The following is a 72,089-nucleotide window of genomic DNA, read 5'->3' on the forward strand; positions in this document are numbered from 1 at the left end:
GCGGTGCTGTTCTTCTGGTTTGAAAAGAAGAGAGAAAACAAAACAATCTCTAGTTCTGCTCTACAAAGCAATTTGTCCTTGTTAATTAGCCCAAAGTATTTCCAATTTAATATCTTAAAGATGTGTTGGCAATTGAATCCTTTTAATGGCAAAGACTACAAACAAACCATTTCCAATTTAGCAAACAAGTATCTACAGGAAACAGGTTTCATCTAATCAAATAAACCTCACATTACCTAACACCCAAAAGGCAATGTTGGACCATCTCGCTAATAACAACATTCATGTATCAAAGCATCCTTTAAACTGCTGCTCAAATGTTGCTTTTTTTTTTTTTTGCTACAGTTTCCATTTCTTTTCCTGATGCCTGATTCAAAAGCTTAAAGGCAGGTGCCACAGAATTGCTGACTCTTTACAATATTGCCTTTGTTCTCAGGTCTCACCCAAAGGTGCCAGGAATGATCTGCAGACTAAAGGAGTGTCAGTGGCACTGAGGATCCATATGAGGATTAGCTGGGAAGCATCCTCATTTATGTTGCTCGAATAGACTGTGACAGAACAGAGAAGGTACCAAGAATGACAGTTCTTGTTGTTGTTGTCTTGCAGTTCTGTAATCTGGGCAACCCAAGGTCAAAATGTTGGCAAGTTTGGTTGAGTGAGGCCTTTGTTGCCACATGGCATAAAGTGGAAGGATGGAAAGGAGAACGTCCCTTAGCTATACCCTTTTATAAATGTACCTAATCCAACGGTTCTCAACTCTCTGAATGCTGAGACCCTTTAATACACTTCTTCATGTGTGGTGACCCCCAACTTTTAAATTATTGTTGTTGCTTCTTCATAACTATAATTTTGCTACTGTTATGAATCATGATATACATATCTGTGTTTTCTGATGGTCTGAGGTAAGCCCTGGAAAAGGGTCACGACCCACAGGTTGAGAACCACTGATCTAATCCTGTTGACAGGGAAGCTTTTTCCGTTACGTTCCTACTTTAAAAGACCATCTTCAATACATTTAATACCCTAGCTGTTAAGCTTCAATTCCTGAAGGGGACATGCGCACACACTCTCTCACATACACATTCATACAAACACATTCACAGAACGCATGTGCACACACACACACACACACAGGAACACACACTCACAAACATACACACATTAAAACACAAACACACACTCCAGATTCACACACATATCCATACACTCACTCACACACACTCACAGTCACATAAGTATACTTACACAGTCATTCAGACATACACATACAAACATACACAGAGATTCATACACACACACACACACATAAACATACTTACACACTTATACACACATATACAAACATACTGACATAAATTCACACATACTCTCACACATACATAAACATACTTACACACCAAACACAAATACTCACACAATCATACACACACAGTCACACACACTTGAATATACTCACACTCAAACACACACACACAAACATTAAAAACAAAAATTCTAAACTGGGCTACCAGTTTTGTTCAAGGTCAAATATATTTAACTTCTTTCTCCACCAAAATAAAAATCCTTTTTTCCCCAGAAGAAAAAGATAAGAAAAAGGTAAAAAAGGAAAGAAGAAAAGTTTGCATGCTCTCTCTCTCTCCCTCTCTCCCCTTCTCTCTCTCTCTCTCTCTCTCTCTCTCCCTCTCCCTCTGTTCCTCTCTCTCCCTCTCCCCCTCTCTCTGTCTCTGTCTATGTCTCTGTCTCTCTCTCTCTCTCTCTCTCTCTCTCTCTCTCTCTGTGTTTGGCTTTCTTGATTTCTTCTAATAATCATAATAAAATTTAAATTTTTCCAATTATGATTTGATCGATTATTATTCCCCAATGATTATCATTTCCCAATACTCATGGGGATTTTTGTCCTTGTTTTTCAGGACACAGACTCTGGGAACCTTTTAGCTGTTAGCTGTTATGCTCATAACAAGACCTTCACAGACCCCATTTGGCCAGCAGGCTAGACAGGAACCACTTCTACCCCAGATAACCTGGATTTCCCACAGTCCAGCCCACTGGTCTGCCTGGCTACATTTTTTCAGGTGAATATAACTCATCTCTGGGATTTTTCCTGTTCTCATGGCTTCCGTGCACTGTGACATTCATTCATTGCTCTTTTTTTGGTTTTTGTTTTTCTGAATCCACATGCAGGAAAAAAAAAAAAGTCAAACTCTATTGTAAAGGAATTTTAATCCAGCAACATGGCTGCTCTGGCAAGGGATCACATCCAAAGATCTTCTAGATCTATGTGATCTGGCTGGAATGCAGACACTACCTATCTTTAATCCCTAACAATAAAGGTAAGTTTAGTTTGTCGAATGAAGCAGCCATGTTTGAGGTGATGTTTAATTGACAAGCAGATAAAGTGGTGAATCAGAGAAAGATTTGACAGAATGAGTCAGAGATAGGATGTCCCCAGCTCTCTTGAGAACAGCCCAGAAAAGAGAGGCTACTTAAGAGCAGTGCAGGGAGAGAGTAGGGTGGTGGGTGGGTGTGGCAGTTTTACCAGGTCAGTCTTACAGAGACAGGTTGCAAAGGAGCCAGAGAATGAGAAAAAGCCAGACGATTAGAACATATTGCCAAAGTTAGTATGAGGCCAAGCAGAGCAATTCAGTCAGAATCTAAGAGAAGCCTGATTGAAACAGTCATCTTGGAAGATTAGATTGTATGCAGCCTAGAAGCCTCCAGGCCTAGGCTTAGAAATAGATAGAACCGAGAAAGAAACACTCTCTTTGGGCTCAGCCCAAGCCCTGGATTTGCACAGCTTGTGTACAGCTCTTATCTCAACCCATGATCTGAGGAAATAAAAGTGAGATTTACACTCCAGAAGAGAAAGATTTTATAGAAGAAAAGGCAAAGGCCAGGGTACTCCTGGAGTAGCCATTTGCCCCTAACAACGTGGGAAGAGCTCACAATAGTAAAGGAGTGTATGGCCTTGCTATAATTCTAGATGAACTTAGTTCAAAAGGCAGATGTGGGTAGGATAGAGAGAAGTGGGTAGAAGAGCAAGAAGTATAGACAAAGGGGGGGGGGGTAAGGATTGGGTAATAAGAGTATTAAAGAACCTTTGTTCCTTGGTTTTTTCATTGAGTTATCCAAGTGCTTCATGACAACTATTTGGGTTCCATTCCCGAAAAAAGCTTTCAGTAGAGCAGACAACATGGAGCTTTCAGTGTTTTCTTTGTTCAAGGTTAACGTTGTACAAGTCTTATTTCCTCCCACTCTCCTGGCGCTGAACAGAGCTTTGGCATAGAGAACATTCCTGAGCAAAACAAAATGAAATGAAATAAAGCCCCTATTGTCTGCCTCGGAGCTGACTGGCATTTCAGAGTCATACCCAGCTCTCCCAGAGATGTCAGTTCCCATCAGTTATTCTGCCCCCCCCCCCCGGCGTAGAAAACAAAGTGCAGACAGGAAGAAGGAGGAGGAAAGAACCTGCCTGCCATTGCTTCTGCTCCATAATATCTGCCAAGGTTCATGTGCCGGCTTTCCTTCCTCTGTATGCTGCAAGGACTTTTACTTTTTTTCTTTCTTCAAACCTGATATGAAGCCAAAAACTCCGAGTGAGGCAATATCTTCATTTAACTGTGTAAAGGTCACACACACACACAAAATGTGATAAGGGTATTTTTATTTTTCAGTGCATATTAATCTTGACTCTGCTCCATTCTAGAGCTTCTTAGCAAACTGGGGGAGTTGGCCGAGAAGGATCTCAATGCAGATCTATGACAGAAGCCATACAATGAACCATGGGGCTGCAATGACAGGTGGCCAAGGGTGGGTGGGCTCACACAGCCTGGAGACAGGAGCCACTTTGTTGATGCAGCTGCTTTTCTTTCAACTATGTCATCTTGGGTTTTGGAAGGACTTACTTATAGGTGACTCATTTTAAATGAGAACCCACCTATTGCCTTAGCCCCATAATGGATACTTCAATAGTGATTCTACATTTTGCATAGTGACTAGAAAAAAAAAACCTTAGAAACAGAAGAGATTTTCTTTCTGGTGACTCTCTAAGGCAGGTCTACTCAGAAGCACACAGGCCACAGAAGGAGCAGAGCAGCTGGGACAGGGTTCTTTGGGCCTACATCTGCAGCCAGGAGGTGGGGCTGATCCTCAGTCCTCTGTGCAAGTTCCCTGCCAGAGGAGAGCTCCCCTCCAGGGAGTGCTCTGATCCCTGGGACTCAGGGGATCACCATTTTCTCTCTGGTGTCTCTCTAAGGCAGGTCCACTCAGGAGTGCACAGGCTGTAGAAACAGTAGAGCAGCTGGAACAGGGTCCTATGGGCCTATATCTGCAGCCTCGAGGTGGGACTGTTCCGCAGCCCTCTGTGCACTGATCTTTCTAGGAGAGAGCTGGTCTCTCAGGAGTGTTGACAAAGGCTTACAGAATCACAGGAGGAACAAGCTCCAACCAGAGACAGCAAGAGCATCTAACACCAGAGATTACCAGATGGCAAAAGGCAAATGCAAGAATCTTACCAACAGAAACCAAGACTACTTGGCATCATCAAAACCAAGTTCTCCCACCACAGCAAGTCCTGTATACCTCAACACACAGGAAAAGCAAGATTCATATTTAAAATTATATCTCATGAGGCTAGTAGAGAATTTTAAGAAGGACATTAACTCACTTAAAGAAATACAGGGGAACACAGCTAAACAGGTAGAATCCCTTAAAGAAGAAACACAAATATCCCTTAAAGAATTACAGGAAAACACAACCAAGCAGGTGAAGGAATGAAACAAACCATCCAGAATTTAAAAATGGAAATAGAAACAATAAAGAAATCACAATGGGAGACAACTCTGGAGATAGAAAACTTAAGAAATCAGGAAACATGGATGCAAGCATCACCAACAGAATACAAGAGATGGAAGAGAGAATCTCAGGTACAGAAGATACCATAGAAAACATGGACACAACAATCAAAGAAAATGCAAAAAGGTCCTAACTCAAAACATCCAGGAAATCCAGGACACAATGAGAAGACCAAACTTAAGGATAATAGGTATAGATGAGAATGGAGATTTTCAATTTAAAGGGTCAGTAAACATCAACAAAATTATAGAAGAAAAATTCTCTATCCTAAAGAAAGAGATGCCCATGGACTGGAACAGAAAAGAAATTCCTCCTGTCACATAATAATCAAAACACCAAATGCACTAAACAAAGATAGAATATTAAAAGCAGTAATGGAAAAAGGTCAAGTAACATATAAAGGCAGGCCTGTTAGAATTACACCAGAGTTCTCACCAGAGACTATAAAAGCCAGAAGATCCTGGACAGATGTCATACAGACCCTAAGAGAACACAAATGCCAGTTCAGTCTACTATACCCAGCAAAACTCTCAATTACAATAGATGGAAAAACCAAAGTATTCCATGACAAAACCAAATTTACACAATGTCTTTCCATAAATCCAGCCCTTCAAAAGATAATAAAGGGAAAACTCCAACACAAGGAGAGAAACTACGGCCTAGAAAAAGAAAGTAATCTTTAAACACACCTAAAAGAACATAGCCACTGAACAGAGTCCCAACTCTAACAACAAAAATAACAGGAAGCAACAATTACTTTTCCTTAATATTCCCCCAATAAAAAGACATAGACTAACAGACTGGTTATGTAAAAAGGACCCAGCATTTTGCTGCATATAGGAAACCCACCTCAAGGACAAAGACACACACTACCTCAGAATAAAAGGCTGAAAAACAATTTTCCAAGCAAATGACCCCAAGAAACAAGTTGGAGTAGCCATTCTAATATCAAATTTACTTTCAACCTAAAGTTATCAAAAAAGACAAGGAGGGGGCACTTCATACTCATCAAAGGTAAAATCTACCAGGGTGAACTCTCAATTCTGAACATCTACACTGCGAAGGCAAGGGCATCCACATTCATTAACAAAACTTTACTAAAGCTCAAAGCACACACTGCACCACACACAGTAATAGTGGGACACTTCAACACTGAACTCTCAGCAATGGACAGATCAGGGAAACAGAAACTAAACAGAGACAGTGGAACTAACAGAAGTTATGAAACAAATGGAATTAATAGATATCTAAAGAATATTTTTTTCCTAAAGCAAAAGGATATACCTTCTTCTCAGCACCTCATGGTACCTCCTCCAAAATTGANCATATAATTGGTCACAAAACAGGCCTCAGCAGGTACAAAAATATTGAAATAATACCATGCATTCTATCATATCACCAACGACTAAGGCTGATCTTCCATAACAACATAAATAATAGAAAGTCCATACACACATGGAAGCTGAACAACACTCTACTCAATGATAACTTGGTCAAGGAAGAAATAAAGAAATTAAAGACTTTTTAGAGTTTAATGAACATGAAGCCACAACATACCCAAACTTATGGGGCACAATGAAAGCAGTCCTAAGAGGAAAACTCATAGCTCTGAGTGCCTCCAAAAAGAAAATGGAGAGAAAGCATACACTAGAAGCCTGACAGCACACCTAAAAGCTCTAGAAAAAAAATGAAGCAAATTCATCCAAGAGGAGTAGATGGCAGAAAATAATCAAACTCAGGGCTGAAATCAACCAAGTGGAAACAAAAAGAACTATTCAAAGAATCAACCAAACCAGGAGCTGGTTCTTTGAGAAAATCAATGAGATAGATAAACCCTTAGCCAGACTAACTAGAGGGCACAGGGACAATATCCTAATTAACAAAATCAGAAATGAAAAAGTAGACATAACAACAGAACCTGAGGAAATCCAAAAAATCATCAGATCCTACTACAAAAGGCTATACTCAACAAAACTGGAGAACCTGGATGAAATAGACAATTCAACAGAAGTTACTGTACCCAATTTGTTCTATGAAGCCACAACTACTCTAATACCTAAACCACACAAAGACTCAAAGAAAGAGAATTTCAGACCAATTTCCCTTATGAATATTGATGCAAAAATAATAAATTCTCACAAACCAAATCCAAGAATACATCAAACGATCATCCATCATGATCAAATAGGCTTCATTCCTGGGATATAGGGTTGGTTGAACATATGGAAATCCATCAATGCAATCCAATATACAAACAAACTCAAAGACAAAAACCACATGATCATCTCATTAGATGCTGAGAAAGCATTTGAAAAAATCCAACATCCATTCATGATAAAAGTCTTGGAAAGATCAGGAATTCAAGGCCCATACCTAAACATATTAAAAGCAATATACTGCAAACCAGTAGCCAACATCAAACTAAATGGAGAGAAACTTGATGCAATCCCATTAAAATCATGGACTAGACTGCCCACTTTCTCCCTACCTATTCAATATAGTACTTGAAATCCTAGCCAGAGCAATTAGACAACAAAAGGAGATCAAAGGCATACAGATTGGAAAGGATGAAGTCAAAATATCATTATTTGCAGATGATATGATAGTATAAATAAGTGACAACAAATATTCCACCAGAGAACTCCTAAACCTGATAAACAACTTTAGTAATATAGCTAGATATTAAATTAACTCAACCAAATCAGTGGCCTTTCTCTACACATAAACAGGCTGAGAAAGAAATTAGGGAAATGACACCCTTCACAATAGTCACAAATAATATAAAATACCTTTGTCTCTAATTAAGCAAGTGAAAGATCTGTATGATAAGAACTTCAAGTCTCTGAAGCAAGAAATTGAAGAAGATCTCAGAAGATGGAAAGATATCCCATGCTCATGGATTGGCAGGATTACTATAGTAAAAATGTCTATCCTGCTGAAAGCAATCTACACATTCAATGCAATTCCCATCAAATTTCCAATTCAATTCTTCAATCAATTAGAAAGGGCAATCAGCAGATTCATCTGGAATAACAAAAAACCTAGGATACCAAAAACTATTCGCAACAATAAGAGAACCTCTGGTGGAATCACCATCCCGGATCTCAGGCTGTACTATAGAGCATTTGTGATAAAAACTGCATGGTTCTGGTACAGTGACAGACAGTTAGATCAATGGAATAGAATTGAAGACCCAGAAATGAGCCTATACACTTATGGTCACTTGATCATTGACAAAGGAGGTAAAACCATCCAGTGGATAAAAAGACAGCATTTTCAACAAATGATATTGTCTCAACTGGTGGTTAGCATGTAGAAGAATGAGAATTGATCCATTCTTATCTCCTACAAAGCTAAAGCCTAAGTGGATCAAAGAACTCCACATAAAACTAGAGACACTGAAACTTTTAGAGGAGAAAGTGGGGAAAAGCCTTGAAGATATGGATACAAGGAAAAAAAATCCTGTACAGAACACCAATGGCTTGTTCTATAGGATCAAGAATTGACAAATGGGATCTCATAAAATTGCAAAGCATCTGTAAGGCAAAAGACACTGTCAATAAGACAAAAAGGCAACCAACAGATTGGGAGAAGATCTTTACCAATCTTAAATCCGATAGAGGACTAGTATCAAATATATACAAAGAACTCAAAAAGTTAGACTCCAGAAAAACAAGTAACCCTATTTAAAAATCGGGTACAGCACTAAACAATGAATTCTCAACTGAGAAATAACAAATGGCTGAGAAGCACCTAAAAATATGTTCAACATCCTTAATCATCAGGGAAATGCAAATCAAAACAACCCTGAGATTCTACCTCACACCAGTCAGAATGGCTAAGATCAAAAATTCAGATGACAGCAGATGCTGGCAAGGATGTGGAAAACGAGGAAAACTCCTCCATTGCTGGTGGGTTTGCAAGCTGGTACAACCACCCTGGAAATCAACTTGGCGTTTCCTCAGAAAATTGGACTCGAAGATCCAGCAATACCACTCCTGGGCATATACCCAGAAGATGTTCCAATTTGTAATACGGATACATGCTCCACTATGTTCATAGCAGCCTTATTTATAATAGCCAGAAGCTGGAAAGAACCCAGATGTCCCTCAGTAGAGAAATGGATACAGAAAATGTGATACATTTACACAATGGAGTACTACACAGCTACTAAAAACAAAAAATTTATGAAAATCTTAGACAAATGGATAACTCTGGAGGATACCATCCTGAGTGAGGTAACCCAATCACAAAAGAACACACATGATATGCACTCACTGATTAAGTGGGTATTAGACCAGAAGCTTGGAATACTCAAGATACAATTTGCAAAACACATGAAACTCAAGAAGAATGAAGACCAAAATATGGATACGTCTATCCTTCTTAGAAGGAAAAACAAAGTACCCCTGGAAGAAATTACAGAGACAAATTTCAGAGCAGAGACTAAAGGAAGGACCATCCAGAGACTGCCCTACTTGGGGATCCATCCCATATACATCCATGAAACCCAGACACTATTGTGGATGCGAACAAGAGCTTGCTGACAGGAGCCTGATAAAGCTTTCTTCTGAGAGGGTCTGTCAGTACCTGACAAATACAGAAGTAGATGCTCACAGCCATCCATACGACTGAGAACATGGTTCCCAATGAAGGAGCTAGAGAAAGTACCCAAGGAGCTGAAGGGGTTTGACGCCCCACGGGAGGAACAACAATATGAACGAACCAGTACCCCCAGAGCTCCCTGGGACTAAACTACCAATGAAAGAAAACACATGATGGGACTCATGGCTCTTGCTGCATATGTAACAGAGGATGGCATAGTTGATCATCAATGGGAGAAGAGGCCCTTGGTCCTGTGGAGGTTCTATGCCCCATTATAGGGGAATGCCAAGGCTAGGAAGTGGGAGTGGGTGGATTGGGGAGAAGGGGAGGGGGAGGGGATAGGGGATTTTCAAAGGGGAAACCAGGAAAGGGGATAACATTTGAAATGTAAATAAAGAAAATATGCAATAATAATACAAAAGAAACAGAAGAGTGATTACTGCAATGTCTGGAGAACAATTTTCTCTTTGTTTTCTCACTTAACTTTTAAAAAGTGCATTTCCTTTACTTTTGTTTTCCTTTTGTACTTTTGAGACACTATTTTTTGTCTAGTCTTGGCTATCCCAGAACTCATTCTGTAGACCAGGCTGGCCTTAAACTCAGAGATCAACCTGCCTCTGCCTCCCAAGTACCAAGATTCAAGGCGTGTGTTGCAATGCCTGGCTTTAAGAAAGTGCATTTTCTAATGTCATGGTCTCTTCCTTTACATACGATGTAATTTGTGCCTTAATCATTTTGACCCTTAGCCATTGTGATTTTCTCTTGTTTTACTGCTTACTTTAGACACATTTTATTAACTACTTTCTACAGATGTTATACTATCCCTAAAAAGAGAGAAACTTACTTTCTGTTTACTAAAACCTATTACCTTTGTAATGTCTTCCTTTGGGTTTTATCCATGTTTTTTTTGAAGAGCTCTCTTATTTAAAATTGGCACTTTCTCTCATTAGAGGACAAGGAATTGTCTTCACACTCCACTGGTTAAACCTCCAAAGCAGTCAGTCCAAAGAGAAAATTCTAGTCACTATTGTTTGAGAATGGATTGTGGAAAATAAAATGTCCAATAAGGTTAAATGTTGTGGAGAAGTTCTGCCTATAAAAAAGTTATGAAAATATATGACAAAGAAAGACACAGTTCAATGCACTGCACAAAAAAAGTGTGTTTCTGGTGTATTACCAAACAGAACACCCTTCCCCTACCCCACTTCTTCAAGTCCCCTCAGTGCGGTGACTGAAACATGAGCAGAGGCCCGCATTTAAGATACACACACTGCATTATGAAGTACTGGAGTTACAGTTGCATAGGAAGAGTTATATGCAATTTCACCCATATGAAGTCTTGCTATTTTTCATATCACATGGGAAACTGCTTTGAAAACCTTTAGATTAGCAGTTACCGTGTACAGGTTAGCCCTAAGGTAAGAAAAAGTAGACAGATTGGGGTTTCTCTTTGTTTAAATCTTGCTGTTAAGTCAGGCAAGCCAGCTAAGCTTTTGTGGGAAAGGCAGAAAGTATAGGATTGAGAGAGGTAAGCTCTTCAAATATATGCCTCGTGCTATGTTTTCCTAAGTCTGGTTTTATTAGACATTAAAACTCCTTGAATTATGTTAAGTGAACTGTTCGTCTTCTTCTATATAGTATATATTGCAATCTTTCAAATGATAGATCAAACATGATTTACATTACCACAGTATATTTTATTAAAAAATAATAACAACCTCTGAGTTGGGATAAGTGCTGTTTATTGAGAATGTATCATTTCTCTTTTATCTTAAGAAATCTTTAAAGTAGCTTAAGAATACTTTAAATTCATAGCAAGGTCTTGTCCCTAGGGGGGGAAAAAGGGTAAAAATCCTGCCTTTGTTGCTTCTGTTTCTCCTAGATGGAGATTTGAATTTAATTATTACTGAAGTTATCAGCTATGGTGAGTATATCAAGAAATAGAATTTATAAGTTCTATTCTGCTTTTTCAAGTACTAATATAAAAAGAGAAAGATACAGACGTAAGACTATTCTTTTATAGTTAAAGTACATTCTTTTCTTTTCTCTTTCTTTCTTTCTCTTTTCCTTTCTTTCTTCCTTCCTTTTATTTATTTTATATTTTACAGGGTTTCGCTATGTAACCCAGGCTGCCCTTGGATTCACTGAGATCCACTTGCCTCTGCCTCACAAGTGCTGTGATTAAAAGTCAGCACCCATGTGCCCAGCATTAGAGAGTGCTCTTAAGTATGCAGTATTACTCAGAAGTGTTCTCCTCATCTTCCCGTGTACTCATAAATGGAGACACTTAGTATGAGAGGTAGACTCAAAGTCAATGTGGTTCTTAGAATAACTCACTTTCCTCTCATGAAATTTAAAATATAAAGGAAGGTCATGCTAGCAGTCATAGATTTCCTGGTATCTTCAGAATATTATTTCTTGTCAAAGAGAATTGTGATGACTCATGATTTTTCATAAACTTATTTATGCATGTGCAAGAAAAATTAAGAATAATATGCAAAATAGGAGACAGTAAGTTGTACCTATACTTCAGACATAAACTTAATATGCAGAATGTCAGGTCAATAAAAAAAAATCTCATTAGGAAAGAACACATAACTCAATTAACAATGGCCACATTTAAGCGGATATTTATAGAAGAAAGAAAGAAAGAGAGAGAGAGAGAGAGAAGAGAGAAAGAGAGAAAGAAAGAAAAAAGAAAGAAGAGAGAAAGAAAGAAAGGAGAAAGAAAGAAGAAAGAAGAAAGAGAGAAAGAAAGAAAGAAGAGAGAAAGAAAGAAAGAAAGAAAGAAAGAAAGAAAGAAGAGAGAAAGAAAGAAAGAAAGAAAGAAGAGAGAAAGAGAAAGAAAGAAAGAAAAAGAAGAGAGAAAGAGAAAGAAAGAAAGAAAGAAGAAAGAGAGAAAGAAAGAAAGAAAGAAAGAAAGAAAGAGAAAGAAAGAAGAAAGAGAGAAAGAAAGAAAGAAAGAAAGAAAGAAAGAAAGAAAGAAAGAAAGAAAGAAAGAAAGAAAAGAAAGAGAAGGAAGGAAGAGAAGGAAAGCAAAGAGGGGGAAAGATATATAAAAAGCAGTGAAAATATTCAGCACCAGTGACTCTCAGAGAAAACCAAATACAAACCAAGCTGAGTATGCCTCACCTCAGTAAAGACAGTTATTGTAAAAAAAAACAAAAAACAAAACAAAAACTAAAGAAGGCTGAGGAGATGGGTTGGCAGTAAAAACACTGCAAAAACATGAGGAGTGAGTTCAGGTCTCTACCAGCTGGCTTTTCAAACACAGTAGAGAATAACTAGAGATTCTACCTCAGGGTGAATGGTGAAAACCAACACTAAAAGTTGCTCTCTGACCCCCACATATCATGGTATTAGGGTACCCATACTTATGATATTAGGGTGCCAGCACTCACATGCAGGAACACACACACACACACAGAGAGAGAGAGAGAGAGAGAGAGAGAGAGAGAGAGAGAGAGAGAGAAATAGAAACAGGCAGACAGACAGACACAGACAGAGAGACAGACAGAGATAAAATAAATGATGAAAGGTAACGGATGGCAGTAAGGATGTGAGAAAAGGACTTTTGTACACTTTTGGTAAGAACATAAGTTAGTTCAACCCTTGCTTAAACAGTCTGAAGATCCCTTAAAAATTAAAACTGGATCTATCATTGAACCCAGAATTCCCACTACTGGGGTATATAGACAAATGAAAAGAAATCAATGTGATAGAGAGATTACCTCACTTGCATGTTACGAACTATTCACAATAGCCAAGGTATGAAATCAAACTAAACTAACACTTGCAATGATAAATAGAATGTGGTTCATAAGCACCAGAACTCAGCTCACTCAGACAAGAGAATAAAGTCCTACCACTTGCAACATCCGTTAAGCTGGAGCCTTCCTGTTTAAGCCTGGCAGCAAGACACAGCCCCCATATCCTCACTCATATGTGTCGCCTGAACAAATTATTCTCGTGGCAGTTACAGAAGTATGGTGGAATTAGACACAGAGAGAAGTTGCAAAGTAAATTTTAATAAAAAATGAATTAACAAATAACTGAATGTAAGACAACATTTATGTTCATAATCTCCATCACCCTACCTAAAATCAGTTTTCTTTCTCTTTTTTTTTTCCATTTCTTGAAAAGAAACTAAAATTGGGGCTGGAAAGATGACACATCAGTTAAGGACTATACTGTCCTTCCAGAGGGCCAGAGTTCGATTCCCAGCACCCATGTTAGGCAGTTAACATCCCCCTGAAGAAGTTCCAGGGGAAACTAAGTGTTAAATGAACAAGCTTAGTTAATAATCTTGAAATATTGATATTGCTTAAATATAGTATCAACTTATATATTTTTATGTTGAACAAGATTGAGGAATAACTAGAATAATAGGGATTTTTTTTGGAATGGCAAATCTAGAGATTTTTTTATATTTATTTTGTATTAACTGAGGAGAAACAAGAAGCAATTTTGGTATTTCTGTTTCCTAGACTGCAAGAATTCTCTGCAATGTTTTGCAACAAACACTGAGTTTATCTTTCTTCAGGAGACTCTGAGAGGTTAATGTTGCTGGGAACTCAAAGGAGGCAAAACACACTGCAGGAGAACTCAACAGGCGTGTGCTGCAATGCAATAGCATTGCGACACGGTCCACTAAGCCCACTGACTGTCAGCAGGACATACTTAGTACTCAGAAGGTACAACTGGGACCTGTCACTAAAGATGGGAGGACTGTGTTCCTGAAGATCCACATTTCTGTTTCACTGAAACACTTCTTTGTCAGTTTTGAGGAACCAACTCAGAGTCTCGCACAACCAGACGAACACTCTATGACTAAGGTACAGCCCAGCTCTTACGCTAGGCTTTTATCAAGGAATATAAATCTCTATAAAAGGATATATACTTATTTGGTTTAAAATAATAGTAGTCTACTTATGAAAAGTATAAATAGTGATAGGTATATACATAATTATTGCTTAACCATTGTGAACTGAAGCCGTAGTTACAAGCCAACGTTGGAAGCATTTCTAGAACCAGCCCTGTTCAACATTTCCAAAATATTTGGCCTGAAAGTTACTAAAAAAATCTCACTGGACTATTATCACTTTGGTATTTCTTTCCCCTTGGCCTTGTACGAAGTGATAGTTTCGGTATCCTACATGGCTGCTTCGTTATACTTCACAAACAAAAACACCCTTTTCAGCACCTATTCGGTCCAACACTCACAGGCAGGTACTACAAGTGAGAGTAGTATGTATAAGCTCACACAGAGACTTGCCATCTGAACTGTATGGAGCATTACAAATGAGCAACACCAAGTTCCTGTGCACTGTGCTCTGGCGGTACAAAAGCCAAATGCTATTTTCAACACCGTAAGAACCCTGACGTGTCCTAAGAGACAGGATCCTGCCAGAAATAGGATTATGAAACTGCATCCTAAAATTCCAAATCATCCCGAGTAAATCCATTTCTCTTGAGAAGTACAAATGTGGAAGATTCGGGTATTAGTGATGTAAGATATTTTTATAATCCCCTCTGGCCTAAAATTTTGAAATTTTGATACGTTTATGCTAAAAGTGGTAGGCAGTGTTAATCCAACAAGCACCGTGCCTGGAGAGATGGCTGAGAGGCTGAGAGCATGCTGCAGAAGACATGAGTTTGGTACCCAGTGCCCATGCTGTGTACTTTCCTCTTGCAATTATGCCCATTTTTTATTATTAGCCACTTTTACTAGCATGGAAACCCCACCATGGCAGGGAACTTTGTGTGTTCCATTCACTGGCCTATCCCAATAGAACAGTGTCTTCTTTAAGTAGCTACTCTTACAAGGTTTGTTCAGCTACTGAACGTGTCTCCATAGCTCATTTCTGTGCTATACATTATTTTTGCTATCCAATGATATAGCAGTTCATAGTTTTACCTCCTTACATTACTCATTTTCCATTTACATTTATTTTCAAAAGCTAAAATGCAAAAGGATATGTTCGTTAACATCCCTAGAGAATGGAAGAAAGTTACGATATAATTTGATAACAGGGGTATTTTTAATAAATTTATTTTATATTTTATTATTAAGCAGTTTCCAAACCAAAAAAGATACCCCCCAAAATAAACTAGACTCAAAAACTATACAAGTCAGTGAGCTTCTGAATAGTAGAGAAGCTTTTAAAATCGTAAGCTCTGGTGCGTCACATTAGATGTTACATTTTTACTTATGGGTGTAGTTTTATGGATTATCCACCACCCAAACCAAAATTAACCCATGACAGAGTTAGAACTAGAAAAACACTTAGCTTTATACCCTCTTCTACAAATGGTGCCTATTACCTGCACTCAGTTCTTCCTTTTCTCCTGGTATATTGCTGCTGTTTTCTGTTCATGTTATACTCCACACGTATGTCTATCTGTTTGCATATATACATATATTACTAGCTAGATTCTGCATACAAGGAAGCACATCCAGGTTCTTTCATATCTGAGACTGTATGACCTTGCTTGATATTACACACTCTAAGTCTGTCCATTTCCCCATAAATGTTATGATTTCAATTTTGTAGAGCTGAAAAGCATTCCATTTTGTATACAGCCAATTTTTCTTAGTCATTTATCTGGACTTTTTCGTACTTTCACACTGTCTGCCATTGTCCGGCATGTAGCTACGCAGCTCTTCAGAACTTCAAAAAAGGAAGGAAAAACTAACCATCCAAACCAAAGATAAAACAGATTCCCTCATATTAGTCAGTGGAATTGTATGTGTTCATAGAAAGCATTTCTTAAAAATCCTGTTCATTTCGTTCACATTAAGTCAACAGCAGCAATGGTGGGAAAGCATCAAGGATGTGCAGAGGCCCATTCTAGTAGTATATCAAATTTATTTGGCCTAAGAAAATGTCACCAGCCTCTATTTTTATATGTGGGTAGCAACCTCACAAATGCTAAGCCAATTCATCTGATTTCAGAGACATTTAAAACTACCACCAGAGGTTTATCAACTCCAATTGGCAGTGTGAACCTGGGAGAACGAAGCCTAAAAATAAGACGAACTAAAGTGCCACACAATAGCCAGCTCTAGTCAGAGCATCGGGCACGTTGTACCCTTGAGGGTTAAGAAGCGTCACAAGACCATTCTTGTTCAATCACAAGGGCAGGTCACAAGTGGTGAAACATGTTTTTCCTTAACAACAGCTGAAGTAAACTCACTCCTCTCCGCCACACCTGGGAGGAGCACAAAATCATATTCCAGGAACAATTCTGTGTTTTTAAAGAAACTAAGGTCATCAGGCTTGTTTTCTTGACGTTTTCCCAGAAGCACTAAGAATTCCCCTCTCACAGCTCATTTCTTGGACAGTGTTCAGCGAAGCAGATACCTAGCTACACGACCTATAGCAGTGCCTTTCTTTGGTGTCATTACAGTCCCAGGGATGGAACCTAGCCCCAGCTCAGCATCTTTACATTTGATTTTGAGACAGGATCTTACTAAGTTGTCCAAGCTGGCCTTGAACTCACTTTGTAACACAGGTTAACTCAAACATGAAATTCTCTTACCTCTGACTACAAAGTAGCTGTGATTAGAGGCCTGCCATCACCAGGCTCTGTCTTTGTCTGGTTGTTAGGTTTTGTTGCCACATTCTAACCCAGGCTGACACACAAGTCCGTTTATTCTCAAAGCCCACTTGCCAGTGATGTACTTCTTCAAGTAAAGCCATAGCTCCTTATCCTCTCCCCAACCAAATATTTAAATGCCAGAGTCTATGGAAGACATTCTCACCCAAATCAGCCCACTATCCAGTTGAAATACCTTTGATTTTATCATCTCATATCCTTCCTACTGATACATTCTCTATTAAATTTCGACTGCCACTCTGTTGTTTAGTTTCATTTGGTCTAGTTTAGTTTAGTTTGAATGTTTAGTTTCACTGCGCTAGGATCACCACCATGATATTATATCATCATCATGAAATAGTCAGAGCCTTGTTGCAGTCACGATAGCCTCAAAGGTTTATTTAATGTTACAACTCTGATACAAAACTTTGAACAGGAGAAATTTTGAGTCTTCTCAGTAAACACAATGAGCCCCCAAACTGCAAACTGATCCCAGGTAGATATGCAGCGGCCAAAGGACACAGAGAGCATCCAGCCATCTGGCAGCATTGTGGCACATCCAGTCTGAAACACACCACTGAAATAACAGGTTGTCGTCATACTCCCGAGACCAATAGGAAGGCAACAAGGCAAAGAGTAGCGATGAACCAGCAAATGAGGAGGAGACAAGTTGACACAGCAGGTACAGATGCCAGCCATTTCTTCTACATCTTAAGAACTCAGAGAGGCTCTGGAGATGAGCTAAGCAAGGATTGCTTTGGAATCCTCCAGTAGGGAGTAGGCCTTAACAAAGACTGAGAAAAGAGTCACCCACCCCCTAAAGAATTATGGTTCAAAATAAAGAAAGAGACAGAAGAGAGATTACAGACACACACAGAGATCACTTCTGAATGCTGCTTCAGGAATGTCATAGGACAGAACTGTATACGAGAATCCAGGGCTCATAAATTTGCTAGAGTTTAAATTTTGAGGGGTTAGGTATGAACCTTAGTTTGTAGCATGTTTCTCTCATCCTTGATCACCAGAAATAAATCAATGGAGCATGGTGTTACTTACACACCTGTAATCCCAGCACACAGGAAGCAGAGGCAGAAGGAGCAAAGGTCCAAGATCTTTCTTAGGAGCCTTAGAAAGTTCATACACCCTGGGCTATGTGAGACTTTTGTCTCAAAAAATAAAATTCTATGTTTAAAGGTTATTCTTCATCTTCCCTGCATTTTCCCACCAAGTAGGAATTATAAAACATTAGGGGAAAAATTAAAATTTCTAGATTTCCTGTGAGATTTATATAAAATAGATGTACCATCTATAAGTAAGACTTGATATCAGTGACTGGGAGGAATGAGTGCAACATGAGGCCCATTTAATCACCTAACAAGAATCCCTGAAGGAGCTTCAGTTAGCATAGTAGTATGGAGAGACAGAACAGTGGCTTTCTTGACAGGTTCCCAGGGCTGGAGAGTTGGCCAACATCACAGATCACACCTGGATGGGGTGAGGCGATTATGAGTCCTTATTGGGTGACCACAGGACTGCCTCAACTTCACAGCATTTCTGCTTCTTGTTTATTATTCAGAAAGCAAAGCAAAAGCACTTCTCTATTTGGACCACCTGGGTCCCAGTGTACAGATAGAACCTTATGAGTGTGTGCACATAGGTTTTGGGGTTTTGTTTGTTTGTTTGTTTTTCCCTCAAGATCCTTTTCACTTATTTATTAAAACAAAAGAGCAAACAAACTAACCCTGTTATAAGCATGTGAGCCTGAGTGTATATATGTGTACCATGTGCGTGCAGGAGCCCACAGAAGGGTTAGAAAGGAGCTTTGGATCTATTGGAACTGGATTCCAAGTGGTGGTGAAATGTTCTGGAGTTGAGCAGAATTGAAACTGGAACCTCTGAAAGAGCAACCAGCATACTCAACCACTGAGCCAACTCGGCAGCCCTTCACTTATTCATGCTCAGTTTTACTTTCCAAGTCCCTATAGTCCAGTGAGCCCATCTTTGGAGAATGGGAAAACCCTGCTCTAAGTCATCACATGTTTTCATAGCTTCGAGTCCTCTTGGCTGCCATGATCTCCAAACCGAAACTCTACCCTTGCTCTTCTTTCCAATTGTAATGGCCTTTTCTTCAGACACAACAATAGCTAGTCCTGGCTTTACTACAAATGGAAATTGGTCAGGTGTATAAGACATACTTATGGAAAAGCCACTGGTTCTCATATACAAAGTATTATGCTATAACAGTACAAGAGAATGAGTCTTTCTGCCAGACAGACATTAAAGGGTCCCTCCTTTTTCAGAACACAAGAAAACTCGGATGCCCATGAGAACAAAGAGTACAAGCAAATTAGAATAATAGGGATCTCTCTCACTATCAGACAGGCAACTTCAGCATTCATCCACTTAATACATACTTATTGAATACCCAACCACTTAATATGAACCAGGATATTTGCTCTGGAGAGTCAATGGTGTACAGGATTGACAAAATAATTCCTTTCCTAAGATAGTTTACATATAAAGAAGAGATCAAAATTAAGCAATAGATATGAAATACAGCATAATAATGTTAAAATAATATGAAGAGAATTAGAACAGTAAACAAAAATGAAAGATTCAAGAAGTTCATAGGTTTGAATAGTTAGGAGAATATATCTAAAATATAATAGTTAAACAAATACAAAAAGAGAAAAGTGGAAAATATCAGTTTCTATTTATACCAGTGATGATTATAAAAATAATTATCATTTGCTATTCAATTGGGATTATGTTTATTCTGTTTATATTTTGTTTATTAGATTTATATGTATTAACATCTTTAAGATCCAAATATTACTGTTAATTCTTCTTATAATTAAAAGAAAGTGGCAATGAATTACTAGTGGCATACAGAGCTTCGTTTGAACACAGTACTGTCAGATAACATATTTGACTTTAACTGCTGGGCCCAGAATATTTTAAAGATTAGTTACACCCTGAAATATTTAAGAAGCTTTATAGCTTATTCTGAGAAAGACTCCTGTAAGTAAAATTCACCAACTTATATGAATTAAGGTGGTTATATTAATATATCTTTATTCTGTCAGTTTGGCAGTTTTGACATTTACTTTAGAATATGTTTACAAAATTCTTTAATTTCCATTCTCTCTCTCTCTCTCTCTCTCTCTCTCTCTCTCTCTCTCTCTCTCTCTCTCTCTTTGTGTATCTTTCTCTGACCCTCTGTCTTTCTGTCTGTCTTTCCTCTCTCCTCTCCTCTCTCTCTATGTCTCCATTCTCTCTGTTTCACTCTGTCTCTCTGTAACTCTGTCTCTGTCTTTCTGTCTCTCTCTGACTCTGCCTCTGTCTCTGTCTCTGTCGCTCTGCCTCTGTCTCTCTCTCTCTCTGCTCTGTGTGTGTGTGTGTGTGTGTGTGTGTATGTGTGTGTGTGTGTTTAGTGTTAAAGATCAAACCCAGGTTGCCATGAATTCTAGGAAAGTAGTCTTTAACTGAACTGTGTCTCAGGCCCTCAATTTTTTTCTCATTCTTTCTGCCTTTAACTAACCCATACCAGTCATTATTAACCGACTACCACCTACTATTTAAGGACCAGTGGGCTCCATGCCCAGGTGCCATGAAAGGTAAAAGTGATCACCCAATTTTCTCATTTTCCTGTATATAGAAGAATTGTTCTAGGACTTATATTGATTTTGTCTTCCATATAACTTTCATATGTGACTAGTTTAAAAGTCTCCTTTTTCAGGAGTATATATGGGAAAGATCAAAGAGAAGAACGGGGCTGAAGAAGCAGATTCTTCCATATAGATTAAGCAGTCAGCAGTGTGATGCCAAACTGGAAAACAGCAATGGCACTCAGGACAACCAAGCGCTGATGAGGAAGTGCTCTGCTAGGTTACAAATGATTACCTAACATGCTAGTTTCTGCTTCAGTTGAGTGAGCTTTCTATGGAAACACATAGACCACAGATCCCATCCTAACTTCTCTCTGTTCTTTCTACTAATCTGGAATCCTTTTTAATGAAAAGCTCCTATACATCTTTTGTCAAACTGATTGATAATTTCAGTACTACTGCTTCAAATAGAATATTTCAAATGTTCACTATGAGGTTTTGTGCTTATTGTATAGAATAGTGCAATGTATTTGCTTATCTCTTTATATCTAGCGACATCTCTAATCTCACATATTCCATCATATACAGCAGTCCCCCTGTCTTAATTACTGTTCTATTACTATGAAAAGACACCAGGACCAAGGCAATTTTTATAAAAGTAAGCATTTAAGAGCTTACTTATAGTTTTAGAAGATTATTCTATGATCATTATAGCAAGAAGCAGACAAGGAATAGTGCTGGAGCAGTAGCTGAAAGCTTTACATCTGGAGATGTAGAGAGGGAGAAGGAGGGGGCAAGGGGAGGGAAAGGGAGAGACTGGGATTTTGGAACTTCAAAGCCTACTCTCAGTGACAGATTGTCTCCAACAAGGTCAACCCCATAATCCTTTCCAAACAGCTCATCAACTAGAGCCCAAACATCCAAACCTAATCTTATGGGGGCCATTCTCATTCAAGCCTTCACACTCCACACCCCGTTTGTAGCCATGTCATAATGCAAAATGCATTTAGTTCAACTTCAAAACTACCTACAGTCTTTCAAAGTCTCAGCACTGGTCAAAGGTCTGAAATTTCTTCTGAGATTTAAGACAATCTCTCAACTACAACCCCTACAACCCCTTGTAAAATCAAAATCTAAAAACAAATCACATACTTTCAACACACCATGACACAGAATATGTGTTACCATTCCAAAGGGGAGCAAAGGAGCAGGTACAGTGAGGATGGAGGCAAGACTCCACATTCTGAATCTCTATGTCAAAGGCGACTTCAGATCTCCAGCCCCTTCTAGCGTGGTTGACTGCAACACATTCCTTTCTCTTGGTGTGGTTTCTTTGGCAGTTAGTCCATCACTGTGGCATCTCCAGCTCAATCCAGGCTTCACCTTCCCAGCTTCACACAATGGCTTCTCCAGGCCTATGTGCAGGGGATCCCTGCCACATGCCTGACCACAGTGGCATTCTGTAACCACAGAAGAAGATTCTACAACTCCTTTGTACCTTTATTTTCTTTGACCCAAATCTAGAACCACATGGTCAAAGCTGCCAAATTCTTATGCTTGCTGAGGCTAAACCTTGACCTTCTCCTTGAATTACATTTGCATAAGCTCTCCATTGTTGGTAGTTCCCTTTGTTGCTTAAGGTTTTCTTTAATTCCTTTTTACAAATTGGAAGCTTAGCTAGGTAGGGTCTTGCCCTGAAGGGACATCTCTCTTTATTCCATTTTAAATCAAGCCTTTCTTTAAACTGCATTTCTCTAAGGACAAAATTTGGCTCCTACATCACATTTCCTGGCTCTCCTTTTCCCTTCAGACAGCATTTTCTATCTCTTTTTGCCCTGGTTGCTACATTTCACTGTAGATCTGCATGAGTGTGATCACTAAAACCATATGACTGTCAAAATTAGCTTATCTTAAACTCCCCTATGCCAATAACATTAATGTAAAAACTCTTCAATCAGGCAGATTTTTTTTTTCTTGGACGGGCAAAAAGCAGTCACATTCTTTGCCAAAATACAAGAATGTTTTCTAAGCCACTTGCTAATATTGTTCCTCTCTGAAACTCCTTGAGTGGGGGCCTGCATAGTCTAAATTGCTCTCAGCATTGCTGTCTTCCATTCTCTTACGAGGATGGCCCAATAAGCACCACTTGAAGTGTTCAACCACTTTTCTTGTCCAAAGTCCACATTCTACCACCAAGCCACATTGTCAAGCCTGTCACAGCAATACCTAGTCCCTGGTACCAACTTCTGTCTTAGTTAAGGTAACTGCTGTGATAACCACCATGACCAAAGCAATGTTAGGAAGAAAAGGCTTATTTAGCTAACATTTTAACCTCACTGTTTATCAAGGAAGGAAGTCAGAACATGAACTCAAGTAGGGCAGGAACCAGGAGGCAGAAACTGACACAGAGGCCATGGAGAAATGACACTTATTGGCTTGCTCCTCATGGCTTACTTGGCCTGCTTTCTTAAAGAAGCCAGAACCACTAGTCCAGGAATGGACTCATATACAATGGGCTGGGCCCTCCTCCATCAGTCACTAATTGAGAAAATGCCCTTCAGCCTTGCCTGTTTACAGCTCAATGTTCTGGAGGCATTTTTTTTTAAAAATTGAAGTTCCCTCTTCTCAAGTGACTTTAGCTTGTGTCAAGTTGACATAAAACTAGCCAGCACACCCCTAATCCACAGCTTTGTAATCTCTCATTCAGAGTATCAACAGTGACCACAGTCTAAATCATTCTGTGGAAATTTTCCTAAACCAAGTAATTTCTCATTTGTTGTATGTGTCATTTGCCTGCTAGCCACTCAGGAACTATTTCCATTAGGTCTATTATTATGGTATAGCAGACCTATGGACAAGTCATAGCCATTATTTTATTTAAGAATATATTTAATGCACAATATGCTACAAAAGAGGCATCAGAGGTCAAATATAATAACATATATTTATTCACTATGTATGAATGCTACAGGAAGCATAGAATTATATATATATACATATATATGTATATATATATATACACATACACACACACACACACATATATATATATGTATNTATATATATATATATATATATATATATATATATATATATATGATTAAGGTCTTGTATTTTAGGCATCCACTGAGAGTCCTGGAGGGCTGAAGGAGAAGGGGGCTATAATTATTTATTTAAATAATTTGCTTTTGGAGGTTGGAGAGATGGCTCTTCATTTAAGAGTGTTTACCACTCTTGAAAAGGGCCTAAGTTTAGTTCCTAAAGCCCAAGTCAGGTGCCTGTAACTCTAGGTATAAGAGACCCCACATTTCTGTCCTCCATTGGCACCTGTCTTGGTTAGGGTTTTACTGCTGTAAACAGACACCATAACCAAGGCAACTCTTATAAGAACAACATTTAATTGGGGCTGGTTTACAGGTTCAGAGGTTCAATCCAATATCATCAAGTTGAAAGCATGGCAGCATCCAGGTAGGCATGGTACAGGAGGAGCTGAGAGTTCTGCCTCTTCATCTGAAAGCACCTAGGAGAAGATTCATATCCAGGTAGTTACAATGAGGGTCTTAAAGCCCACAGTGACACACCTACTCCAGTAAGATTACACCTACTCTACACCTCTGAGAGTATCACTCCTTAGGCCAAGCATATACAAACCATCACATTCTACTCCCTGAGCCAAGCATATTCAAACCACCACAACACCCTAACATGTGTATGTAGGCACTTTCACACACATATGCATACCCACACAGAGAGTTGTGTGCGCGCACACACACACACACATACACAAAACATAATTTAAAAATCTTTAATATTTGTTTTAAAATTTGGCCATTGTCAACTTATAACAGCAAATTCCCACTTCCTTTAGATATTTTAACCTACCCTTCTTTCGATGTTTATAATCACTGAAACCTATTAAATGGCAGTCCATCTTGGCCTTATTCTGTCTTTTCAAAAAGACATCCAACACTTTCCTGATCAATATAATGCTTATAGGTATTAGCAGCTACATTTACCAAATTTTAGATTGTATTGTTGTGCTTGTGGTGTGTGTGTGTGTGTGTGTGTAAAATAAATGAACATTAAACCCTGCCAAATGCTTTTTTCCACCTATATTCTCTGTATAACATAAAAGCTTTTCATACAAACATTACAACAACTTGCCAATTTCTATAGAATTTTTATTGAACTGGTGATTTCATAAGTAGGTCAATATGTAGAGAATTGATACTCTGGAAATATTCAGTCTTCTATTCAACTTTGCATTTCTTTAATTAATTTCTTCGGTGTAATATAGCATATAGACTTGTTAAAATGTACCAAATGTTCAAGTGGGAATTAGGTACTTTAATATTTGCAAGTTATGTCTCTAGTTAAATAATTTTTTAAAAATATGATTTCTATGTCTGGCTAAGAAAAGAGTCCAAATTCGGTAAAGTTTTGTTGTTTTGCTGTTGATATTTGTTTGGTTTTGGTTTGTGTATTTGTTTGTTTTATTTTAAGTATCTGAGACTAAAATAAGAAGTTCAGTAATCCTTCTTCAGCTAGCTGGAGGATCCTTTAGTATATGAATAGTATGTGAGCCATTGCCTCTTAACTATTAGGGAATGTGAAACAGGCTGATATGATAATCAAAATGCAAGACGAGAATCAGATGTATGAGAAATATCCACATGGATGAAGTATCTTAATTAGCTTCTCTTGCTATGATAGCCATGACCAAAAGAAGCTAAGGGAGGAAAGATTCCCTTGGCTCTCACAGCTGGATCCCAATCCATCACTTCAGGAAGGGACTGAAGCACAGGCCACAGAGAAATACTGCTTATGGGTTGATTCTCCATGGCTTGTTCAATCCACTTCTTCATACAACCCAGGACCACCTGCCCAAGGGCGGCACCATCCACAGAAGCTGGGCCCTCCTACATCAGTCATTAATCAAGAAAAACAAGCTTGCCTACAGGTCAGTTTGATTGAGATATTTTTCTCAACTGAGGTTCCTCTTCCCATATGTGCTGGTTTGAACAGACATGCCCTCCCATAGGCTCATATATTTGAATAGTTGGTCACTGGAGAGTGACACTACTTCACAGAGATTAAGAGGTGTGGCCTTATACCTGGGGATCCATCCCATAATCAGCCTCCAAATGCTGACACCATTGCATACACTAGCAAGAATTTGCTGAAAGGACCCAGATATAGCTGTCTCTTGTGAGACTATGCTGGGGCCTAGCAAACACAGAAGTGGATGCTCACAATCAGCTATTGGATGGATCACAGGGCCCCCAATGGAGGAGCTAGAGAAAGTACCCAAGGAGCTAAAGGGATCTGCAACCCTATAGGTGGAACAACATTATGAACTAACCAGTACCCTGGAGCTCATGCCTCTAGCTGCATATGTATCAGAAGATGGCCTAATCGGCTATCATTGGAAAGAGAGGCCCATTGGTCTTGCAAACTTTATATGTCTCAGTACAGGGTAACTCCAGGGCCAAGAAGTGGGAGTGGGTGGGTAGGGGAGTGGGTGGGGAGGGTATGGGGGACTTTTGGAATAGCATTGGAAATGTAAATGAAGAAAATACCTAATAAAAAAAAAGAGGTGTGGCCTTGTTGAACTAGGGATGACCCTGGAGAAAGTGTGTCAGCATTGATGGGCTTTGAGTTTCAAATGCTAAAGCCAGGCAGTGTCTCTCTCTTCCTGATACCTGCAGATCCAGATGCAGAACTCTCAGCTCCTTCCCCAACAGCATGTCTGCCAGTATGCTGCCATGTTCTCTGACATGCTAATAATGGGCTAAACCCAAATTGTAAGCAAGTGCCAATTAAATGTTTGGTTTGGTTTTGGTCGTGGTGTCCCTTCACAGCAATAGAACAGTGACTAAGATACCATCTGACTCAATCTTGTATCATGCTAACAACAACAACAAAAAAACAAACCACTAACTAGCACATAGATAATACCAGGAACTCTTATAAGACAAAAACAAAACAAAAACAAACACACAAAAGCCCTCACTTCCCAAATTCTTTCTTGTATTGCAATTTATGAAACATTTTCAGAAATATATTAATACAAATTATACAAATGATAACCTCATAAAATAGTCGAGGTAGCATATTAATATCACAAGACTATATTTGGAAACTATATTTAAACAAACTATTTGAGAACTGAACTGTGATCTCTATGGGTGTTAACCACATTCTTCTGACTATTATTGCTAAGTGGTGCTCACAACATTCCTTGCATAAATCAAACCTGACAGAGAAGTTAGTTAGTCATTCGCTTCTACCATAAAGCTCGTGTGGCACCTGAAGTTATGAAGCGCAAAGTAGAAATACATACATCACGTCTAAAATACCAAGTTCTGACTACACCTCCTGTATAGAGCAGATTCATTCATTATTGATACAAAATTGCTGCAGCAATTCATGCTTTAGATGAGATGAATGCAGTGTATTTGGAGAACATCCATTTCCTTCTGAGGTATTTTAAACATGATCCATCTGCCGTTCCCGTTTTGTACTTTTGATGGGAGCTAGTTAATCTCAACACAATGAGGAGCTTTGCTGCTGTTTTGGGGTTTTTTGTTGTTGTTGCTGTTGTTGTTGTTGTTTTTTCATGTTCCTTTGCTCTTCTGACCTGAATAACATGAAGAAGCTAAGTATATCACTTGGCTTGTCTGACTTAGCCCCAATGCTGTTGAAACCAGCTTAATTATCAGTTATCTCGTCATCTCCCTGTCACTCTCAGGTCACAATTCACACAGTTGTTGGTGTTACTGCTCATTTGTTTCTTTTCTGAGCTTTGCAGACCTCTTGGGGGCTGAACAAAGCTAATTGTCTGATCTGCTTATTGAAATTGTCAATCACAAGAGATCACAAGAGATCGACAACTGGTCAGAATGTAGACGATAAATGACTCTGTTCACCCAGCCTCAAAAGATACATTTAAAATGTAACCCCTGTATACCTAATAATCAGGAAATGTTAACAAAGTGCAGGCAGAAAGATTGTAAGAGCCAAATGATTGGGATGCCTACTGCTAGACAGTGTCTCCTAGATGTGACAGGGAGGCGACAACCCATGAAATCTGAACAGTATACTCACCTAAACAAGACCTGCTCAGTGATATCACTGATTGAAAAATCAGTGTGGAATGGGAGAATCTCACAAGATCTTACCCCTGGGTGGAGAACAACAGATAACCAGTGGCTTCTGGGGAAGGGAGGATCGGTTTCCTCAAGGGACAAACCCCCAACAGGTTGTTCAACCGCATGTGTTCAGCCCTAAACATATGTGTAAATGAACAACAAGAGGTGGGTTCAGCAGTGTGTGTGTGTGTGTGTGTGTGTGTGTGTGTGTGTGTGTAAAACAATAGCAATTTTAAAAGCTCATGAATTTGAGAAGGAATTGAAGGCAGGACATGGGAAGAGTTTGAATGGGGAGAAGGCAAGATAAAAATGCTGTCAATACAGTTCTCACATATGAAACCCTTATAATTAATTTTTAAACCTACAAAAGAAAAGCAAAGCAAGTAGCCTCTCAAAGTTTCCGACAACAAGAGTTTCTAATAAAGCCTTCAGGGTTTTGTTGTCATTGTTGGTTTTGACGTAGAACACTCTATGAAGGGGACACAGGCAGCTTTTCCCAGAACGACTGTTAACATTATTTGCAGATTTCTGGATGGAATCCCATTGTTCTGTGTTGCAATGACCAAAGCTCACTTGAAACCCACAGTCCTTGAGGTCATGGGACATGCTGTTGCCCCTGTGACTGGAGTCTTGCTGACATTTTAAATCGTGAGTACTTCTGGGATCGACACAATACCAATTTTCCTTAGAAAACAAATTCATTGGTTCCGTCTGGACTTACCCCCCTGCAGTCTTTGCTGAGTTGTCTCTCCTCTACTGCCCAGTACTGACCAGAGACACAAAGGTAGAAAATGTATTTTAAAATAATCCCATAGATCCCAGCTACCATACAAACCGTATTTGAAGAAATAGAATGTATTTGAAGAAAATAACATTTAAAATCCACTCTTGAAACCATGGCATAGGACTTAACGTTAAACTAGGAGGTTTTTTTTTCCTTCTAAATCTTAGCCTTTCAAATTTGATTTATGTAGCTGCTGGTTGAAGAAGCTCTTTTTAAATAATTGCCAGGAGAACAAAATAGGAATCAAAGTGTCAAATTCCCTAACATTATTTTGTAGGTAGCCTTAAATACTTCTTTAATACCTGTGAGAAATCAAATATTGGTAATCTGTTTCTGTCCGTTTCTCTCTTCTCAGATAGCTAATGGCATACATTATACTTGCCTGGCTCTGTGTACCTTTCATTTCATGCAAAGCCTTTAATCCTTCCCTTTTTAGATAAAATGCCACAACTGCAGTGCAGTAGGTTAAGATTGATTGACAAGTGCATATGATTATGGCTTCAATAGTGGAGTATGTTTTACAGTTGGAAAAAAAGACAGAGAGAAAACCACAACCTTGAAAATAAAGAAGTTGTGCCCTTTCCCCAGGATGAAAGAATCCTATCAAATTGATTCATTTCTTTGCTGGAATGAAAGGAAAGATTTCCGGTAACAAAGAACACCACCCAAAAGGCCACTGGAGGCCGTCTGTCCTCTCTTGCTAGGGCTCTGCCAATAAGGAAATCAAAGGAGATAAAAGGAGGCCTTCAGGAGTTTGTCCCCTTTGACCCCGTTTCCCACTCCGAGTTCATGCACAGTTGGGAGCAGAGAGAGCTAACAGCTGAGAAATGGAACATTCAAGAATACAAATCTGCAAAATGCACAGATGCCTGAGAATAAAAAGCAAGAGAACTGTAAGTTAAAACCTGCATCCTCAACTTCACCCAGACTTAGATCTCAGCATAATCGACCACAGTTCATGTTATGTCCCCCTGGTGTTAGCATTTGATTCAGTCAGTGAATAACAAAACATCCTAAATGTTGGGTTTTGTGTAAAACTGGAAGGTAGCACACCACTTGGAGACCTCTGGCTCAGTCAGCAAGCGGCGAAAGAGTGGTTTCAAGAGGGCGATGTGAGGAAAGCCTTTGTGGATAGACATGTTAGTAGGCAAGCATGTCTTGTTTTCAATTATTGAGACATTAGAATATTTACCATAAAATAGGCATTGTTGTAAGTTTGAGGGGGAAATGTCAATTAATGACCCATCACTGGCTTTGTAGAATTAATATGTTAGTGATAGTAACCATTGTGTTGTTACTTTTTTCATTTTTTTGACTTTGTTTTTTGGTGGTGGTGTTTGTTTGGGCTTTGGGGGTTGTTTACTTATTGTTTTTGTTTATTTTCCAGTTTGACAGAAGCCAAAAGCCATTGAGGAAGTGGGACCTTCACTTGTGAAAATACTTCCATCAGATTAGCTTGTAGGCAAGTCTATAGGACATTTTCTTGGTCAACAATCCCAGCTCACTGTAGGAACTGCTGCCCTGCATAAGAAGGTGGTCCTGGGGTATATAAGAAAGCAGATTCAATGAGTCATGGGGAGCAAGCCTATAAGCAATGTTCTTCTATGGCTTCTACATCAGTTACTGTGTTGAGTTCTTGAGCTGACTTTTCCTTCAAGGTGGACTATATAATGCAGGAGGAGAGAAACCCTTTCCTCCACAACTTGCTTTTGGTCATGGTTTTGTCACAGCAATAGAAAGCAAATGAGAATGGGTATATACTATGCTAATAAATGCATACTGTGTTAGTGGCGAGTGCTTTACTGTAGATAACTATCCTGCGAAGAGGATAGAGACTCCAAAAGGAAGGTGCAGTACCAGATAAGGGGTCATGAAAGAAACCTATAAAAAGATGAGATGCGAACAGATAAGGAATGGCAGGTGTAATGTGGCTTCCCCAGAATAAACTGTGGATATCAGAGGACATTCAAAGTCTCCAGGGTTAGGCCTTATTTGATATATTCTAAGAAGCAAAATGGAAAGATTAAATAGAATGTAAACTCTAGAAATGACAACTGTGAGGCTGAAGCAGGACAGTGGCGACAGTGAGGAGGAGCCCAGCTGAGGGATGTGTAGGAGAACCAGCATTGAGAACAGTGCCATGGAGAGAATGCTATGCACTGTGGTTCACATTTAAGAGGCTTCAGAGCAGGGCAGACTATTTTTAAACGATCTCTAGGGAAACTGAAGTAGAGCCTGGTCACAGGGAAGGAGGGTGTGTAAGTTTGAAAGGAAGAGTACAGTCATCAATCTAAAGATGTCCACAGTTTGAATAGGTTCCTGGTGTAAGGTTAGGCATGGGCCAGTTTTGTAGGAAACCTTGGAAGTTTGCTCAAGGCACCTGAGACGAAGTTCTCAGCACAAAGGCGACTTATTTCTCCCAAAGTGGCAGAGGGCAGGGAACAGGAACAAAGGCAGGAGATAGAGAAGGAGGAATTGGCCAGATAAGGAAATAGACCTTGGTGGCTAGCTTTAGCAATGCAATCTAATGGTTTTTAGCAATGTGTGGGAGGGGGTGGGAAGCAGTTTGGGGAGAAGGCAAGGTCTGCCAGAGCCATACTTGCCATGCTAGGGCTTCCTAGAGTGAGTCCCTTCCATTCTGAGGCTATATATTCTTCTCATGACAAGGAAAAATATGCAGCGGAATTCTTTGAGACCCAGTTTAATGATGTCTTACAAGGAGAAAAATTCTTCTGCACACATTCATCTCAGTCTGCAGTTCAGGGCCTTGCACACGTGCTCATAATGAATGTCAGATGAACCGGGAGAGTTAAGTCAGAGAGCAGAGACAACAGGAGATGAAACTGCAGACTCTGAGGATGTCAAGTAAACAGCTGCTAATGCTGAGGTTTCGTTTAAAAGGCAAAGAAGCCTTTTCCTGCTTCTCAGTGAGGTGAGTTCCCTGGGACATGAAAAAGCTGCCTTGTATCAAGACATTGTACCACCAACATTGGCAGTTCACAATATTTCCACTGAGAGAGAATAATTCTCTTTGTCTTCAGAAAAAAGAAAAATCAGGCTCTTTTAGTCTTTTACATCTTTTCCTCAAAGGTATAACGAATTAGATGCCTATTAAATTGATTCTGTTCTTAAAATCCAGAGCCAGAGACAGCAAGCTCCACTCTGCCTTTCCTCCTAGTTACTCTAAGCCTCCTCTTTAATATAAACATCCAATGTATTTCCAGCACATCTCCCAACACCCCCTATTCTCCCCTTTTAACCCCCTCCCTCCATTCCCATTAGTTCTCTTTACCTCAGTTACTCTTCTATCTTAATGCCATCCACACAGATAGGACACTATGTATTTATTACATGTATAGGAATATTTGACTTTCTGGTGCTGACTTAATTCATCTAATATGACTATCTCCCTTTGCTTGCACTTGACATAACTTCATTCCTTATGATTGAGAAAACATTCACAGTGTAGGTGGCCCATGTTTTTGTTACTCATTCGTCTCTCTGAGGGAACCTACACTGGTTCCTCTAATGTAGCTGTTGTGAGCGGTGTTGCAATAAACGTGAATGTGCTGCTGCAGATACTGTCATGTATACAAGGGATTGATTGACAGTAAAGAAATGAGTACTTAGAGATCTGCTTTGACTCAGACCCACGTGTACCATTTAAATTAAGGACAATAAAGCTTGCACATCATCTAATCAGGGAATAATTGTTGATGAGCAAAACACAACTCTCACATAAAGCATCCGAACAAGGAAATAAGAGATAGTTCTTTCTGGAGCCATTTTAAATGACCATGGTCCCAAAAATACAGATTTAGGTTACCCCAATTTTTATGTTCCAACTTAGAAGCAGCTTAATGGAGTTTTATAGTTGTGCAGAAATACATATTCATAAATCTAGGCAAGTTTACAATATATTGGTAAGTACATCAGAGAGGCAGTTACGGCTGGATGGGAGAAGTCTCTCTATTGGCCTCAGATGCTATTTGATGCATGTTCTTGTGCTTACGGTGTTGGGAACTACCGGTCTGCTGAGATTTCAAAAGTCTTTTGTATATCAGTCACAAGATGTTAGTTCTAACGCAGAGGTGAGTAAAGCTAGCCCAAGATAAGATAATCAACCCCTGGACCTACGACAACCCAACCTTCCAACATCACCAAAGTTTTAATTAGTCCATTTGCAATCATAGCTTCTATCCAAGAATTCTTATTTACACGAATATGAAACTCTCCTGTTGTCATTGTCATGTCTCTTGACAGTAAAAACTGGTGGTTTGACCCAGACCCAGACATACCACTTACATTAAAGATGATAAAGCATGTGTATCATCTGCATCATAGGTGTTGCTACACTGTGAGCAAGCCAGTACCTGAAATGATAAGGGCAGCCAGGATAGCTCAGCTCGGCTTGTTGGTGCAAACTCATCTTGGGGCTGACTTTCTTCTTTTGTTGTGGTCAGAAACTCTTCAGTGAAGAGGTTTACAATACTTTTTCAGGAGTTTCTACTTTAGTCTGAGGAGTGCTGCGTTGACTGCATCTGATTCTCCAGTGGCTTCAGTTCAAAACATTACATCTGTCAAAGCAGTGGGATAAGGGCCATCACAGTTCGATCCTCTTATTCCAAAGGAAATTACTTGACTGTTGACATTTTTAGCAACTAATAATGGACTCCTGACTTCCTGCAACATAGTGGTTCTATGCTCCGAGAGCTCAGTAGACCTCTCTAGAGCTGCTCGAGAGCTCAGCAGACTGATTTGATTGACCTCCTATGAGGCTTCAGTGATTTGACTGAAAATGGCCTCAGTAGACTCATAGTGGGTGGCATTATTGGTCTTGTGGGCCTTGTTAGAGTAAGAGTGTCACCGAGGGTAGGCTTTGAAGTTTTAGATGCTCATGCCAGGCCCAGTGTCACTCTCTCTTCCTGATGCCTGCTGATTCCAATCTAGAACTCTCTCCTCCTTCTCCAGTACCATGTCTACCTGCATGCTGCCATATTGCCCACTATGGTGATAATGGACCTGTAAGTCAGCTCCAATTGAATGTATTCTTTTATAAAAGTACCTGTGATCATGGTCTCTTCACAGAAATAGAAACCATAGCTAAGTCAAAGACTATACTTCACATCTGTATTCAGTGCATTACCACCTAGTACTGCCCCCAGAGCCTTTTTATCACTTTTAATAATGAGCTAAAATCTCACTAAGCCACCCAGGCAGGCTCTGTAATTGTCATCCTCCTACCTCAGCCTCCTGAGGAGCTGGGTTTACAGCTTGCACCAAGAGCCCCCGCTAGTTTGGCGCTTTCTGGGCCCTTCAGAGCTTAAGGTCTGACTGTGGCATGGTTGTTTAAACTAAAGGGTCTACACTCCACAGGAAGACCAACAGAGTCAACTAACCTGGACCCTTGAGACTCTCAGAATCTGAACCATCAACTAAAGAACACACGTGGGCTGAACATAGGTTCCCCTGTACATATGTAGCATATGTGCAGCTTGACCTTCATGTGGGTCCTGAACAAATGTAGCGGAGCGGGGGCTATCCCCAAAGCTGTTGCCTGTATATGAGATATGTTCTTCTAGCTGGGCTGCCCTGTCTGGCCTCAATGGGAGATGAAGTACCTAGCCTTGCAGAGACTTGAAGTACCAGGGTGGGAGAGATACGATGTGTGTGTGTGTGTGGTGGCGGGGGTACCAACACGGAGGAAAAGGAGAGAGGGTATAGGGGAAGGATTGTGGGAGGGGATGATGTGAGGAGGGGGCAGCGAATAGGATGGAAAGTGGATGCCCTGTCCTGGAGGATTTGTCCTCCTGTGTCTCACATGTTCTGGGAGTGAAGTTTTGGAGGATCCTCAGATGTGATTTTTGTAAAGAGCCTCCACCTGAGCCTACAAACCAGTTATCAGCACTGATTCACTATGTTTCAGCCTCAAGGTAATCAATACCTTTGTGGGAATGGACAAAGCACATTTCTAACAGTTGTCTGTGTTTCAATACGACTAAATATGGTCATTTATATTTACATATCGATACCCAAGTCCGTAGAGAGTATTTCATAAAATTATATCTATAGATATGTGTTGCTTCATATACTTACACATTGTGTGATTGAAATCCAGATGATCTGTCCTATTTTTACTGAACTTTTCTTAGAAAAAGTATCTATGCACTAAGCATGCACTGGACCCTGAACTAAATGTTCTTATAAACTGTATGAAAGTACTAAGTATATATTTATAGTAGATAGCCAATAATAATGAATATTAATCAAAGCTTGGTGGCAATTTAGGCAATTCTTATCTTTTATAATATTCCCCACCCTGAAATAAGTGTTTTTAAATAATTAATTTTATTTTAATTAATGCATATAACTCTTTTAATAAATTTAATTTAACTGCCTATTTAAGATTTCATTTAAAGTGCCACTCTCTAATACATACAGCCTGGCCATACAAATGTTCTTAACGTCAGAGATGATTTACACTCTAAAATCCTCAGGGAAAAAATAGATAGAAAGTAAAATGGATCAGCACACCTTGAGTAGCTAAACCATTATTTACTGACTAGGTTAAGTACACGAGAGAGAGGGATATTGTCAAAACGCTCGCCGCTGCGATAAAATTAAATCACGTCAGCAGTTTCTGCAGCCAACCAAAGAAATATGTAATATGTAGAGAACTGTACATCATTTTAAAGGGAAAAAAAATCACCTGCTTAGCTCGACAGCCTACCTTTATCTGGTGATTAAATTCTAAGGATATAAGATCCTGAGCTTCCATAAAAATATAAAGTGTATCCATAGCCTGGATTTTATTAATCTCTTGATTTTGACCGTCTTGGTTTTATTCTTGGAATAAACCAGGAAGTCTATTTGCGCTTGCCTTCCAAGGCATAATTACTATGATTTAAAAGTTGCGGTAACTTATGAGCTGTAAAACTAGTAAATTATATCCAGCCTGTAAGTAGAACTAATTATAAAGCTGTTGCTTGATTAAGGTGTTTATACTAAAGAGTATTAAAGGGATTAGTCCAAAGCTTTACATCCTGCAGCACAGAATTAATATGCGGGATTTAAACACTCAAATTAATTCAGGTACAGCAAACAATTATATGAAATAGGAACACTCGACCCAGCTAATGACCACAGTAGCCCGCCAAGCTAATTTATAATCATGTACTTATTGACCCCTCTGCATGTTCACAAAGGACTGTTCTCTGGCTAATCCCTGCCTGCAAGCCACTGTCTGAGTTGTGGGAGACAAGCGTGAAGCACACACCCTCTGCCTTTCTCAAGCCACTGACTGTTCTGTCAGTGAAATCCCTCATCTTGCAAGTAGATACCCAGGAATGATAATCATCACCAAGAAAAGGCCTTTCCTAAGAACTTGCCAAGAACAGTCCTCCTTTCTTCAATAGTCTCCTTGCACTCTGAACTTGATCTTTTGGGAGCTTATCAGCTAATTGGAATAAATAAATTAGAAACAGAAACACTAGGTTCAAGTAACAGCCTGGCAAGTGTAGGGCTTCAGGTTCTTGGGTCTAAAAGTGATGTATGCCATACATACATCTGCCTAGCCCCTTTTGCCAAAATTTTGTGATATAAACTCAGTTCAGACCACCAGCAATCCACTCATTCATGATATTCACTGAACAGCCATTAAGTTTGTTTCTTGCCCAGTGTAGAACATTTGAAAAAGGAAATTGACAATGTGTTCTTGTTCCAATGAGCCAATATACACACAGTTAATAGGAAGAAAAAGTAAGCACACTTTTAGTGATGTAGGGACTTGAAGACCCTCAGGCATAACAGAGGCGCAAAGAATTTGGTAAGTCATAGTAAGATAACCCTATAGATAATGCGGATACAATAGAGGAAGCAGTAGACCTAAAGGTCAGACGCCCAGAGTTGATTGTCTTACTATATCTGTAAATTAAAATTTTCCTTCTAGATAGCTAAGGTCCATTGCTTAAGAAATGTTTATAGAGATCTCCCTTCCTTCCTTCCTTCCTTCCTTCCTTCCTTCCTTCCTTCCTTCCTTCCTTCCTTCTTTCTTTCTTTCTTTCTTTCTTTCTTTCTTTCTTTCTTTCTTTCTTTCTTTTTTCTTTCAATTTTTCATTCTTTTCTTTTTTCTTTCTCTTCCTTCCTTTCTTACTCTTTTTTTTCTCCCTTTAATTTCTTCCAAGATAGGATTTCTCTGTGTAGTCCTGGCTTCCCTGGAACTTGGTTTGTAGACCAGGCTGGCCTGAAGTTCAGAGAACAACCTGCCTTCCCTCCTTTGAATGATGAGTTTGAAGGCATGAACCACCATGCCCTGCCCAGGATCTAACAATTTTCTGTCTGTGTCTGTCTATCTCTCTTCCCCCTTTCCCACACCCCCCGCCTTTCTCCTTTCTCCTGTTTTATGTATCCCAGGCTGTTGGCTTTGAACTCTTAGTCTCCCATCTTGGTCTTTTGAGTGCTGGGATGATTGGCATGTACTGACATTTCCAACTTTATTTCTTAAACTAAAGAATTTATTCATTCACTGCTTCCATTCATTTATAGTATCATTGGCAATATAGACTTCTCTTTGGGGAGATAATACCACAGCAAGCATGAATGAAACATTTCTCTTCTGACAATGGCAATTATAATAATTACTTTATCTTTATCCAATAGGAAGCTTGTTTCACTGTTGTTTATTTGTTTGTTCTTTGTTTTAGTGTTTTCATGAGCAGTGGAAAGTTCTATATGATGGAGCACTTTAAAACAGCAACACAAGGGCACTGAGAATAAAGTCCTAAGAGAAGGAGTCTCAGTCCAGGCTCTAGACACCGAGCCTTGGATGTGGTCCTTCAGCTGCTAATATGCTGGCTAGAATATTGGAAAATACTAGAGTATTGCCAGACCAGAAAACTGACTCCAGCTCCCCAAGGGACAGTTCCAACCATTACGGTCAAACGAATGCAGATTGATGTGTCAGACCCTTGGATTACCAGAGACTCTCCAAGAAGTTGAGACATCTGGCTCTCTTCTTTATTCATTCCCTGACATCGCCCCTGGAAATATTAGAATCTAAGGGAAACTAAATATGCCTACATCTAACTTATCTCCCCAATTAGGACTTACTTAAACTACTATTAAAACCCAAAACTATAGTTTATATGTACGAACTGTCCAATAATCCAGTGTTAGCTGAGTAGATAAATTTGTGGTTCGTTTTTATCTCAGTATGTGAATTGGCAATCGGAGGTGACACTTCGGCAGTAACAGACTTCACATAATTCCCTTCAGTGTTTGAATGCTGTTCTATAGGAACCATTTTCAAATTATGCTATCTTCAGAGATGACCAGAATGGAGAGTCACTTGGCATCTCATCTCGTAGGGAAAGCTCCTCTGAACCAGCCCTTCAGCAAAGCGCACCATGTCAGTCATGCAGAAACTGGGCTGTATGATCAACACGCAGCCCCTGTGCAAAAACACTGTTTCTGAGTGATACGGAAACAAGAATTTGAATATTTGATATACCAAGGGTTTTTAAGGAGCAGGAAAAGCGAATCATGGATCTGCACTGTCAGTAAATGTAGAGCTGGAATCTCTCAGGAGCTGAAAGCGGTAGGTGTTTCAGAGGAGACACTGGGAGTCCTGAAAGCTGGCAGAAGGCCTGTAGCAGAGTCAGTTACTAAATAATTACTCATTTCTAATGGAAACAGTGATGATAATCAGTTGGAGAAAAGTAGGTGCAATCTCAGGTTCTGACTGAGTGAAGGAAACTCTGACATGAGGACTCAGGCCTTGGAGAAAATCTGTAAGGATACCCAGGTATTCAACAAGAGTGCGGGGAAGTGGGTGGGGCACGTACCAAGGGCAGCAGGGAAAACTAGAGTCACAAGAAGTCCAGTGTCTGCATATAAGGAGCTTTGAAGTGTAAATATTCACATGGAAACTGTTCCACAGCCCCATGGGCCTTGTGTTGTCTATGTCACCCTAGGTCAGCAACACAAGTAGGACATTCAGATGTCCCAAGTTGCTTCCTGCAGCCTGGCAGCAGCTATTCTGGAAGAAGAGTGTGTATGCATGAACAAGCAGCATCCAAAACATACAGAACCCAGAGCACATAAGCCTGTAAAGGCTCTACGAAGGACTCCTTAAAAGGTAGGTAAGGCACTGTCAGTCCTAATTCAGAAGCTCTATTTAAAAAAGGGGGGAGGAAGAGAGCAAAGATAGAAAAACTTACTATATAGTAAAACTAGAAAAGAGTTTGCTCACCTCAACTACATTTCATAAGACTCCATTCTATCCAGCTATCCTATAGCCTGTCTATCTTTAACCCTCTCAAAAGTCAACAAAGTTGAAAGCATCATTTCCACTGTAAGATGACCCCACCACCACCTCTGACTTAGATAAAGCACACACCTTCTAAATGGTTGGTTTAAAAGGCCAAATTCAACTCTGTCTGTCTCTACATTCCATTTCTGGAAACATTAAGCCATTCTGAGGTAGTTTTCTGTAAACATTAATATTATTTAATATGATGTTATTCTATTATTGTATATTTGCTAAGCTAACATAAAATATTTTCTTTCTAAATGTATGTATTTGTGTTTAAAGACTACAGAGAAGAAAGTCGCAAAGGGATCAAAACTGTAATTTAATTTACTATAATGTCTGGTGAATCCAGTGTTTAAGATGTGTTACAATGTGGGAAAGCATAGCTGTTCCCCAAGAGACCCAAGAACTGTCAAACTAGCAACTGGATAAGATGCTATTAGCATTTTCCCAAAACTGTGAACTCTGAACCCTAGACTTTCAATATAACTAAAACAGAGAGATTCTTATGTCAAATAATTTTGGTAAAGCTGCCTATTACTTCTCAGGGCTTTCAGCATCTTCATTCAACTCTCCAGCTTTTGTAAAAGTGATTTACTAACAGTTTTTGAAAATTTTATGAAGCATTTATTAGTGTTCCATGAAATCTTAGTGGCTCATGAAATGTCCTTTAAAAAGCACTAAAAGTGCTGTATACACATGGATTTGAGAGTGTTACAAGAAAGAAATCATGGTAACTGTGGTGGTTTGAATAGGTTTGACCCCCATAGATTCATGTGTTTCAATCCTTGCCCATAGGAAATGGCACTATTTAGAAGTGTGGTCTTATTGAAGGAGGTGTGGCTTTCTTGAAGGAAGTGTGTCACTTTGTAGGTGGCCTTTGAGGTCTCCTATGCTCAGGCTGCATCCAGTGCCAAAGAGAGTCTCCTCCTGGGCTGCCTTTGGATCAAGATGTAGAATTCTCGGTTCCTCCACCATGCTGTCATGCTTTCTGCCATGATGATAATGAACTAAACCTCTGAAACTGTAAGCCAGCCTCAATTAAATGCTTGCCTTTACAAGAGTTGCCTTGATCTTGGTGTCTCTCACAGCAATGGAAACCCAAACTAAGAGAGTAACTATAGAAGGAAACCAGGATATGGAAGGGGTAGAAAGAGCAGAGATGAAGCAGCAATCTCTGCTCATTCTCCCGAAGACACTGAACAGACAGAGGGATGGCAGTGGGGAAATGCAGTCCTAACCACACAGCTATAATCTAGGCAGAAGCCTTATTGTTCACATGTTTACTTAGCAAATGATTCAATGTAGAAACCAAGGGCAGGAAAATACATATCACTTATGTAGAGATAGAGCCAAATACATTTAAGGCCCATGGCGTTAGAAAAGTTTAAACTCAGCACAGGGTAGAGACCACTGAGTAAACCATAGCTCTGCCATTCACAGGAATGTCACAGGCTGACCTATTTATTTCTTCTTGTGCATGTCAGAATGGTGCATCCTTATTCTACTTCCAGGGGCAATGAATGCCTGGCAAAGGGGATCTGAAAATGAGCAAGTGATTCCTAAAAGAAATAGACATTCTTGGCACATTCTACAAAAAAAATTTTTCCTAACAATGTTTCCTTACATTAATGAACAAAAATGGCTAACATTCAATGGATAGTGAAATTCACCCAACACTTTCCATCAGTTCAATTATACAGTATGTGGAAGGTGGAAATTGGACGGGGCTCTCTGAGTGCTTGTGTCTCATTTAGTTGGTATGTTGTAGGATAAATGTTCTTGCTTGTCCAGAAAAGTCCCTGTTAATCTGGCTGAGTCAGACAGACCCTGACTAAAGAGTCAATGTTTGTGAGATAGGAAGGACCATGAATTAAAGTAACACATCTATGTGAATGTTAATGAACTTGAAGGTCAAAGTGCAGGCAAGAGCTTTTGGGAGAAGATAAACTAAGTTACCAAGTATAGTGACATTTGTATGTGAACCAGTGAAATATATCCTATGGTCCAGAAACCTAAGCAGTAACGCCAGGTTATATAGCCCTATTGAAAGAAACACACCCATCCTGAAATAGGCCGAGAACCCCAATTTAGCAATTACAATACAAGAAAATTCAGGCTTTTCTTTTTGTCTCCAAATACGGCTTCAAACAAGAGCTCTGTGTGACATATACCCAGCAATGTTGCTTTAAAAATGATATACTCTCTATATGTATGTGTTGTGTGTTTGTGTGTATGTGGGGGGAGGGGTGCTGTTCACAGAAGCCAGAGGGCATCATTGGATCTCTTGGAGCTGGAATTACAGGTCTATGTGAGTTTCTCAATGTGGGTGCTGGGGTCTGAACTCTGGTTCTTAGATAAAGCAGTCAGTGCTCTTAGCAGTGAGCCATCTCTCCAGCCCCAGGGTTGCTTCCGGTATATTTTTTTCTTATATTTTTCTTGTACTTTCTTTTTTGTTTTTGTTTTGTTTTGTTTTGTTTTTGTTAGTTTGTTTGCAATGATAGACCTCTCCCCACCTTGAGTCATAACTGTACCCTCATCCTGACAGATGGTGTTTGTGTACAAGAGCATGTTCAGGAGCTAAGCAATTGACATCTAGCTTTGAATTCACTTCTGTGATCTCAGTGCAAGCTGATTTAGAAATTACGGTGAAGGGACTGGAGCACAGCTGGTAGAGCACTCTCTTAGTATGCATTGAATCCCTGGCTCAGGTCCCTGGTGCCGTGGAAAACCTGAGTGGATATGGATATCTCTTAATTGTAGGCCTGGAAGTTAGGGCCCATTACATGTTGTACCCGAAGCAAAGCAATTCTTGTAGATGACTGTGTGCATTCTCCTTTAAGTGTGGTCATTTTAGCCTCTGTTTTTGGTAGCTTTGTTTAATATTCATAATGTGCCTTTATAATGTCCACTTTGTTCATTAGCATTTCATTTTTATCATCTCTTCACTTGTGTAGAATGAATAATACTGTGAGATTAAAAACAATGTTGCTTTGCATTAACTTTAATGTGTCCGTGCACACACACACACACACACACACACACACACACACATATGTATACATATGCACAGACATACAATTGGGAAGTTTGTAAAACAGGATGTAGTCAAGTCACAGTTGGTCAAAACATTCAAAATGAGATGCTTAGATAGAATAAGTATGGAAAATGTTGATGGAACGCAGAGATAAATGTACATGGATCATTTCCAGGCCAAGAAAATGTCACTTGAAAAGATTCCAAAAGAAAAGGAAAACAGCAAACATTGTGACCTCTTGGATTTCACTCCTGTAAAGTTCCAGCCTCAGTTTGTGCTAAAGTTCCATCATTAAAGGGCCTGAACCATGAGCCCTGATAGTTTTTATACATTCAACTCTCACTGTTGAAAAAAAGTACACTTCTGTCTTAAAAGTATCGGGTTAAATCATGCCACACATAATAGATCGTGCATAATGAAATGAACACTGTGGAATGTTTTATTCTAGCCATCTGTCAACAGTTTCCCATAGACTATAGGATTTTTTTCCAATGTTAAGATGAAAATGGGAAAGCTTCATAAAGTAGTTAAGATTTTAAAGAATTTTATTTAGCTAGTAACTACACAGAACAGATGCAATTATGAAGCTTAAGTAAAAGTGATGTTTTCTGTGAGTTATACTTCAATGGAATGACTATTTCTTGTGTAAGTAAACTACATAATTAAATGGTGCACACATCATTCAAATTGTGGCTTTATGTGAATTCCCTTTCTTGTGTTAAAATATGCCAGGAAGTGTGTGTGTGTGTGTGTGTGTGTGTGTGTGTGTATGTGTGTGTTGAAGCATTGCTTTTTATAATTTATCATCAAGCAGCAGACCTTTTAAATGAAAGCTGTAATGGCATAAAGTATTTCTAAGAGAGAGGAAAGAACCAAAGAGATGAGAAACAGTAACAAAGAGAATAAACCATGAAGAGAGAATTTAAGAAATGAGATGACATAATGTACAGATTTATTTATTTCCACCCAAAGACAGTATCCAAGACTCCTTATTGTAGCATTTAGCTACACTGTTTTGGCTCCCAGCAGGTAGCACAGGCATTATCTGGATTCAAGAATGAAACACACACACACACACACACACACACCAGTTAATTTTTAAATGCCTTGGCTAGCTCAAAGGCTGGGCACTTCTAATCCTCCCCACAGCTAGCACACACACATTTCCCTCCTGTAATCCTGGCTTACCGCCCTCTAATTCTATATTTTATCTTTGTTGCAGTGGGCCCTTCTGGGAGGCTCCCTAGTCTTTGCTGCCCAGGATGCTTCTGGACAGCCCTTCCGAGGGCGACATCCTACTTACCTACATTTCGGATGATTTTCCATCTGCAGCTCTAAGTCTGATCCATGTCCCTCTGAATCATCATGATTCTCCCTTTTCCTTTCTCCCAGTTCTTAGCCCGTGGACTCTAAAAGTCCTGCCCTTCTCTCTCTGCCCAGTCATTAGCCATTGGTTCTTTATTGATTGATCCAAAACCAATTAAGGACAAGGACCTTTAGCATTTGGACATGAGGTTTCTTGGTTAACTCAAAGCATTAGAACCAGTCCCCAAGACAATACTCATGTTCGTTAGTGGCTAACTCCAGGTTCCAGTAGAGTAGATTCCTATGAATAGATGAGAAGCCGTGGTCCGCAAAGGTTGCCTCCATAGACCCATCACCCAGCCTAAGAGTAATACAGGTACCAGAGACTGAGGGCACATGCTTAGATATTCAGACTTGTCAACTCTAATAATCTACACTCTATGAAGGGCCAAATCCACCTGTCCCCATGTGCTGGGATACCGGCTTTACAGAGGCTACCTTCTGATGAATTGTTTACTCTCAAAGAGTATGTTCATCTTCGTTACTTCAGTTCCCTGCAAAGAAGAAAAATACCCCAGTCTAAACAGATAATTTAAACAATACCATGCAAAAACAACTCCTTTCTGCTACAACATTTTTTATAAACGATTCTAAGTAGCTTGGATCAAAAAGCCATCTTTTATGATATGCATCTCACCCTCATGCGCCCCTTCCTATATGTTGTATAACTATACAAGAATGAATGACTGTCCCAGCACCCTCTGGTGAGGAAGAGACCCTCCTGTGCATAGAGGATTTTTATAGTGTTCCAGAGCTCTAATGAGCTCTGTGACATTGGCCATCCTTGGCTGCTAATTACCCTGCTGGCATTTAAACTCAGTATGTTTCTTATAGGGCTCTGTCTTCACCACTTTCTTCTGTGTCCCCTTTCCCCACTCTCTCCCCCTTCCTTCCTTCCTTCCTTCCTTCCTTCCTTCCTTCCTTCCTTCCTTCCTTTCTGACACACCCTACATTCTGCATGACATCCTTGATCTTAGTTCACACAGGTGCCAAGACTCCCACTGAGGTCATAATGGAGGAGTCCATTCAAACTGCACTTTCAGAATAATTCCCATCTCATCTCATAGGGAGAGATTTTTTTTTGGCATTCTGGACTACAAAGTACTTAAGGCTTTATTTGGAGTAAATAGAATACAGAGGAACAACGTGAAGATAGCAACGCAACATTGCTATCTTAGGTTTTCTACTGCTGTGATAAAACACTGATCAGAAGCAACTTCTGGAAGGAGGCAAGGTTTTAGCTCATTTTAAACTTCCGAGTCACACTCCATGACTGAGGGAAACCAGGGCAGGAACTCAAGGCAGGAACCTAGAGTCAGAACTTGAAGCAGAAGCCATGGAGGAATGCTGCTTGTTGTCTTACTCCCCGTGACTTTCTCAGTCTTCTTCTTCTTTCTTTTTTTTATAATTTATTTTTTTTATTAGGTATTTTCCTCGTTTACATTTTCAATGCTATCCCAAAAGTCCCCCATACCCACCCTCCCAATCCCCTACCCACCCACTCCCCCTTTTTGGCCCTGGGGTTCCCCTGTACTGGGGCATATAAAGTTTGCAAGTCCAATGGGCCTCTCTTTGCAGTGATGGCCGACTAGGCCATCTTTTGATACATATGCAGCTAGAGACAAGAGCTCCGGGGTACTGGTTAGTTCATATTGTTGTTCCACCTATAGGGTTGCAGTTCCCTTTAGCTCCTTGGGTAATTTCTCTAGCTCCTCCATTGGGGGCCGTGTGATCCATCCAATAGCTGACTGTGATCATCCACTTCTGTGTTTGCTAGGCCCCGGTATAGTCTCACAGGAGACAGCTATATCTGGGTCCTTTCAGCAAAATCTTGCTAGTGTATGCAAGTGGGCTAGGTCCTCACACATCAATCAATAAAATGCAATAATGTAAATAACATAAAGGGGTGTGACAAATATGCCCTGTCTCCATATGTGAACTCCAAACAAGTTTATGTTCTTTCTCCCTTAGTTAGAAGTTCTTCTGTGAAGTATTTAGTAAACAGTTATTGGATGGTATCATTGCTAACTCTTTTCACAGGGTAGACTCTGAAACAAGTGCCCTCCATTCTGAGCTCATTCTGAGCAAAAATTTCTTCCCACATAGGGTTTGCTGTCAGAAATATGTTGAAATTTGAGAAAAGGGCTCTAGGACTGAGCTTCTCAAGAAAGCCTTCCCTGACCGCATCCTTAGTATATGGAAGCTGCAAATGAGATATGAGGTAAAACTGAGACACTCAATCAGACTCGGCATGTTTCATTAAAACAAAATGATTCTTCTGTCATCTCTTCCACATGGTGAAGTGACAAGAGCTGATTTCAGGATTCATTTTTACTTAATAAAAGCAGGGCAAGTTCACTTCAGGACAAGGAGAGAGAGAGAGAGAGAGAGAGAGAGAGAGAGAGAGAGAGAGAGAGAGAGAGAGAGAGAGAGAGAGAGAGAGAGAGAGAGAGAGAGAGAGAGAGAGTTGGCATGAATGGGGCAGCACAGGATGGGGCCTGGAAATAGCACTGATAAGGACTTACAGGTGTACAGTCTTCCCATTCCCGAGGTCTGAGAGAAGGACAAGCTCACAGCAGGAGCTCATCAAAGTCTATGTCTGCTGGGAATCTCATGCAAAATTGAGTAGCTCTCCCATTTTGTGTATACTAGTAGCTGCTCTCTTCCCTGAGATTGGCTAATTTACTTCTATTTGAGATCTTCCGAGGTCTGTACTGACAGCCAGTGCAGCCAGAGAGGGACTTGTAGACAGCACACATCTGCAGATGGCGGCTATTCAGCTGCCAATGATTATTTCCTGACTCCAGCTCCACGTGTTCCTGCAATTAGGCCACGTCCTGGGGGTGAAGATTCAGCATTGTTAAAGGTTTGACCGCTATGGCTTTATCTTCCAGGTCACACGGGGAATTTGGAGAGCATGGTGCTTGAAAGGCCCATCCAGGAGTCAATCTGCTTCATAAACAAGTTGTCAGGGGGGCTTCTCTGAAGTCACACAATAGACGCAAAGAACCAAAGCCTCTTATGCCTAATCCTGATTATCTTGGGTGACCCGTGGCTCCCTGCAGATGCTTCTGTACGGACAGTGTATGGAACAGACATCACACCCAGGCTGACCTCGAATTCTTGCCATCTGCTTCTTTGAGCACGCGGTGCTGGTCTTTCTCCACGAGATGAAAACGAAAACTGGTGCCATGTTCTTCAGTATCACGTTACACTGCCCTGCTTCTGTGTTCATCAGGCTTGGTTCTAAGACTCAGGAATGATCTGAATGATGTCCCTTTCAGGGAATTATTTCCTGGAGGGGATTTTCGACAATATCAGAGTTCCTCTAAGGATCGATAAAGATTGCTGAGCAAATGTTTCTGTGCTTTGAGTCGAGCATCAGTTATCCTATTTAGCTATTGTATCCAAGTCTACCAAGGCTGCTGACTATCTGTCCAAAGGAAAACTGTGACCTTGCTACATCATCTAAAGGAGGACATTTTTATTATATCAGGTGTACTATGTATTACCAATACAGAAGTTTCCATCAAATAATGCCATCCTTCAAAAATCATTGTTTTGTCCCTGGGATAAGTACAGAGATCATTAATATGTTCTATATTAAATGCAGAATAAGTTCTCCTTATGAGAAAATTGAAGAACAATATTTATTTTTGGTCAAACCTAGATCTAAACCATGGGAATTTTTATATTTAATTCTGTTATTAATTTTAGCTGGTAAATTGGGATATGAGCTATTTTAGTGATGTTTTAAAATCATTATTTTATTCTGTTACTTGGGAAAGCAGCTAATTATTATTAAATATTAAAAGGCTTTGGTCTTTGATTTTTTTTCCTGAAACAAATTTTATAGAGTTCAAAAGCAGTAACAGTTATATGACTGTTAAAGTCAAAGGCAAAAATGTGAGACATTCCAAACTAAGAAAGTGTCTAGATGAACAGTGGTATACAATAGACCCAGAAATATAAGTCGTTGTTGAAGTGTGTGATCTCAGATAGCCAGTTTACATAAAATGGCGAGAGCCCAAAGGAAAAGAATTCCAGCCTCTTCAGATATCCTCTATCTACTCTTTCTTTTTTTTTTTTTTTTTTTTACGTTGGAAAATAACTTTATTTGTTCTAAGGCATTGGCCAGAGTCCCCTTAGAACTTCTGAAACTGCTTCTTGGTGCCAGCAGCCTTGGTGACCTTGAGCACATTGAATCGCACAGTCTTGCTCAGGGGCCTGCACTCTCCAACTGTGACAATGTCTCCGATCTGTACATCCCTGAAACAGGGGGACAGGTGCACAGACATGTTCTTGTGACGCTTCTCAAAGCGATTGTACTTTCGGATGTAATGGAGATAGTCCCGGCGGATGACGATGGTCCTCTGCATCTTCATCTTCGTCACGACACCAGACAGGATCCGACCTCGGATGGAGACGTTACCAGTGAAGGGGCATTTCTTGTCTATGTAGGTGCCCTCGATGGCCTCTTTGGGTGTCTTGAAGCCTAGACCGATATTTTTGTAGTACCGAGGGAGTTTTTCTTTGCCGGTTTCTCCCAGCAGAACCCGCTTCTTGTTTTGAAAGATCGTAGGCTGCTTTTGGTAAGCACGCTCCGTCTGAATGTCCGCCATCTTCCCGGCCGCCGGAGAAAAGGAGAGGCAGGGCCGCTCCCGGCTTCCTTATTCACCACCTATCTACTCTTTCAATAGATATTTTTTAATCTCAATTAATTTTCCCATCTGTCCTGGGAATTAGGGAAATCTTTATTGTTACAGTGTTAAACAGTTGTTAGGTCCCATATTTTTATCTGTAATTCTAGTTAAGACTTTCTAAAACACACTGAGCTATGGTATATTAACATTTTTTGAGATTTAATATAACTACAACATCCCCCACTCCTTCCCTTTCTTTCCTCGAAACCCACCTATATACCCCTCTACATTCTCCTTCAAATTTATGACTTCTTTTTTTAACTAATTGCTATTGTATACATATATGTGCATGAATATATGCTCCTAAATAAAACCTGTTCAGTCCATATACTATCACTTGTATGTATATTTTCAGGGTTGACCATTTGGTACTGGACAACCAATTAGTGTGGTTTTCCCTAGTGAGGACCGCCTTTCTTGCTCTCGGCTTTTCTCGGTTGCCTGTAGCTAGTTGTGTACGGTCAAGGCCTCATGGGCTTTTGCTCATAGAGTTTAACACCCCTGTTGGTGTTGTCCTTGTTCAGCTCACATTTGGGCAGTGCTGTTGGTAAGACTTTATAGATGTAGCTTTTGATATTACTAGAAGACACAATCTGACAGCAAACTCTCTGAGCCCGTGGCTCATACAATCTTCTACAATGTTACCTGAGCCTTGTGTGTGGGGGTGGTTTAAAGATTTAACCACTGAGCCTGGGATCCACATCTCTGCGTTCTTGGTTGATTGTAATTTTCTACAATGGTTTCTATGTGTTGCAAAAGTTTTCTTCTTGAGAGGTGAAGAATACGCTTATCGGTGCTTAAAGGACAAAAGGTAAAGAAAGTTGGTAGGGATTGTGTTGGTTTAGTTAATCGGAGATTTTAGTAATTACTACAATTAGTACATTATAGGTTCCACTCTAATAATCATAGCTTCACTGAGTAGCTAGGTAGGTCTCCAGTACCTGGCATGACATCGCTCTTGCTGAGAAGTCTTAAGTCCAATTAGAGAGCTGTTAGCTATCACCAAGGTATATGTGCCACTACTGCACCTATGAGGGTATCATCTTGTACAATATCACAACTAGGATATTCATATATATCAAAACCACAAAATACTTCCATCATTAAAATCCTTCATGTTACAGTTCTACAGCCATACACAATTCCTTGCCGTGTCTACTTCGTCTTTCATCCTTGTTACCCATCAATCTATTCTTTAGTTAATCTACTTCTTGTTTGAAGAATATAATACAGGTGAAAAATATAATGTAGAAGTCCTTGTGTTTACTGCTTTCATTCAACATGATACCCTCAAGAGCCATATATACAGATGTGTGTATGAATTCAACTATAAACAAATCAATTATCTATAATATGTAGTTCAAATTAACACAAAACCTTTTAAAGACATATTCAGAAATCTCTAATACTGTGATGTAATGCCACATCCCTTTTGAGAATAAAAAGCAAAAATGTTATTACTTTATATATTAACATAGAAAATAAAGATATGATACAGGTTAGTCAATAGAGTGCTTGCCATTCAAACTGAAGACCTGGATCCAATCTCCAGGACCCCCACAAAAAAGTAGGGTATGGTGGTGTCTGCTTTTAATCCCAGTCTTGGAAAGTAGAGGAAGGTGACAGGTGGATTTCAGGGACTTTCTGGCTAGCAAGTCTACCTAGCCTTCTTGGCAAGCTCCAAGGAACTAAGATATTCTGTCTCAAAGAAACAAATCAAAACAAAGGTGGGAGACACATGACAAATGACCTGCAAAGTTGTTCTTTGGTCTTAAAATAGCATTTACAAATACTTCATGTGCATATGAACATAGAAGAACTCAAATGGGAGAGTTATGAACTAGGGAAATATATAAAATGGGATATCAAAAATTCAAACTGTGAGAAAGTATAAATTTTTAATATCCTTTCTCTCTCATTTTGGTTTTTTATCTTTACCAATAGTCTGGTTCATTATCATTTGAAAATAGCTTATAACCAAAATAATGTTTTGCAAGTTTCATGTTAATGCCAAAGCAAAAACTCTAAAATAAAACAAGCAATAAGCTGAAATACACTACTAGAGAAAAATCATTTAATCACAAGTAAAGACTATAAATGAAAGAAACAAGAAAGAAAAACATAAACTATAATATAATAAAAACTGAATATTGACCTTATCTGTCAATAATTACCTTAAATGTAGGTAGATTAAACTCTACAATTAAAAATATAGTGCCTGAAATTGATATATTTTCATTACAATAAACTTACTATGCCTATAAGAACATACGGAGTAAAAGGAAGGAATGAGATATCTATGGAAATTCGATCCCAAATCAAATATATATATATATATATATATATATATATATATATATATATATATACATATGTACACACACACACATATATGTGTGTGTGTTGTGACTTTATCATATATATGTATATAAAATGATACAGTACAAACATACTCAGCAAGCATTAATAGACCTGAAGAAAATTATCTCTTAATACCATAATATTATGGAGCTTAAGTAACACAATCTTAGTAATAGACAATATCATCTAGATGGAATACCGACAAAGAAAGAACAGATTGAAACTGCGTCTTGCACCATTTTGACTTAAAAAAAAAATCTAAAAAGAAAAAAATTCTCTTCAACATAAAAAAAAAAATGCACAACATTCTATAAGGCTAAAATTACTTTCCTAGCAAAACCAGACATGGATAGAGCTGAAAAAGATAACAAGAGGGCCATAACCTTGATACACATAAACATAAGAATTCCTCAACAGAAAAGCCTGACAAAACAAATACAACAGCATATTAAAATACTATTTACCACAATCAAGCAGTGCCCTGCCCAGGGATTCAAGGATGTTCCAACATATGTAATATAAATTAATAAATTTGTCATACTATATCAACTGAATAAAAGAGGATTATATAATCTTATTGGGAGATGAGAAAACACAGTTAATAAAATTTAACATCATTTTGTGACTAAAACTGTAAGCTAACAAAGTATACAAGAAATGTAACTCAACATAATAATATTCCAATAAAATATATCAACAATTAGAAAATGCTGACACTTCTTCAAGACCTGAAATTAAATAAGGATGCCGACATGTGTTGGGTATCTTTGTCACAGATGAGAAGAGAGAACTTCCATTGAGGAATCACCTCCACTAGATTGGACTGTGGGCATTTCTGTGGGGCATATTCTTGATTAGCGATTAATGAGGGCAGACTCAGTCTACTGGGAGGATACCCATGGACAAGTGGGCCTGGATAGCAAAACAGAGCGAGCTAATCAAACCCGGGGAAGCAATCCAGTAAGCACTGTTTTCTCTGTGGACTGCTTCAGCACCAGCCTCAGGCTCTTGCCTCAGCTTCCCTCCATGATGGACTATAACCTATAATCCAAGTTATCTCTTTCTCTTGCTAAATTGCTTTTTGTCAGCGTTTTCTCGCAGCAGCAGAAAACACACTAGGACAGCATCCTTTCACATTCATTCAGCACCGTACTGGAAGAGCTGTGGAAGCAGCTAGGCAAGAGAAAGATCGGGAGCAGGAGCGGGAGAGGGAGACAGACTGACTAGAAAAGAGAGTAAAATTGATAGTGTTTACTGGCACCATGGACTAGTGAAGAGAAAGCTCTCCAGATGAAACCAAAGAAACCATTTAGAACGATTGAATGATTTTTGACTAAGTTCCAGGGAATAAAATCAATATGCAGAAATCAGTATTGTCATAATGCAGCAATAGCAAATTGTCATGAAAATAATGCTATTTACAATAATCACATAATAAAAGCAGATCTGAGGCTAAGAATTTATCAAAAGAATGATATATCTCTACAGGGAAAACAAAAAAATCATTGATGGAAGATATTGAATAGGACCCAGAAAAACTGGAAAGACACCTAATGTTCATAGATTAGGATAAACAATATTCTTAAAATAGCTGTGAATTATGAGGTGATCTATATATTCAACTTACTTCCTAAGAAAAAAAAATCAGTCCTAAAGTTCATAATAGAACTACCAAAGAGATAAGGGAAGGGAAGGGGGAAGGAGGTGGAGAGAGGGAGATGGAGGGAGAGGGAGAGGAAGGGAGGGTAAGGGAGAGTGATAGAGACAGAGAAACAGAAACATTCAGGTAGCCAAGGCAATTCTGAGAGGAAAAAAGGTAAAAAAACAAACAACAACAACAACAACAACAACAACAAAAAACAGGAGGCATTATAGTATAGTGAGAATTTTGTAATTTGGGTTTATTTGGAAAACACAGAAATGTTATGGGGAAATGTATTTGTTTTGATGCCATGTTAGGAACATGGCTCTACCTCTCAGCAGCTGATCATTATTTGCCTTGTGCTCTAGCAGGGGTGTGGTTTTGCCAGCTGCAGGTATAATTTCCATGAGTGTGTCAGACTTGGAATTCTGTGGCCTTTCCAGAAAATATATAAATGCTAGTGCCCTGATAGATATATGGCTGGTTGGTGATTGGATGCTGTTGATTGTAGCCAGTTGCCCTTTGTAACAGTTTTTGCAGCTTGTCAAGTAGTCTTGCTCAAAGAGACCAGAAGAAATTAGATATCCTGACAGCAAAGATCAAACTTGCCCCAAGGAACTCCATACCCCTAATCAGCAGGAAGTAATCTAATGATGTCATGCCCTGACTTTTTAACGTTTTGTTGTTGTTGTTGTTGTTTTCTATAATTAACTTATTTTTATTTTTAGGTGCATTAATGTTTTGCCTGCATGTCTGTGTGATGGTGTCAGATCCCCTGAAACTAGAGTTTCAGATACTTGTGAGCTGCTAGGAATTAAACCTGGGTTCTCTGGGAAAACAGCGGGTGATCTTAACCACAGAGCCATCTCCCCAGCCCCTCTACCACTGACTATATTCAGGGACTTCTTTCTCTCTCTCTGCCCTCTCTATCCTTCTTTCCCTCCAACCTAGTGTTAAGGGGGTTGAAAGGGTAAAAGAAGAGGGATAGAGAAGGGTGAAGGGAAAAGAACCCACAAAATAGCCAAAAGCCCAGCTACATTATATTATCTAACTGCATTAATTGTTTTGTACTTACTGGCTTTAATTTTTTTCATACAATGCATTTAATCCCATTATTTCTCCTCCCACAATTCCACCCAGATCTTTCCCACCTACTTATCCATAAAACTGGGTTTCTCTCTCTCTCTCTTTCTCTCTCTCTCTCTCTCCCTCTTTCCCCCTCCCCTCCCCTTTCTCTGTCATACATAAACATACACACAAACACACACAACCAACAAAATGAAACAAAACATCAAATATCAAACCAATCAAACAACACAACACTCAAAAATCATGGAGTCTTGTGTTGGCCAAGTACTCTTTGAGAATGTGGTTGCTATACCTTGCTAGTGCTACTCCATTGGAGGCAACTGATCTCTTTTTCAGAAGCTACCAGTTGCAAATGGCTTCTTGGTTAGAGGTAGGTTTTTTATTTACTTCGTTTTCATGCTGGGATTTTGTACTTCATATTGTACTAGCCTCAGGCAAGCTGTCATGTACTCTCTGTGAATGTATATGTAACTCTGCCTTGTTGTATATGAAAAATTCACTTTCCTTGAAGTCATCCACCACCTTCAGCTCTTCTTATAACCCATCTCCTCTTGTACATAGAACCGTGAGCCTTGAGGAAAGGGATTTGGTGAGGACATCTGATTTAGGACTGAACACTCTGATGTATCTCACTATCTGCACATTGTTCAGTCATATGTCTCTGTGTTAATTCCCATCTCCTGAAAGAAGACACTTCTCTGATGAGGGCTGAGCAATCCACTAATCTATCGGTATATCAATAGGTCACTAGGAGTCACTTTGTTGCTCTGTTCCTCAAGTAGAATAATAGTATTGGGTTTTCCTCCAGAGCCCATCATTTGTGTAGTCTCTGGTTACTGGTCACTTTAGCCATAGGAACTCATGGAATGGGCTTTAAATCCAATCAAACCATGGTTGAATGCTCATCTAACAGTTGTGCCATTATCCCACAAGTGTATTTTACAGCAGCTGTCTAGTGTAGGTTGCCTGTTGTGAAGCTGAGCTAGACGGATGATTCCTTCTCCCAACCAGAAGTGTGCATAGTTCCCTCCAGAATCTAAATGCCAGTCAGTAGGGCTAGAGCTTCTACTTGGATACCAGTTTTATTTTTCTCATGTTCTATAATACAAATAAGTGGTGTCTTCATGGATAGGGTCTTACTATCAGGTTATGGAGAATAATCAATAGCTTTGGCAATAGCCTGGGATGTTTGGGGGCATGGTCTATAGGACCCATTTAGCAGATAACTCAACAAGATTTAACCTATTTCTGGCAGTAGAGGTTCTACTTGATGACATAATATGTCTAGTTGAGTAATTTTGTTGCCCATTTTATAGAGACTCCACTTAGATCCCTTTTGTATATGTATGTATATTAGGAAGTTTCTACAGTAGTAGGTTTCCAGATGGCTTTTAAAGCACCTTTAGTATTAGTTGTCTCTTCCCATATTTCATCCTTTACCCTGCCCTCCAATCTGACTCTCCCTTTAATCCGCCTATTGTAGCTTCTCCTTTACCACTTTATGATACTCTATTTTATTTCCCTTTTCTTGGAAGTTCCAATCTTCACTTCCTCCCCTCTTGTGTCTTACTAGCTACCTAACTTCTAAGACTATACTTTATACTACTATGAACCAAACACACATATCTAAAGCTTAAAGGATAATATCCACTTATAAGAGAAAACATGCAACATTTGTCTTTTGTTATCTGTTATGTTTCTAGCTTTATTCATTTACCTGAAAAATTTGTAACTTCATTTTTCTTAATAGCTAAATAATAATTTAATTACACAAAAGTATCACATTCTTATTACATATTTATTAATTGATGGGCATCTAGGCTGTATCCAAGTCCTCTCTATTCTGACTAGAGCAGCAATAGACATGGATCTGTGGCAGGGTGTAGTCATATGGGTAAAGTGTCACAAGTGGTATAGCCAGATCTTGCAGTAAATTGATCTTAAGCTTTTTGAGGAACTTCTACACTGATTTCCTCAGTGGCTGTATAAGTTTGTACTCTTGCCAGCAATGCAAAAGTCGTGTACTTTCCCCATTGCTTCTTAAGTACCTGCTGTCATGTGTTTTATTGATTGTGGCCATTCTGACTGGGGCAAGATGACAGTTCAAAGCAGAATTAATTTCCATTTCCCTGATAGGTAAGGATGTTGAACATTTTTAGGTGTTTCTCAGCCATGTATGTTTCATCTTTTGAGAACTCTCTAGAGTTCTCTGTTTATTTCTATATCCAATTTTTGTGTTGTTTTCTTGATCCTTATTTTTTTCCTTTTATTGAAAATAGAACCTTTCTTTCCTCCACGATATATCCTGATTACAACTCCCCCTCTCTTGAGTCCTCCAAATTGCTCCCTGCCTCCCTTCTCATCCATACTCTCTCTTTTTCCATCTTTTATTAGAAAATTACAGGTTTCTAAGAGATAACAACCAAACATAAAGAATGAAACATAGTAAGATAAAACAAAAACCCATCACATTGAAGTTGGACAAGGAACACCAACAGAAGGAAAAGAGCCCAAGAAAAGACCCAAGAGGGAGACTACTCATTTTTCTTAGAGATTATTTGGGAATTCCTATGGGATTCCTTTGGCCAACAATGCTTAGCTTTTGTTGTTTTGGTTTTTCTCTGTATATTCTAGATACTAACCCTCTCTCATGTGTACAAGTAGTAAAGACTGTTCCCCATTTAGTAGGCAGCTGCTTTACTTGAAAGATGGTGTCCAGACTGAAGCTTCTGTCAACTTCTTGAGTTCTCCAGGACTTTTAGTCAGAGAGGGATATTGAATTTTGTCAAAATCCTTTCCTGGGTAAAATGAGATAAATGGGCATCTTTTGTCGTTCAGTCTATTCATGTGGTAGCTTATATTTATCCATTTACATATGGTTGCGCCACCTCTGTATCTCTGGGATAAAGCCAACATGATCATGGTGGATAATCTTTTTGATATGATCTTGGATTCAGTTTGTAATATTTTATTGAGAATTTTTGCATTTATGTTCTTAAGGGGTATTGGTATAAAATTTTCTTAGTTTTGTGTTGAATATTATAGTTGTAGTATCAGGGTAAATGTGGTTTTATGCAAAGAATTAGTAAATGTTCCTTTTGTTGATGTACTACAAAATACTTTGAGGAGTATTGGCATTAGCTTTTCATTGAAGATCTGCATACTATACATATGACAAGGAACTAACAAGAATATAAGAAAAATTTAAAACTCAGTAGCAGGGAAAGAATAAATCCAGTTTTTGAAACAGGCAATGAATCTGGACATTTGTCCAAGGAAGACCTACAAATACCTAATAGGTACATGAAAATAATTCAATATCTCTTATTATCAGATAAAACCATAATAACTAACATGGAGGTGTAGATCATCATTATATCAGTTTCCTTTCCTGTTGAAAAAAGGCTAACAGGGGATGGAGAGATGGCTCAGTGATTAAGAGCACTGGCTGCTCTTCCAAAGGTCCTGACTTCAATTCCCAGCAACCACATGGTGGCTCACAACCATCTATAATGGGATCTGACACTCTCTTCTGTCATGTGGGTTTCATGTAAATAATAGATAACTCATGTAAAAAAAAAACTAAATCTTTTTAACAAGCCTGATAAAAGCAATTTAGCAGATATAGGGTTTTATTCTGGTTACACTCATAGAGATATATTCCATCAGTAGGGTAAAGTCATGGTAGCTTAAGACATCTTGTCACATTGTATCCACAGTCAGGAAGCAGGGATTAGTGTTCAGTACTCATAGTCAGCTTTCCTTTTCCTGAAGCCTGGGACGCCAGCTCCTGGGATGATATTACACAAGCCCTGGGATCTAGTCCACAAAATGGTGGGGTTGATCTCTCTCAATTAACCTAACAACATTCTTCACAGGCATGCCCAGAATCTAATCTAGGAGAGAGAAACAGAAACAGAAACAAAGAGAAAGCAATGAAAGAGAGTGTGTGTGTGTTTGTTTGTTTGTGTACGTGTACATATATAGCTATTATACACATACACACACACACACACACACACACACGCAAGGACTTTAAAGTTGTCTCCATAAAGAAATACTAAATGCTTGATGCAATGAGTCTATCCTGATTTGAGTGACACAGTATACGCATATATCAAAACAGTACATTTCCACCAAACATTTTTATGTTTCACTCAAAAAAGAAAATCAATCTCTGTCATAAATATATACCAGAACACCAAATTGCACAAGCCTAATCAATTTAATATGTGTCAAAAAGCACATAAATAACTGATGCTCTGAACTTGGTTAAGTGAACAGCAAATCAGTGCTATCTACAAAAGTATTTCAGAAATGGCTCATCTTTAGCTGTTGTCACTCTGTGGCATATGGCACCTGCATATGGTTTGAAGATAGGCTTAGCAACAGTGCACATAGCATTAGCTGTGCTATGTACTAGAATAATCCATATGACACTACTCAGAAATCTCTACTAAATCTCCACTATCCATTTTTTTCTATTAGTAACATGGGTGAGGGGTAAGCAGAAAGCTATTGGGGTAATTACCTATTAGCATCATACTTTTTCTTGAAACAATGTTTCATTTTCTTCAATGGGGCCATCTTTCTTATTTTCTCAGTTAAAATATGACTCCAGGAAAGACAAACCACCATGGATCCACTTTCTGTTAGGTTGGAGTTAGAGCTAGGGTTAGGGTTAGCATTTGGGTTACCGTTAGAGTTAGGGTTTGACACAATATATACATATATCAAAACAGTAGATTTCCACCAAACAAACACATTGTTATGTTTCAGTTGAAAAAGAAATGCAATACCTATTGTAAACTTATACCAGAACATAAAATTGCACATGCCTAATCCATTTAATATGTGTCAAAGGATGTGGCTTTTCGCTTCTTAGGGTAGTCATAGCTTCATAACACATCAGAGCCAATAATAATGGTGGTGGCATAGTTTATTTTGACATATCTATCATTCTCAGTTACTGTATCTGTTGGTGTTTTGTTTTGTTTTGTTTTTTGATTAATCTGGATTCTAAAAGTGTGATGGTCACACTATATTGAGATTATTTGACAATCTACTCTGGTATTCAGACTGAAGTTCTTTGGGGGCACTGTCTTAGGGTTTTACTGCTGTGAACAGACACCATGACCAAGGCAAGTTTTGAAAAGGATAACATTTAATTGGGACTGACTTACAGGTTCAGGGGTTCAGTCCATTATCATCAAGCACAGCAGCATGCAGACAGGCATAGTACAGGCAGAGCTGAGAGTTCTACAACTTCACCTGAAGGCTGCTAGTGGAAGACTGACTTACAGGTAGCTAGGGTGAGGGTCCATGGCCACAGTGACACACCTACTCCAACAAGGCCACTCCCTGGGCCAAGCATATACAATCCAATCACAGGCACGTACCATCTTATTAATTTGTTGCTCTCTGGAGACCACTGGGAAACAACACAATGATACCCTAAGTACCCATCGAATATTTGCATGTTTAGCTTCCTAACAAATAGACTCACTGTTTTGTAGAGTATTTTCTCTAACTTCCACTGCCATGACAAACGTGAGTCACCCAGTTACTCTGTATGCTCAGCAGGGTCTGGTATTGCTGCTATTTTTCATTTTAATTATTTTTGTGACTGCATAGTGATATTTCTCTGTGGTTTTAATTTTCTTGTCCCTCATGACTAATGATGTTAAACGTCTTTTTGTGGACTTATTTGTCATTCATGTCATCTCATGGGCTTGTTTGTATATCCTCTTTGTTGACATACTCTCTCATGTCTTTTGCTAATCTGATCATTTGTTTTACCATTGAGTGATTTGAATATTCTTTATATATCCTAGATAATATTCCTTTGAGTGATTTGCAAACAACTTCTCGTAGTCTATTTTTAAGTTTTTTAATAAGACCTTTCAAAGAGAAAACCATTAGAGTTGAAGAAGTTTAACTTATCAATTTTTCTTTTACAATTCATCCTTTGTTTTGAAGACTAAGGATATTTTGTCGAGCTCTATATCCTAAGTGTTTTCCTGCTTTTTACTGAAATGTTTTGTAATTTGATGTTTAACATTGATGGAAATTATATTAGGCCAATGCTTCTTAGCTCTCTCTGGTATAAGATCATCAGCCCCCACCCAGCAGCACGTGTTGAGAATGTCTTTCCTCTATAAAACTGTGTTTGAATTCTACACTGTGAACCAGCCACAAACTAACTGAGCAGGGGGCTTAGAGGTTAAGAGTGTACTATTCTTACAAAAGTCCTGAGTCTGACTCCCAGAACCCACATCAGATGATACACACAGTGGCTGGAGTAATTCTGAACAAGGATAAAGGAAATCTATTATTTGGACAACACTCATGACCAAATGATGTGGGCAAACAGATGCCTAGATCAATGAAGTAGAACAGAAAACACAAAAATAGACCCATAAAAATATGTGTAAATATTTCCATTTAAAATAACTGAAAGTGTGTGTGTGTGTGTGTGTGTGTGTGTTTAACCATTACTGTATGTGATGCTGGGTTGAACACGCTAGGCAACCACATTAACTGCTAGCCTGTACCCCCAATCCCTACCAATTTTAACTGTATAGGACTTTTTGGTGGTGGTGGTGGGTTTTTATTTTAGTTGTTGTTATTGTTGTTGTTGTTGTTGTTGATGTTGTTTAGCCTGAAGAAACACAGTACTCTTCTCTATGACTACTATGAGCCCTCCTGGAATTGTAGCACTAAGTGTATCAGCCTGGAGAGAGCAGACATGCTATCATGTTTAGTCTTCCAAGCCAGGAATACTGTATCTGTTTGTTTGGTTTCTCTCGTCAGAGGTCTGTAGTTTTCAGACTGCAAGTTCCATCCTCCATGTTTTATTAGAGTTTCCCTAGTTCCTCCTTTGGTGTGATAGTTAATTACATTGCACTTTAAAGTAGGACTTCTAAATTTTTGAAGAATTATCCAAATTTGCTGTCATCTTTCTGAGAACACTCAACTTGTTCTGATTTCTGATCCTATGGCCCTGTCAACATTCACTATCACCAGGAAAATTCTGACTTTGCCTGGGTTTAACATCTTCCTAAAGCCTGAAATCAACACCAAGGTAAGAGGTTTAGTGTGGAGAGACCACTAAGTGGAAAGTCAAAAGCTGTTCAGAGTCACATAAGTGTTGAAGCATCAGAAGGTTCAAGGACTATCCACTGAGAGCTGACAAGGATTAGAAGAAGCAGAGAGAGGAGGAGGAGCAGACACTGGGAACAGTGAAAGGAAAGGAAGAGAGCAGAGTGACAGAGACCCTGCTCTGTAGAACTAATCGCCTCCCAAAAGGCAAAAGGTCCTTTCTCGGGAAGTGGCCCTTTAGAACTTTGAGAAATGAATTCTGGAAGAAAGGAATTCACTCCATAAGAATTGAAAATCTGACACTGACTGGAACTACACACACACACACACACACACACACACACACACACATGTGCACGCACAATTAACTTCATAACATATTCCCTGTGCTTTCTTCTGTAATATATTCCCTAAGTATGCAGCTTTTTGCATTTCAGTTTTTAGAGTAAGGAATTTGACCCACTTTGAATTGATCTTCATACATGATAAAATAATGAATCAAATTACATTTATTACATGTGGATATCAGTATTTTACCAGCAGCATATGGTGGACAGAATATCATTTTTTTCTATAAATGTTTTTGGCAACTTTGTCAGAAATTAGGTTACCATCAGTGTGTACATTTCTTTTTTTTTTTTGGATCTTCTCATCTGCTCCATTGGAGGACATGTCTGTCTCTGTGCCAATACTATTGTATCTGTCAGTATATCTCTGTACTATAATGTTGGGTGAAGGATTGTAATATGTCAAGTGTTCTTTATGCTAATGAATGCCTTGGTGATTCTCTCTGACACGCATGCATGTGTATGTATGTGTGTGCATGCATGTGTGTGTTATACGGAGAATGGAATAAAACATATGTGATATGTATTTAAAAAGGAAGCTATAGGAGGATACTGAAGGGTGGAAGAGGGGGTCAGGAGAGTGGGAGAGAAGACAGGAGGAGAATCAATAAAAATAAATTTGGCTTGGAAATTTCACAAGCAAACTTTATGTTGTGTATGCCAATGAATTTTTTTTGCTTTATTAGTTATTTTATTTACATTCCAAATGTTGTCTCCTTTCCTGGTCACAAGTTTTTCACCCCATCCCCCATCCTCTTTGCTTCTGAGAGGGTGCTCACCCACCCACCCACTCCCAGCCCATTAATGTTCTTTGGTTAGATGACTTAGCCTCTGGGAGTACTCGAGGGTCTGGGTTAGTTGACACTATTGTTCTTCCTATGGGGTTGCAATTCCCTTCAGTCCTTCTCCTAACTAAGAAATTCTGCTCCTTCAGTCCTTCTCCTAACTAAGAAAATATCACTCTGATTTATTTTCATATAGTCTTTTAGTTAATCCGTGATGTTTTCTCTTTACTATCAGATTCACTCTTGAATTAGACATAAGATTGAGAAAACACAAGAAGCCCAAGTTCTATGTGATAAAGATCTATCCAAACTATAGTGAGATATTGATACTCCTTTTGTGGATGATAGTCTTGTCACACCTGTGAGAGTCTTGCATAGCCAACATGGGACCTCCTATGCTTGCTCCCCTTAGGTCCCAGATTTCCCAGTTATTAACATCATGAATAGATACAGTACCTTCACCACTGATAAGGCAGCACAAGAATATCATTCCCTGGGTTCCACAGCTTGCATTACAATTTTCTCCTTGTGTTGTACATAGTCTATGTGTTTTGCTAAATAAGTAAAGACTTTAATCCACTATTAGAGTATTATGCAGAATAGATTTTAAAAGAAAGTCTTTAAGAGGCACTTACGCAAAGTACTTTGTTCTACTTTAATCCTCATGGTTTATATGATGATCCCTGCATTGGTTTTAGGAATCTAATGTAAAGAATTGTACAGTCTACACTTAACACACTTTTATATGTGGTTGCCATAGCAATACATATAAATGATTTTTTTCATATGAGAAATTTAACAATAATTGTTGCAATCAGTGTTCTGTTGCTGTAAAGAGACAACAAGACCATAGCAACTCTCATAAAGAAAAGCATTGAGGCTCTTTGCTCCTCCCTGTTCCAGAGACAGCCGCATCTTCTTGTGCAGTGCCAGCCTCATCCCATAGACAAAATGGTGAAGGGTGGTGTGAACAGATTTGCCCATATTGGGTGCCTGGTTACCAGGCCTGACGTCTGCTCTCCACATGGCAAAGTGGAGATTGTTGCCATCAACGACCCCTTCATTGACCTCAGCTACATGGTCTACATGTTCCAGTATGACTCCACCCATGGTAAATTCAACAGCACAGTCAAGGCTGAGAATGGGAAGCTTGTCATCAATGGGAAGCCCATCACCATCTTCCAGGAGCAAGATCCCGCTAACATTAAATGGGGTGATGCCGGTGCTGAGTATGTCATGGAGTCTACTGGTGTCTTCACCACCATGGAGAAGGTCGGGGCCCACTTNAAGGGTGGAGCCAAAAGGGTCATCATCTCTGCCCCTTCTGCCAATGCCCCCATGTTTTTGATGGGTGTGAACCATGAGAAATATGACAACTCACTCAAGATTGTCAGCAATGCATCCTGCACCACCAACCGGTTAGACCCCTGGCCAAGGTCATCCATGACAACTTTGGCATTGTGGAAGGGCTCATGACCACTGTTCATACCATCACTGCCACTCAGAAGATTGTGGGTGCCCCTCTGGAAAGCTGTGGCATGATGGCCGTGGGGCTGCTCAGAACATCATCCCTGCATCCACTAGTGCTGCCAAGTCTGTGGGCAAGGTCATCGCAGAGTTGAACAAAAAGCTCACTGACATGGCCTTCCATGTTCCTACCCCCAATGTATCCATAGTAGATCTGACATGCTGCCTGGAGAAACCTGCCAAGTATAACGACATCAAGAAGGTGGTGAAGCAGGCATCTGAGGGCCCACTGAAAGGCATCCTGGGCTACACTGAGGACCAGGTTGTCTCCTGCAACTTCAACAGCAACTCCCACTCTTCCACCTTCGATGCCGGGGCTAGCATTGCTCTCAATAACAACTTTGTCAAGCTCATTTCCTGGTATGACAATGAATATGGCTATAGCAACAGGGTGGTGGACCTCATGGCCCACATGGCCTCCAAGGAGTAAGAAACCCTGGACCATGACCCCAGCAAGGACACTGAGAGCAAGAGAGAGGCCCTCAGTTTCTGAGGAGTCCCTATCCCAACTCAGCCCCCAACACTGAGCATCTCCCTCACAATTTCCACCCCAGATGCCCATAATAACAGGAGGGGCCTAGGGAGCCCTCCCTACTCTCTTGAATACCATCAATAAAGTTCACTGCACACACACACACAAAAGCATTGAATTGAGGCTTGCTTACAACTTCAGAGGTTTAGTTCACTGTCATCATACCAGGGAGCATGGTAGAATACAGGCAGGCATGATGCTGGACAAGTATTTGAAAATTCTACATCCGGATCTGCAGGCAGCAGGAAGACAAACACTATGGTTTTGGAATGGGCTTTTTGAAGCCTCCAAGCCCATCCCTAGTGACACACTTCCTCCAACAAGGCCGCACCTCCTAATCCTTTCAGATAGTGCCACTCCCTATTCAAATTATTCAAATCAATGAGCCTATGAGGGACCAGTCTCATTCAGACCACCACAATAATTTTAAGTGTTCTCCCATGATGAAGGGTTACTCTTTAAACCAACTAACAGTACTCAAGCAAATAAAGTCATATAAGCCCTAAAAGTTAAAAGCACTCTCTCACAGTCATATTGGTAATATTTTACCTAATTATACATGAAGGTTACAGAAAGCACATGACTAAGTATTATTCTTTGTATAGTCTCAGTACAAAAACTGTTTCAATGAAAAGTTTTGAAAGTGTATAGAGAAATACGCTAAGTAGATTCTATTTCCGTATAACCAGGCCACTGACTAAGTCCTTGAGAGAATTCAAATAGGCCTATGGTAAATTTAGAATTAGATATAATGTGTTGGTAATCAATGCTGTTAATTACACCTTTCATAAAGTATCTCAGATATTATAATCTATGGACTAAACTTTGTTTTACTATTTGGAATGGGGAATATTTATACTAGTATAATATTAAGTTGGCTTTAGACACAATGCCATGAACACAAACAATGTTATTCCTCCCTGAACTGGCCAGCTACAGAAATAAAACAATAGTATATTTTACTAAGTGCCTATTATGTGCGTAACGCTATGTATATCAGTAGATATGTATTCATATACCCAAAGATCCTTTATTCTAATTAGGCTGGAAAGACATGCAATTTGTAGGTATTTGTGATGGGAACACAGGATGAAAGGTTAGTATTAAGAGGTCAAGAAGATCTCCTTGGTGACGAACAATATCAGAGTCAAGTGGTAAGTGAAGTTCTTCAGGATGGGCAAAGAAACTATCTGAGGCATTGGCAACAGTGTGCATAAAAGATTTTAGACAGAAAATCTTGAAAATTGTTGAAATGGACATGGGGACAGAAATGCACTTATTTCAAAGGGAAAATCTGCATGATGTTTTATTTTTTGAAACATGCAAAGAAGAGAGAGAAGTGCGGGAAGCATCCTAGGGAGGTAAGTGACCAAAGAGAGTAGTGAGCCAATAAGAAGCAGCCAGATAGGATGAAAATGCATTGTATTCATGTACGGAATTGTCAAAGCATAAATGAAAATGTGTTATAAAAGAACAACCATGGACCATAGAAAAAAGAAGAATCAGATGTTGTCATTAATGAAAGTGAAGGTGGCCAGAGTGAGCCTGTGAAGGCAAAGGAATACATTTGGCTTCGAATGAGCTTGCTGATGTGCAAACACCTAACAGAAAACTAGCAGTCAGATCAGCTCACTTTGCATCTTAGCAGAGATTTCTCTGGTAGTATTTATTTTTAAATAGTTAGATTCTAGCCTGAATCCATGGAATCATAGGCAAGTCAAGATAATCCTTAGGGGTGTGTGTGTGGGGGGGGGGGTGTTTCAATAAAACTAAAATTTAGTGAAAGGTTCAGGTTACCACCAGTCCAGAGGGAACTGAGAATTCAATGTACCATACATTACTGATACAAAAATTTTCCTCTTTTCTTTTGAAATAAATAAATTAATTAATAATAATAATAATACATTGAAAGCATTTCCAGTTTTCTGAGGAACCACCAGATTGACTTCCAGCATGGTTGTACCAGCTTGCAATCCCACCAGCAGTGAAGGAGTGTTCCTCTTTCTTCACATGCTAGGCAGCATGAGTTTTTGATCTTAGCCATTCTGGTTGGTGTAATGTAGAATCTCAGGGTGGTTTTGATTTGCCTTTCTATGATGACTTAGGACTTTCAACATTTATTTAAGTGCTTCTCAGCCATTTGAGATTCTTCTGTTGTGAATTCTCTGTCTAGCTCTTTACTCTATTTTTCAATTGGGTTATTTATTTTTTTGGAGATTAATGCCTTGAGTTCTTTATATATTTTGGATATTAGTCCTCTGTCGGATATGGGGTTAGTGAACTATTTTCCCCTCAATCTGTAGATTGCTGATTTGTCCTATTGATGGTGTCTTTTGCTTTTCAGTTTCATGAGGTCCCATAGTTCTACCTGAAGATCCAGCTATACCAATCCTGGGCATATACCCAGAAGATGTTCTACCATATCACAAGGACACATGCTCTACCACGTTCATAGCAGCCTTATTTGTAATAACCAGTAGGTGAAAACAACCCAGATGTACCTCAACCAAAGAATGGATACAGAATTTGTGGTTCATTCATACAATGGAATACTGTTCAGCTATTTAAAAATGAGGAAATCATGAATTTCGCAGGAAAATGAAAAGAACTAGAAAATATCATCCTGAGTAAGGTCACTCAGAGACAAAAGTACATACATGGTATGTACTCACTGATTAGTGGATATTAGCCATAAAGTACAGAATATCTAGGATACAACCCATAGATTGTAAGAAGTGTAAGTAGAAAGTCCCAAGTGAGGGTGCTTCAATTCCACATAGAAGGGGAGGGGAAATGATCACAGGAAGCAAAGGGAAGGAGGAACGTGAGTGGGATAGGGGAGGGTGAGAGGAAAAGGAGAACAGGATCAAATATGGGAGTGGGGGAGACAGGAGAGAAGCCCAGAGGGCCAAGAGAATGAATGGAGAGAAGCAGCCTCAGGGGATGGGATGTGGGGGACCCCCTAGAAAGTACCAGCAACCTGAAAGGTGACAGACTTTAAGGACTCAATGGGCGTGACTGTAGCCAAAATGCCTAACATTGGGAAGAGGGAGGGTGGACTCAAAGACCTCACCTTCAGTAGATAGATGGGGCCTCAAGCAGAGGGGCAGGGTTACTAACCCACAGTAGAAATTTCTGACCCAAAATTTCTGTCTAAAAGAACTACAGGGGCAAAATGGAGAAGAGACTGGAGGAAAGGTTGTCCAATGACTGGCCCAATTTGGGATCTATCTCATGGTAGGGCTTCAAGGCCTGACACTATTATTGATACTATGATGTGCTTACAGATGGGAGCCTGGCATGGCTGTACTCTGAGAGGCCCTTCCAGCAGCTAACTGAGACAGAAGCATATACAAATATTGAACTGAACCCCTCTGTTTGAATTAGGGGAAGGATTGAAGAAGCTGAAGGGGAGAGCAACCCCATAGGAAGACCAACAGTTTTAACTAGCCTAGACCCCAGGGAGCTCCCAGAGACCTAGCCACCAACCAGGAGCATACATGGACTAGTCCAAAGCCCCTGACACAAATATAGCAGAAGTTTGCCTGGTCAGGCCTTAGTGGGAGAAGATGCCCTTAATCCTGGAGAGACTTGAAGCCCCAGAGAAGGAGGAGATTGGATTGGAGTTAAGTACCCTCTCAGAGGCAAGGGGGAGGAGGAATGGGATGAAGAACTGTGGGAGAGGGTGCTGGGGAGGGGGGCAATGACTGAATGTAAATAAATAAAAGAAAGAAAAAAAAGGAAGAAAAAACAAAATTAAATGTGCAGCCAAATTTCAAAGAAAGGAAAATATTTGCCAAGACTGAAGTCGAAACGCAAAGTTCATGTGAAGACTGGAAACTAAATGTAAATTACTGCAGGGTGCTGTCACCAAGACTGGAAAAGAGGCTGACATTTAGATGATCACTGCAGAAAGGGAGATTAAACTCATGTATAACGGGCTGTTATGAGCAGAGCTTTCAGCATGAGCCTAGTGCCACCCACCACAAAAGCCAAAACTACAAATATTTACTCAACAGTTATTACCCTAAACGCCTCATAAATAATTATAATCACAAACCTATAATGTATGCAAATGAGAACTCCATATACAAGCTGCCAGAGGAGCCCTGAAGCTAAAGAGAGAGAGATTAGTACGCAAATAGGTCTCTAGTCTTAAAAAATGTATATGTTCCCAGGACAAAAGCAACTCTACCCTTGATACTTCCATAGCTCATGGTACAGGAAACTTAAAAAAATAAGAAAACCACTTTCACTGCAAACTATCCACTCCAGATGATAAAAACTCTGGGAGGCAATATCATTCACTTTGGTGGGTTAGAAGAAGAAAAGCCTGTGATTATGTTTAGGAACAATTCAAGACTAAGTTCTTAATTGTTTCCAGAAGCTGGGCCAAGAGAACAAGGAAGGTCTAGATCTTAAGACAGCGTACAGTTAAGAGTGAGATATGCTTAATTATGCACACATGCTAACAAGAACGAAAAGTTGTGAGGAATGTAAAAATTCCTTTGAAAAGTGAGGGTGTCAATATTCAAATATCTCAGAGAAAATATCTTGTGTGTAAGTAGAGAAATTAGCTTTTAAAAAAAACATGAGAATCTTTTCAAAGAGATGAAATAAAGTGTTCACCAAGAAGGATGAGTTGACAGGAATATTAGGGGAAATGGAGGTCTTCCATGTCATAGCATGGTCACACCACATCCCTGCCCCACTGGTGACAGAGGTTGTATTTGCTAATCTTAGAGATACTGAATATTATCAAGCATACAAAGAAGCAATAAAATACAACCTCTAGTGAGAATAAATAAATAAATAAATAAATAAATAAATAAATAAATAAATAAATAGAAACAGATCCAGAACTGGAAACAATAAGCATCAAGAAGAGTGAGTTTTAAAGAAATGTTTGAAATTCGGTTCCTATGCTTGAGAAATAGAGGAAAGAAGGGGCATGAGATGAAGGAACACAAGAGATTAAGTAACAAACATATAACATGTCACCTGCATGGTTTTGGCAGTAGACAATAGGAGACAAGACCAATGAACCAAAAAATATAGTAATAGCAACTATTCAAAATAAAACAGATTAGATAGATAGATAGATAGATAGATAGATAGATAGATAGATAGATAGATAGATAGATAGATAGATAGAACAAGCTATGAGATACTATCCGTGTCTGATATGTGGGCAACCAGGAAATCATGGCTGAAAATATTCAAACATGAATGCACCTGCAGAAACGACACTAAACAGGATAGGACCCTGGCAACCAAATGCTGAGAATAAAAACACAGAGAAAAGAACTATAGACAAGTGCATTATGATCAAGTTGCTAAAACCAGAGATAAAGATAAACCATTGACTGTGGCTACAGGAAGGGAGAGAACAGTGAGGTGTAAAACACTTAAACCACACAGAAGCTCAAGATGAGAATGAGGGATTACTTCTCTGTACAAATAATGCAAGCCAGAAGACAGAGGATTCTCCCACACTATTAACAGAAAAAAAAATGTTATCGGTCCACTTGGAATATTACCAAGTGGAAATCGTGTTTCAAAATCAGAACAACATAAAGGACATTTGTTTAGGTATGTTAAAGATTTAAAACTTGTTAACGGAATATCTGTTGAAAGGAAGGTTTGAATGCTGAAGTCCTTCAGACCCACAATGCTGCAAGATGAAAACCTGAATATACAAAAAAATATGAGTTACCCCAGAAATGGAATGTATGCAATTGCAGTATTTTTTGCTTTATTGTGAGAATCCCTAGTAATGATTGTGTACTGTAAACAAAAAGAGCAGTAGTTATTTGTTAAGTGTAGAGAGTGTGCAAAAGGAATGCAGCAACAGCAGTGGCACAGGCCAGAGTGTGGAGCGCACACAGACTGCTGTGGTGTTCCTATATGAGGGTCTTTCTCCTTGAGCTTCTGCTGGGAATGCATTCCAGTATAAACCCAAAGCAGTTCAACGGACACAAAACCCTATAGTTATCAGTTAATCTTAGAGACAATGAATATTAACATGCATACAAAGAAGCATGAAGGGGCAACCTCTAATGAGAAAATTAATCAATAGAAATAGATCCAGAACTGAAAACAGGAAGCATTAGGAAGACTGAGTTTTAAACAAATGTTTAAATAAAATAAAGTCCTACCTAATGCTCAGAACTGGAGACATGAAATAATGGGTGATGTTTTGGTGAAAGAACAGTTCTCAAAAAAAAAAAATAAGGTGGAGAGTAAATGGAGAAGAAAACTGATATTAATATCTGGTCACTAAATATATATGAACATATGTGCACACACACATGAACTCACACACTCTCAAAATAGTGTGAAAGAGAGAGAAATATTGTATGGAAAAATGAACTTAAAAAAATAGAGCAAGATAGTTTCAACCCAACTCTGTCAGTAAGCATGTTACGTGGCAGCAGCCATATTTACATAAATAAGCCAGTTTATGTAATATGAAATCCATTAAGTACGAAGATATAAAGAGACAGCATATAAAGGCAAATTAATGATAATCCATAACTTATGGATCTCAGAATTTGTTGACTCTCAAAACTACAACCCTCCGTAGAGAAAGAAAGAGCCCAGACCGTGAGAAGAGACTAGAAAGCACCTAAGGCAATCAGGTTGAAAACAAAACCAGGAAGGTCAATGAATTCTTGGATTTTTTTTTAAATGTACATTTATCCATTTAATTTTATGTGTATGAGTGTTTTTGCCAACATGTATGTATGTGCCACTGCAAAGTCCCCATTCCCCAGCAGACTGGCAAAACAACTTTAGGGTCTCAGGTCCCAACAGGTCTCTGGTTTGAAGGGAGTTGAGGCTATGTTGATGGCAGGAGGTTGGGGGAGAAAGATATAAAGTGAATTTGGTGTTTTTCCCTTACCACAAGGTATTTTGTGTCATAGTGACCATGTCTGTCACCAGAAAGTCTCTTCTGGGAGCCAAGAGGAGTCTTTCAACATTATCAAGGTAAGATATTTGTTTCTCGTCAATCCAGCTTGAGAGACACTTTGTTAGTGGCACCTGTTCCCCACAAAACAAAGCAAGTGTGTTGTGTGCTAACATAGCTTTTATAAAAATAAAAAAGTAAAACAAAATTCTATATTGTTATAAAACTTGATTTAAAAATGTGTTTCAAACTGCACAGTCACCAGAAGTCTTTCCAACTGTCTCGTCACAAGGAATGCATACTTTTGATAACTGCAGTTCTGGTGACTGGGCCATGTCTTGAACCCTGTAGCTTCTCCTTCTTAATCATGAATTAGATCCTCAGTAATATGGAGAAACAGGAAGTACTCCTGAAGCAGAGTAACAACAGAAAGCTGAAAAATATATCAGCTCTCTCGCCAAGGAAAAGCTAAATGCATTAGCAAAAATTAAAACATGCTTAAGAATGTGATTAAACAACAACAGCAAAAAACACCCTCAAACAGAGCCCAATTTGGAGCGACTGTGTGTAGGATGGAGGACATAATTAATCTGGCATAAATAACTGCTGTTTTTAATGGCTTGTAGGCCAGAGTATTAGAATCATAAAGTAAGTTAGTAAGTTTCCAGTTTTATTAAGGATGAGCATGTTCGTTGTAATAATTTAAATGGTACATATTGCCTTTCAAGCCTTAGGTCATTTGCAGTAGTAAATAAGAGATTTAAGTTTAGTTAAAGAGAAAGATACACTTTTCACCATTGATAATATCAGAAGGGATATATAGAAAAAATAAGGGTGTTGGTCATAAAAAGCAATGCTTTTTTTTTTACTTATAACAGTGGAAGTACACTATAGAAAACATGTTATCCATATGTCTATAAGTAATACTATTGATGAAAAGTTAAATCCTCCTTCTGCAGCATAACTGATCAATCAGTAGACCCACAGTATCTTCTGAGGAGATAATGGAAGAACAGAGTTGAATAGAAACTTTATTAATGGAAGCATTTTGTGTAAATTTTCAGAAAAATCTATACTTTGTTTTCATTTATCTTGTCTAAGAAAGAAAGGGAACACTTCAAAATACCCCTTTTATTCCTTTGCTGCAAGATATTCCTTATTTTCCATATTAACAGTCAGCTCCTTAATTCTTTGGGTTTTTTGTTGTTGTTGTTGTTGTTGTTCTGGGAATTTGGTTGTTTATGGACCACTATACAAATAAACTGAGACATAGATATGATAATATAAATGATTTACATGATATACATAGAGATAAAAAGATGACAGAAGAATTCATAAATATAGATGGTAAATGACAAAATATTGACTGACTGTTAGTCACAAACATAAAAAATAAAACATGTCTTTTCATTGGTTGGTTTTTTTTTTATATTTGCTTTTTTGATTAAGAAATGTTTACCATAATCAACCAATAAACATTTATTGAACATAAGTATTATATATGAAAACATACATCCCAGGTAGAAAATATTCTATCACATTATTACATGAAAAATATGATGATATGACTAATTTTACAATTTAGTTTATTGTGGTCACAACTATATGATTACCTGACTAAAGTTTATAAACTTTGGTTTTGGTAGAGCTCAGATATTACTACAAAAGGATATACTGCAAAATTTTGTTTTTGAAAGACGTATAAACATTTTTGTTTCTAATCTCAGGAATTAGAATTTCTTAAAGGAGACGAATCTGGTTGTGTGTGATGTCATAGCTCTGT

The 72,089-nt window shown here is 39.1% G+C and overlaps 1 protein-coding gene and 2 long non-coding RNA genes across 3 annotated transcripts; 2 read left to right on the plus strand and 1 right to left on the minus strand.

The window, feature by feature from the left end:
• The first annotated feature begins 28,420 nt into the window (after window positions 1–28,420).
• Window positions 28,421–30,061, plus strand: LOC115029875. Its single transcript, XR_003835461.1, has 3 exons — window positions 28,421–28,462; window positions 29,187–29,491; window positions 29,986–30,061. It is a non-coding gene; the product is annotated as an uncharacterized LOC115029875 (long non-coding RNA).
• Window positions 30,062–31,191: 1,130 nt separating this feature from the next.
• Window positions 31,192–47,118, plus strand: LOC115029876. The gene is made up of 3 exons (XR_003835462.1): window positions 31,192–31,530; window positions 38,570–38,733; window positions 46,204–47,118. It is a non-coding gene; the product is annotated as an uncharacterized LOC115029876 (long non-coding RNA).
• Window positions 47,119–47,386: 268 nt separating this feature from the next.
• Window positions 47,387–47,984, minus strand: LOC110284938 (40S ribosomal protein S11). The gene has a single exon (XM_021150950.2). It carries the CDS (start codon window positions 47,929–47,931, stop codon window positions 47,455–47,457), a length of 477 nt encoding a protein of 158 aa, XP_021006609.1. The 5' UTR covers window positions 47,932–47,984; the 3' UTR covers window positions 47,387–47,454.
• Between the last annotated feature and the right edge of the window lie 24,105 nt (window positions 47,985–72,089).

This window comes from Mus caroli, chromosome 18, assembly GCF_900094665.2.
Source record: "Mus caroli chromosome 18, CAROLI_EIJ_v1.1, whole genome shotgun sequence".
NCBI lineage: Eukaryota > Metazoa > Chordata > Mammalia > Rodentia > Muridae > Mus > Mus caroli.

Coding starts and splice junctions, on each gene's coding strand:
- LOC110284938 (XM_021150950.2), bottom strand. CDS start 47,931: ATGGCGGACATTCAGACGGAGCGTGCTTACCAAAAGCAGCCTACGATC.